Source organism: Clupea harengus, chromosome 26, assembly GCF_900700415.2.
Source record: "Clupea harengus chromosome 26, Ch_v2.0.2, whole genome shotgun sequence".
Classification (NCBI taxonomy): domain Eukaryota; kingdom Metazoa; phylum Chordata; class Actinopteri; order Clupeiformes; family Clupeidae; genus Clupea; species Clupea harengus.
This window is the reverse complement of record NC_045177.1, coordinates 9,009,902-9,070,849: the sequence shown is the minus strand read 5'-3', so window position 1 is coordinate 9,070,849 and position 60,948 is coordinate 9,009,902. Positions and strand designations below refer to the sequence as shown.

The 60,948-nt window shown below is 43.4% G+C and overlaps 5 protein-coding genes across 11 annotated transcripts in view; 1 reads left to right on the top strand and 4 right to left on the bottom strand.

Annotated features, from left to right (window-relative positions):
* Positions 1-11,151: 11,151 nt before the first annotated feature.
* On the top strand, positions 11,152-13,023 carry anapc11 (APC11 anaphase promoting complex subunit 11 homolog (yeast)). Of its 2 annotated transcripts, none has more exons than XM_012818549.3 (3): positions 11,152-11,263; positions 11,484-11,603; positions 12,395-13,023. In XM_012818549.3, the coding sequence occupies exons 2-3, from the start codon at positions 11,495-11,497 to the stop codon at positions 12,538-12,540; spliced, it is 255 nt and encodes an 84-aa protein (XP_012674003.1). In that variant the 5' UTR covers positions 11,152-11,263; positions 11,484-11,494; the 3' UTR covers positions 12,541-13,023. The 2 variants fall into 2 exon arrangements, with proteins under 2 accessions (XP_012674003.1, XP_031419920.1); XM_031564060.2 differs by having other exon boundaries at positions 11,181-11,292.
* A 642-nt stretch (positions 13,024-13,665) lies between these two features.
* On the bottom strand, positions 13,666-15,548 carry ppp1r27b (protein phosphatase 1, regulatory subunit 27b). Its single transcript, XM_012818551.3, has 3 exons — positions 15,308-15,548; positions 14,902-15,052; positions 13,666-14,499 (listed from the first exon to the last, which is right to left on the bottom strand). The coding sequence occupies exons 1-3, from the start codon at positions 15,546-15,548 to the stop codon at positions 14,379-14,381; spliced, it is 513 nt and encodes a 170-aa protein (XP_012674005.2). The 3' UTR covers positions 13,666-14,378.
* A 2,817-nt stretch (positions 15,549-18,365) lies between these two features.
* Positions 18,366-36,344, bottom strand: p4hb (prolyl 4-hydroxylase, beta polypeptide). Its single transcript, XM_012818555.3, has 11 exons — positions 36,038-36,344; positions 33,805-34,011; positions 32,506-32,639; positions 32,108-32,245; positions 29,980-30,084; positions 29,736-29,861; positions 29,411-29,611; positions 27,008-27,128; positions 25,701-25,882; positions 22,208-22,318; positions 18,366-19,942 (listed from the first exon to the last, which is right to left on the bottom strand). The coding sequence occupies exons 1-11, from the start codon at positions 36,171-36,173 to the stop codon at positions 19,883-19,885; spliced, it is 1,521 nt and encodes a 506-aa protein (XP_012674009.2). The 5' UTR covers positions 36,174-36,344; the 3' UTR covers positions 18,366-19,882.
* A 5,169-nt stretch (positions 36,345-41,513) lies between these two features.
* Positions 41,514-54,810, bottom strand: pecam1b (platelet and endothelial cell adhesion molecule 1b). 5 transcript variants are annotated; one of them, XM_031564020.2, is made up of 16 exons: positions 54,585-54,810; positions 54,410-54,427; positions 52,916-53,212; positions 52,181-52,462; positions 51,717-51,977; positions 50,550-50,825; positions 49,902-50,177; positions 49,277-49,561; positions 48,672-48,773; positions 48,527-48,557; positions 48,092-48,165; positions 45,682-45,732; positions 45,461-45,581; positions 44,833-44,889; positions 43,825-43,847; positions 41,514-42,045 (listed from the first exon to the last, which is right to left on the bottom strand). In XM_031564020.2, exons 1-14 carry the CDS (start codon positions 54,661-54,663, stop codon positions 44,853-44,855), a joined length of 2,190 nt encoding a protein of 729 aa, XP_031419880.1. In that variant the 5' UTR covers positions 54,664-54,810; the 3' UTR covers positions 41,514-42,045; positions 43,825-43,847; positions 44,833-44,852. The 5 variants fall into 5 exon arrangements, 4 of the variants coding, with proteins under 4 accessions (XP_031419880.1, XP_031419879.1, XP_031419881.1 ...); XM_031564019.2 differs by having other exon boundaries at positions 45,486-45,581; XR_006151689.1 differs by lacking the exons at positions 41,514-42,045; positions 43,825-43,847; positions 44,833-44,889 and having other exon boundaries at positions 45,513-45,581; positions 48,092-48,161.
* Positions 54,811-56,641: 1,831 nt separating this feature from the next.
* The window catches only part of rptor (regulatory associated protein of MTOR, complex 1), a 143,368-nt gene continuing 139,061 nt past the window's right edge, over positions 56,642-60,948 (bottom strand). For both annotated transcript variants that reach the window (XM_042703860.1, XM_042703861.1), the window contains exons 34-35: positions 60,798-60,927; positions 56,642-60,416 (exon numbers count right to left, since the gene is read on the bottom strand). In XM_042703860.1, the coding sequence (XP_042559794.1) occupies positions 60,348-60,416; positions 60,798-60,927 (199 nt within the window). In that variant the 3' untranslated portion in view covers positions 56,642-60,347. The remainder of the gene's footprint in view (positions 60,417-60,797; positions 60,928-60,948) is intronic.

Here is a 60,948-nt window from a genome sequence, read left to right as displayed (position 1 = left end):
ACCAAAAATGATAAGAGTCCAAAAAGGCAACAAACCCCTACAATAAACAACACAAGTCATAATTCTCTCTCTCTCTCCCAAATTGAATAAATACTTAGTAATTGGTTGAATTGTCAGTGCCATGTGTCAAATCTTTTCTGCAAGTCTGATCAATTATTAACAACAACAAAACACTAATAATAATTTGGGGGGGGGGGCTGGTCTGTGGGCATCTGGCAGGGGAGGGGTGGGCGGAATGGGGGCGGGCCGGGGTGGGGGGGGGGGGGATATGTCACTCTTGCCTGTGTTCAAAACTTGAGAGCCCTGTGATAGCTGGTTATCTGTTATAGTCTCCTCGATTTAACTATTAAAATTATAATGGGAAAAGGTAGAAACCCTCAGGGTGCTTGCAACTTCATAAGAAAGAGTTAATATTAACGAGTTCATAATATTTACACATGAGTTCATCACAAGCTAGCAGCTGCCTACTGTATGCACCTTACCTATGTGTGTGTAAAGAATGCTGATATGAAAAACAACCAGTAGTCAATGTGAAAGCTGCCAATTTAATGGTGATTGGGTTTATGTAGTTGTAAATTTGACTGAAATAATCAGTGCCTCACCAGCCACGAACCTCACCGCACGTCACTGAAATGTAGCTACTACCGTTACCCAGCTTATAAGTAGTTAGCTAATAAAGATGATGACTTTATGGTACAGTAATATAGATCATTGCACATTTAAAATGCACTGAAATGCAGTTTTTCTGCCATTGATTTGCTTTGAACTAAGTCTCGTTTTTGCCGCTTTGACAGTAACACCGTTAATGGATGTTTTAGAACATTAGATGTGTTCCAAGACTCGCTGCGAAGGACATCTGTAATCTGTATCACTTGAAGAAGCCTGTTGTTGCAAGGTGTTTGGGTGCCTAAAATGACCAGGGTTCATATCCCAGTTTAGTCCCTTACCCTAATCCGTGTTCTTAATCCTAGGGGGCTCCCCCACCCCCAACACCCTCGTTTACCCTAACCAGGGTTCATATGGGACCTTGGATGCCACACATCACTTGGGGGGGGGGGGGGGGGGAGGTGCTGCTGTGCCTGTTATCTTCCCGTCTGGGCAAATGGTTCACTCGCTGATATCGTTTTATCCGCTTGGCAGACGCGGAGTGACGGTGCAGAGCTTTATCAAGGCACAATTGGACAGCCTTTCCATATCCATCTGCCTGGTTGGGGCTTATCAAAAACTGCCATTTCGCCTCATTCGGTGTAATGTCGACCAGGAGGTCAGGGGAAGCCAAAGTGGCGCACGAGGGGGGGACTCACAAACAAGCCTATCTCTCCAGTTATTACAGCAGTTGACTTGTTACTCATTGTGAGAACACTCTATATATATATATATATATACATTAAGAGTAGAACAAAGTGCGATGGCATAGACTAAAGTACTTCAATAAATACATCAATTAATACAGCTTTGTTTATGCACATGTGTAAGGTGACTGAGATGGTATGTGACTTGTAGTCAATATAGTGCTTAGTGTTTAGTGCATGTCGGTATTTAGAGTTCTGATGGCCGTCGGGAAAAAACTGTTCTTAAGACGCGTGGTCCTTGCTCTAAAGGATCTGTACCGTCTGCCTGAGGGCAGGAGAGTAAAATACTTCAATAAGGTGATAATTAACCTAACCACAAACACCCCCTTTCATCTCTAACTGAGACCAAAACACGAAGACACAAGACTCAGCAAAAGCAGGCTGTTTGCCATTTTTAATTGTCTTCTGTTGCCAAGTTTATCTGTTGTCTGAGTGGCAATTATCATACCTGTTGAGGACAATTTCATAACGGATAAAGGCGTTGTTACATTTTTATGATGGCAAGATTATGAAAGATTTTCAGATCGTCATGCTGTGTGTGTCTCATCAAGGTCTTTTTCTTGTGTGACTCATCTTTTCATAATTTTAGTCATGCATCATGTCATCATTCTACAGCAGTTTAGCATCTCTGGGAATGACAGTCACCTCTTGCCTGAGTATGGGTGTGTTGAATATAATCTAGAACATTCTTTGCACCGAGCTGATTTTAATTGGGTTGTTTTCTGGCAAAATCCAAATAAGGAGTATGCATACTATGTATTCAGCCCGGCTAATGGCTATCAGCGCTCATTTGAAGCGAACAATAATGATGTGTAAATGTAAAGGAAGAAGGTTACAGTTATTGGTTGGGAGTACATTTGCTAGTCTCGTTTTCGAAGGCACTGTAGTGCCTTCTGGGGGTGTCGTGGGCCTAATTCAACAAAACATTGACACAGGAAAGTGCCCTCTTGACTGTGTAATGATCACAAAGGCATCTTTGTTGTTGTTGCTGTTGCTGCTCTGTTGTTGTTGTTGTTGTTGTTGTTAAGTATCGCTATGGTGGTTGTAGTGCATCCCTGTTGTGTTATGAATTTGTGAATTACATTTTTTTCCCGTTGTTTAACTAAAGAAAACCCTTTCAAATGTATGATGTATGGCTGTTATGTGTACTCGCCGCTTGACTTTTTATTTTATTTTGACTTGCATTTTGTAAATAGACACACATCAAAGCTTTCAAGGTATGGCTTCCGACAAGGAAAGTGTTCGCTGTCTTGACTTATAACTCCATCTCCACTCTAACTCCGTCCCTGTTCATATGTGCCCCCCATTATCTGCTATCGTCCTTCTGCCACCTAAAAGGCAGCTGGAGTTAATGATGGATTACAGGCACCTTTGAAGTATCATAGTTTTATGTTCAAAAAGAGACTGTGACACTGTGGAATGGAGGTGTAATCCACAAAAATATTTCTGGATTAGGCCTAGTCATCAATAATGGAGTATTTCGGCGTGACTTCTCTGTCCGTTGGTTTTCGCTAATGAGCCCCTTTAAATAAAAGGCGGTGTGAATGGTGCCTTCCAGAGCACCTCAGAGTTAAACTGCGTGTAAGCCATAAGTGAGAAAGCAATGCATTTTGTCTTAAAGACGTCCACAAACCAGAAAGGATTAAATTAGAGAGCCTGCCTCAATTAACACTGGCTTCTCAGTGAAAAAGGAATCGAAAACGAACCCAAGTCATAATCCAGGCGTTAGTCATTGTCAGTGACATTGAACATTTACCGTAATCGTCTGAGTGCAACTGCAGGATTTAGAAGTTTAATTGTAGGCCGGACAGGGGTTAATAAAATCTTGTATTGCGTATTTTCAGCAGTTCCCTGCTCTAATAGCTGTGAGCACATCCGCCGCCTCTGTACTCCCAAGTGTTCTCAGGGGTTTGAGAGATGCTAATAGGGCTATATATTGACCAAACCAGTGCTTGCAGACATGGGTGATACTTAATTTTCTTATGAAGTTAATATAGATATTTTCCTTAAAAAGCTGCATTTATGGCTGAAAAGACATGCTGTGCTGGTGTTTCTAACTGGGGGATGTCATAAGTTACAAACACAAGTCACCTCCAACACACTGTGATGGTGTAGAATGTAACTCTTCACTGCTTCAGAGGGGGCAGTGGCCTCTGGACTCACGTTGGAGTAGAAACCCATCTGTTCTTTGGTGTCATCTGCTTGCCAAGGGGGATTAATGTCAAAGTTGCATTTATTCCCTCTTCTGCCATTTCCTCTGCTGTCTCCTGTCTGGCATTGGTGGCTAACTTGACGAGATGTCTGTATGTCTTAACTACATAACACCTCAAGAACACAAAACCTCCTTAAGAGGTGTGCCCAGATTGCTTCAACATGATATACCAAAGTTGTTCAAATTAGCATTCATGTACTAGTCAGTACACACAACAACACACCCCCTTTTCTAGATGCGAGATAAATGACAATACAATAAGTAAACATATAGACAACTAAACCTTACTTTTGGGCCTGTAAGTGTGGAAAACTCTACATCTGAGAATCTTAATTTATAATCTGATAGTTAAAACTGAAATTAAAGTTACACAGGTACACGCATTACACATCTAAAAGATTGTAGACAAACTAAATCTCAATCCTCTGGTAGAATGTAAGGACAGACGCTAGCAAATAAGTCCTTCATGTAATTTAGTAAAGAAAGGACTTTAGGTATCTGAGTGTGAGTGAGGTAGTGTCTGTTATTTGTGCAATGCAAATTACGCTAACTTCAGTCGAGTAAAGTGTCTGGATTTTGTGTTCTGCCTATGTGTTCTACTTAGTAGGATGTTTTGTCCTATGTTGTTATTAGCGTGTGCTGCAGTGTTAATACCAATGTTGCTGTTGTTCCATATGGTCTCACCTCATTGCACATGTACATACATCATTGCACAAATAACAGACACTCCCTCACTCACACAGATACCTAAAGGCACCGTGACGGAGATCTCAGAAGGCAGGACAGAAGAGTTCCGCAGGTAAAGTTATTAGTTCTGAGCTTGGGCCATAAATCTGTGACAGGCTAGTGCGGCCCATAATACACACACACACACACACACACACACGCACACACACACGCACACACACACGCACACACACACACACACACACACACACACACACACACACACACACAGGTACGTTCAACCACGTTACAGAGGGTACAGACATTTACATTCAAGCTACGACCAATAGAGACCTAGTCTAACAATAAGTACTATTTTACATAAGAAATAGAAAAGTGGACCCAGTTCCTTAGGGAAGGGGAAGCTGGGGACACTGTCAGAAGGAGACCAGCACCCACCCTTCTGTTGCCCGGAGTGGAATGGAGAATGGAGGTGGACTTGGGCAGGCAGCTCCACTTCCCAGGGGAGATCTGCAGCACCACACTGAGGCCAGATGTGGTGCTGTGGGCCAAGGCTGAGAGATCTGCGCTGCTTGTGGAGCTGACTGTGCCATGGGAGGAGGGCATGGAGAGAGCCCACGAAAGGAAGAGGGCAAAGTACTCTGACCTGGTTGCGGAGTGCAGGGAGATGGGGTGGAGTACTTGACTCTTTCCAGTGGAGGTTGGCATGAGGGGGTTTGAGGGAAGCTCAATGACTCGCGTTCTGAAAGAGCTAGGGTTGAGGGGCAAGGAGCTACACAAAGCCACCAGAGAGCTGTCTAAGGAAGCAGAGAAGGCAAGTTTTTGGCTTTGGTTAAGGAGGCGGGACAAAGCATGGGGAGCCAGCAACTCCTGAGGAAGGCTAGCTGAGGGGGGTGACCGGGAGACGTCCCTGTTCACTGCCCCGCTACCAGGAGATGTTCCGGGATAAGGGGCGAAGCATCCATGAACGGTGGTCCCCGGCTGATGACCCCGCAGCTAGCCCAATGGGCACCGGTGGAGGTGCGGCAGGTCTAGAGCCTAGCAGGTGTTGCCACCTACCTGTTCACACCAATATATATATATATATAGGGCTATATATAAGTTTCAGTATGAGCTTGTGTATTAGTTGTGTCCAAATGCAGTGGCCCTATCAATCAACAATCGAGTCAAAACGTACTGTTGTCATATATGACTAAACACAGTTGTTGGATGGGATCTGTCTGTGGTAAAGCATAATACTGTTTCTCTTCTTAAACGTCTTCATGTAACAGGTGTACCCCACGAGGCATATCTCCCGCAATGTTTGGCATCGGCGGGTAACCAAGACCGTTGCTGGGCAGCCATATTGGAATTTGTGAGTCAAATTTCGGCTCAGTGATACTTCCACTAGAGGGCGCGAAACAACAGGCATGTCTACATGTTTTGCTCGATCGGTCTGATCAACTTATAATATGATGTCAGGTGTTAAAGGTTCATACTGTTGTTTCTCTATCTGATACTAGCCTCATTTTCTGGTCATTGAAAAATGATAATTGACCACAGTGTAGCCTGTCTGTTGAAGCAAACACCTCATAGATCTATGTAAGGACAGTGAACAATGTGGAGGAAAGATAATGGACCATATTCCAAAGTTCTGTATGTAACCAGGTAAGGATGAAATGTCTGCAGTAGACCTAATGCCTTTAGAGACCAAAGGCACAAAATGGATACATTAGTTATTACCTATGATCACAGAGAAGGTCATCTTCCTTTCCTTATGCATTGATTGTCTCACCTCAAAAATATAAAATTACCTTCATGAGGATCTGAAAAGATGATCTAATGAGAATATTTAGTACTTGGAGAGTCCTAGAGTATAGATGACCCAGAGTATAAAATAGTAGATGTGTGTGTGTGTTGGGTTTGTCCCTCCTGTAAAACCATTGTGAACTATAAAGTTTTTATTCAAAGAAGAATGTGTGCTGGCTAAGAAGTCTGTGTGTGGGCTATTGTAGTGCTCTTGATCTCCAGGGTGAAGATGGGATGGTGTCGGTCTATGTCATAACTTGTAACAAGTGTGCAAAATATGGAAAAAGACATGCAATATTGTTGTCAAATAAATGAAACAGCTTTATTAATAAAATATATAATTTCATATATCATCAGGATTCAATTTCTGCTTTTACTGAAGAATGATCGTATTCTTTTTAAAAATCCGAATCTTTTCTTCTCTGCCTTTTTCTCCTTTTTCTTCAGTTCAGCTTTGTTCCCCTGCAGGTCACTCTCCGCAACTTGTTGAGGTATATCATTATCCTGAGGAAAAATAAGAAACCAGTCTTTGAATGTATGAAATAAGTATGTACAAAAACTTAAAAAGCCATACAATGTCACAAGAAATGATTCATGTAAATTGTCAATGTCACAAAGTTAAACATCATCATTCAAGGAAGGCCACAGAAAAGAGTGCAGCCCTGGGAAACAGAGAGAAAGGTACCTGGAGTGTGACCACTGCAGTGCCAGTGGCCCCATGTGTTTGAAAATGGCCCCATTGTGCCTCGCACACCTCAGATGGACTCTGAAAAAATATGTCCACATATCAAGTTATTTGTATATTTTATACAGTTAGAAATGCTTCGTCAAGGCAATAGGCAATATCTGGTGCCCAGAAACACAAAAAGCCTGTCTCACCGGTCTGTCCATCTGGATCCTCAGGTCTTTCATGACCTTGTCCTTGCAGACAACAACGGACATAAAAGTGCACAACAGGGCCTCCTCTCTTTCCCTCATCTCTCTCTCCCACTCTATTCTTTCCTGCACCCTCTCCCTCTTCAGAGCCTCCTCTCTTTCCTGCATCTCTCTCTCCCACGCTACTCTCTCCTGCACCCTCTCCCTCTCCAGAGCCTCCTTCCTATCCCTCATCTCTCTCTCCTGCACCCTCTCCCTCGCCAGAGCCTCCTTTCTCCTCACAATCGCTCTCTCCTCGGCCCACTTCCTCTCCAGAGCCTCCTCCCTATCCCTCATCTCTCTCTTCATCTCCAGAGCCTCCTCTCTGTCCCGCATCTCACTCTCCAACTCTACTCTCAAATGCACACTCTCCCTCTCCATAGCCCTCAACTTCATTGCATTCTCTTCATTTTTCTCTTGCAGGAGATTCTGCAGGTTTCTGCGGTCCTCCTCAAGAGCAGTGAAAATATCCTCGAGCTCCTTCAGCTCAGCGACCCTTGCTTCCTTTTCCATCTTTCGACAGATCTCCTTCACTTTAACAGAGGCCCTGTTAGCAAGGAAAATGCGGTTTTACAATACGTTCACATTTAAATGATAGGTTCCACATCTGGTTATATCCACATTGTACTAATGTAGGCCTAGTGGATTGGTTAATTCTAGTTACGACTCTAGTTATGGCTAGCCTATAGGACGAGCACGGTGAAGTAGTCTAAATTCGTTTTTTTTTCTTTTTTCCGCTTTTGAAAAATGAAGACGCTGCAAACGGTGTGTCGAAGTACCGGTACTTACATTTGGATGAGAAGCTGCTTGTAAGATCAAATGTAAGAGTGAAAACGTGTACAAATCAAGCCAGAAATATATTTGCCTGCCGCTTTCCGAAGTAGAATGCAAGAAAATGATTCGAATATTTAGTTGTTTCCATGGTACATATTTAGGAATGGAATTAAAACACGTCATTGTGGGTCAATGTTGTATGACGTCATGTAATTGTCACAAAAATAGAGGTAGCTAATTATTATAAGCAGTAGGCTTATATGGACATGTAGGCATAGGCTATGGGCTGCTTTCTGAGTGCTGGCAGGGAGCAGAAATCCTATTTCAAATATATTTTACATGCTTCAGTGCTCAGCGCGACACAAAGATGCTGCTTATAATACAGCAACAAAGTAAAATAGATTGCATCAAATTGAAAAGATTAGATAGACACAGTTCAAATAACTTACATGCTTTATCAAGCTTGTGGCACACACATACAACATGAAGCGAAAGGCACAACTGAAACAAATAACAGCAACAAATCATGCTGCAAAATGAACAAAACTTACATAAAATGTTGTCTTATAAACATAAATTGTTTCAGGCTGCAACTTGAAACACGGAGGCTGGTTCCAAAACAGTAGAAGACTAGTGATAGTTTACGGGCAGTAACGTTAGTGGCGTAGGTAGATCTGTCTGAGTAGGCTACGATCTGTATGATTCATTTTTTTGGTCACGGGTTGCTAGGCAGAATTCTAGGGGCACAATTACAACTGCCCCTAAACCCAATGTACATTTTGGGATGGCTCGATCACGCTCGCTTATTGTTTCCATAGCAACAACCTTAAGTTTGCAGCGCTGCCCCAGAGGGGGAGGGACAGCATAGAGCAGCATTTCACAGAAACACACACGAATCTAATTACTCCAAAACAGCCCTATAATGCCTGTGAGTCTAGTTTATTCAAACACCCTCATTCACAATTGAATCGCTACTTTGCATATTAAATAAAATAAGATATATTTTTTTTACCACAAAGCACAGATGTATTGAGCTTTCTGCACCACAGCGCCATCTGGATCTGGTGGGGCACTGCCCCACATGCCCCTAATGTAGAAACGCCACTGCACAGGCTATTTCCATATTAACATATTGTGGGTTATTGTTATTTCAAGAGTGTAGCAAAATCACGTTATTAACCCTTTCTTGCATGACGACGAAAATTGTTAAAGATTTTATTTTATTATTCAAAATTGTGCTAAAATCTAAATTTCTGAAAAGGTTTTTAACTCTCCACAGATTTGGACAAGTTAATGGTAGGCTAAAAATCCACAGGTGGCAATAAGGAATATCGTGTCTTTGTGGTTACGTTGAATAGCAATACAATATATGCCTGTGTAAAGTTGGAATTTTATGGAATACTGTGTTATTCTGTATGATCATTGTCTGTTAAATTATAAACTAATTTTCAATCATCTTTCAAATACAAAAGATATAATAGTAGATTGCACAAACAAGACTTAATGCAGTCTTGTTTGTTGTATGACGTCCACATCCAGGGACAGTTGGCTTCAGTTCGCTTTTCTTATTTACTCAACTCCAACACAACAGACGGCGCTGTGAACAAACACTTATCAATGACGTGCAGTAGGGAAGGCGGGCGCTGGTGACATGAGTTCCCGTGGAGCTGGCGACAATAGGCGGCATTATGGCGGCGAAAAGCGTCAAAATAAAAGTCCGGCCCAAAGTTTTGTTTGAAAATCTGGTTTGACAAATGTTTCAACGTTTTGCACGGTTTGCACCTGTTATGCTGCTAACTGCTCTTGATGAATACACTGCATATTGCACACATACAGTGTCCTGTGTGAGGTTCTTATGGTGTGAGGTTCTTATGGTGTGAGGTTCTGTGTGAGGTTCTTATGGTGTGAGGATCTTATGGTGTGAGGTTCTTATGGTGCGAGGTTCTGTGTGAGGTTCTTATGGTGTGAGGTTCTTATGGTGTGAAGTTCTGTGTGAGGTTCTTATGGTGTGGTTCTTATGGTGTGAGGTTTTCATGGTGTGAGGTTCTGTGTGAGGTTCTTATGGTGTGAGGTTCTTATGGTGTGATGTTCTGTGTGAGGTTCTTATGGTGTGAGGTTCTGTGTGAGGTTCTTATGGTGTGAGGTTCTGTGTGAGGTTCTTATGGTGTGAGGTTCTTATGGTGTGAGGTTCTGTGTGAGGTTCTGTGTGAGGTTCTTATGGTGTGAGGTTCTGTGTGAGGGGGCTGAAGCCCTGCAGGTCCTGGAGCACTGGCAAATGGCAGACATTTACCCTCTCAGTAGACTGAATGATATGCAGCAGTCTGCTCTTGTCTTTGGCAGTGGAGGTCGCATACCAGATGGTGATAGAGCAGGTTAAGATGGACTCAACGATGATAGTGTAAAAGTGTACCGTCACGACCTTTGGCCGGTTGAAGCTCTTCAGCAGCCTCAGGAAGTTCATCCTCTGCTGAGCCTTCTATGTTAGGCTCCATTCACACCTCAATGTCTACACCGTATTTCCAAAAGGACTTGTTCTTTACACAACACAACACAACATCTTTACACAACTTACCACAAATAGTTACAGAGTGCCATTATACAATACAATACATAGTACAGAAACATACACATACAGCACATAAAATATCTATATACACCTATGAAAGCTGCTACACGAAGAATACATATTTGCACTTCATATCAGTTAGCAAGAAAGGAAAGTGGCAGTATCTGTATATCTGTCTACATTACATGTAATGTCATTCACAGGTAAAAAGTAAAATAAAAACTTTGTTGCCTACAAATGCGATTCAGGCCTATCTATATATTTTCTTAAAGTACTTGTTATAAGGATTTAATTTCACCGCCATATCAAGGATGCACAATTTGAAGTTCATCAGTAGGCTATTGGTGTTGGCTTAGTGTATGTGACTCGGCAAGGGTTTAACATGCCCTGATACCCACAAAGGCGAGGCAGGCGTCAATATCTATGTATTTCCTTAAAGTACTTGTTATAAGAATTTCACCCCCATATCAAGAATGCACAATTTGTTGTTTGCTCTGCCAATTTGAAGGCAATTATTTCAACTCTCAGACTCTCAGGCAGGTGGAATGACTCATGTAAATGTTCAAACGTCTTTTCTGTTGTAGGTGAAATTTTGGATTTGTCATTTCCCAGAATTTGAGAAACAAATTACTTTCTTTTTCAGCTGAACAACACTAATAAGTTCTTTGTGTTAAATTATGGTTATTAATTATTATAAAAAAGTATTTCAAGCTTTTTTTCTAGTTTGGTTCATATTGTACCACCTCTACGTTTAGTATACCCGGGAGCACATACCGTTTGTTAAATGAGCATTTTTTTCTCTTAATTTTTCGTCAATGTATAATTTAAAACTAATGAATAAGTTTCGACTTTTATTTTAAATTTGTATTGCGAGTGGCGGCCATTTTGAAAAATTCGTTATTGTCGCTGGCTACACGCTGCTGGTAACATGGAAAGAAGAGGACATTCAATTGCTCTTAAATTTTAACGGTACGGATGAATTTAGCAGTAACACGAGGGTAAACACATTTAATTAATTAGCTAGACTTTACCTACTCAAATGCTTACTAACTTGACTGAAATGTTAATGTTTTGTCGGATGCAGAAACCTAGCACAGCTTGCTTTGCTAGGAAGCTTTGCCTTTCAGCGCGAGTAAATTAACTGTGTAGCCTGTATACAACGAGGTTTCAACGTTGTTTTCATCATCAGGTTGTTCTGACATGAAGGTGAAAATCAAACAGTGGAACGGTGTGGCATCTTGGTCTTGGGTGGCCAATGATGACAACTGTGGGATCTGCCGCGCACCTTTCAATGGATGTTGTCCAGATTGTAAGTAGCCTAAATGTGCTGTGTGTTACCTACAGCGTTCTCTTCTGATAATAAATCTTCACATCGTAACGACATAGCCTGGTGAAGCTTGTCATTCAACCTATGAAGAAGGTATGAAAACACCAGTGGCAGTCCCCCCTGGATATTGCGAGGGTCTGTTATGATTCATGGTCCATGCCCATTTTGAACTTCTAGCCCTGGCGAGTTCTTGCGTCAGATGAACAGAGAGCATAACAACTTGCTATTGGTTTGACAGGCGGCAAACTGTCTTGTTGCTTTTGGATCGTAGCGAAATGGCTAATTAATGAGGTGTTAACCAGCGTGCTGGGGCGGCGTTTTGGGCAATGCTTCCAAGTGGAGCTCCTGCGGTCTGAGCTGCATGTGCGACAAAGACGTGAGGACGGGCCGCTGCGGACTCTGATTAATGACATCGAATTCTGACGAGACTAGCGCAGGCACACATGCCATCCACTGTGCAGACTGAGCGACCGATTCATCAGGGTGCTATCCCCAAATGACCGGCGCATCCATACTCAGCTGGCTCGCCCACGCATACTGCTTGAAGTATATGTTGGTGAGGGAGATGGTGGTGGTAGCAGCACGGCACGTCTACGAACAGAGATTGCTGCCCAGATACAGAGCCTGGTGTTAAGGTTTATTTTGTTAAATCTGAGCAGGTTAAACTCCCTTCGTAGTACAGCCCTCAGGTGGCCTAGGCTGACGGCAAGACTCATGTATCATCCTTAGTTGTGCCAGTAGTCACCCTTCTAAAATGCCTCTTGTGTTTTCAGGTAAGGTTCCTGGAGATGACTGCCCGCTGGTCTGGGGCCAGTGCTCCCACTGTTTCCACATGCACTGCATCCTCAAGTGGCTGAACTCACAGCAGGTGCAGCAACAGTGCCCTATGTGTCGGCAGGAGTGGAAGTTTAAGGAATGAGGCCATCGGCTGCTCTGCACTGACACTGAGAACTTACAGACTGTCTAACACACAGGCATTTATAACTATGTGGAAATAAGTGCAACACAGAAATCATTCATATTTTTATATTTAACATTTTTTTTTTGTATTAAAATGACGACTGCATTATGTTGAAGTAAAGGACAATGGAAATATTAAATGTTTTCATATTAGTTCATGTTACATGTTAGTTAACGTGTAAGCCTATTTTACTCTCAGAAAGACCAGGTTTGCAAAAAGTTTGGCCCAGAGAACATTTTTGATAAAGTTTATTATATAAAATAAGGTGACATTGCCACCATAAGTTGTAGTTTAAACATGGGTTCTTTGACTTCAAGGGAAACCTGTCATATTGTGCCATAGAGTGGACTGTGAATGCACCAGTAGCTTTGTGAGCACTTCAAGTGACACTTAAAGTAATTTGTGCTTAAAAATTTAAGTTTTTTTTTTGTCACAGGAGAATACTAAGCTTTGTGAGATATTGAAATTCTATGCGCAGCGGTAGCTGTCTAGCTCCTTTATGTCTTAGTGAAACAGATATTGTACTGTTTTACTGCAAAGATGGTATGGCTTTCCCCCCAAATTACACCGGCCTTTTCCTCTAAATTGCGTTGTGGGAACATTTGATGAACTCCACAGACCTAAAGCATATTCTGTTTGATAGACGATGCAGGAAAAAATCATTAACTCATCACAAGCCCATGAACCTGACAGGGGGAGGGAGTGTGTCTTGAGTCAGTAAGCATAATTCTACTATTGATGCTAGTGCAGTTGTTCTCCTGTCTTATAGTAATATAATACCAAAATGTAGCCTACCAAATATTGTCTGTAACCACTATTGTTATTTATTTTTAAGCGGTTCTAGTTTTGTCAGTCACAGTCAAAGAACAAGCTATGACAAGTGAGGCATATCTGATCAGGAGTAGCTCAGCAGTCCATGTTAAACAGAGGGTGCAGTGTAGTAGTTAGTCATATTGTCCACTAGAGGGATACAGTGCCTGAGGTCTGCTCCCCCAAGTGGCGGGTATTAACATTAGACAGTACTTTCAAAATAAAAACGGAACATTTAAAATCAGCTGTGAGTTTTAAAATGAGAAAATGTGGAAACAACATTTTAAGAGCTATATGGAAACACTACCAGAAGTGCTATTTTAATGGAGTGAAATAATACATCAATTTAACAATGATTTTGACTTGCAGAAATAAAGATGCAAAGTTGATTGTGTATGTCATTAAAGGAAACTTTATTGAAAAAAGTATAAAAAAAATGTCGTTAAGACAGTAAACAATACAAATGTATTACATTGCAAATCATGTACATCAAAAGTGTAACTGTAAGATATTGCAGCTGAAAAACTATCAAACTAAACACAAAATGTGTAAACATTCACACAACAAATTGCATGTGAACATTTAAAAGGAAGCTGTGTTGCAACCACAACAATAGGAGCACCTTTCTAAAAATCACATGTACTGTAAAAAAAAAAGGTGTTAAAAGGAAGCATTATGCCATAGTTTTTACTAGTAAGGCTGACAACAAGAGCTTCAACACTTTCTAACCACTGAGCCAAAGAAAAGTGTACACAGCGACCATGGGTAGAGCCCCTTGCAGCATTAAACGGCCACAGTCCCTACAGTAAGCCACCCATCAATTCGCGGCCGCCTCCTCAACAACACCCTACTATAGGTGTGCCTGAAGACCTTCTCTTGTGGCGGAAAAAAACGGACCCACAGAACTTGCATATTGCATTACGTCACCATGGCAACGAAGAATAGGCGCGAGCAGATGCAGTTGAGCTTCATGTCTCTGTGGGAGCTCAGTCCCCGCCCACCCCGAACAGCTCCGCTAGCTCCTTGCAGTCGGGGTCGATGAGGTCGGCGGGCTTGTCTCCGTCTTGGTTCTCGACGTTCACGTGGGCGCCCAAAAGGAGCAGGTACCTGAAGGCAGACGAGAGGGAAAGGGCATTGCTCAACACAGGATGTTTCATAAGGCGGCTTGGCCCTCAGACCTCTGCATGCTCGCTGGGGCAGAAAGGGCAGAAAGGGCAGAAGGGCAGGGCTATGTGAGGCTCAGGCATCTGCGCCATCCTCTGGTGTAGTTTCTCTCTGGTTTAGTCTTCCCTCGGACGTGCTTTGCTTCATGTGATCAGAGGGTGTCCATGTCTGTGTGTATCCAGTGAGCGTTTTTCTAATGTGTGAATGTTTTTCACTGTGCTAATTAACAGCCAGCATGTAGCCAAATTGAAGAATGGGGGCTAGAGAGAGTGTAGTTTTAAAGTGCTTATGTGAAGTGCATGAGTGTATGTGTGTGGTGGATTTGCAAAAGGTGAAGAAGCTTACCTTGCGATGTCTGGGAATCCATCACTGCAGGCCATGTGCAGAGGGCTCCAGCCTTCTTCGTCCTGCTGCTGGATGTCTGCACCGTGCTCCACCAGGAGCTTGACGCAGGCCAAGTTGCCAGACAGCACGGCCTCGTGAATGGCTGCCATGCCTGCAGGCGATAACAGCACCTTATAAAACTCGGCTCTTAAGGTTTTATGCAAAGCCAGTGCTAATTTTTTCTTAGTAAGCATGCATTAAAAAAAAAAGGAATCCAGTTCCTCAAATTGGTCAGTTAACGACGTTCAGTTAGAATACAGACTAGATCTGACTTTCTGTCATTGTTGAAAAAGCCGAATGAGACATGCATGCGTGTAGAGTTTCCTCGTGTACTCTGATGAGGGTTTGGTCGGGTCGGGCGACTCACCTGAGTGGTATATGGTCTCCAGGCTCACTCTCCTGGTCCGGATGAAGCGGCCGATGCGCTCCAGTTCCCCTGTGCGCACGTAGTCCTGGAAGACTATGTCGTTTGGGAAGTGGACATTCCGGATGGGCTTGAGGGATGTGGTGGCGGCGGCGGCGGCGGCACATGGCATTGCCCCACAGTCCTTAGCAACGCAGTTGCTGTAACCGATAGTCTTGGAGATGGGATACTGGAAGTACTTCATCTTCTCAAAAGGTGATGTTAAAAGTCAAGAGGCCAGAGGGTGCAAAGGAACAATCCTCAGTGTTTTAGGGGCTTCTTTGATGGAGGTGCTGTGCTGTGTGTGTTGGAGGCGATTGTCCTCTGGGTCTGCTGGTCTTCTTTCTCCGTTGCAGATGTCTTGCTGACTGTCTCAATGTCTGTCTGGATAGGATGGTGAGTGCTCTGAATGAGAGGGCCTGCCCATAGGGCTCTATATACTCTCTCCGTGGAGCTATTTTAGGGGCTGTCACCTCACAGATCAAGTGACTGAATTAGAAGATGAGTGGCCTAACTTAGTCCTGCCCAGCATACTGTCACCGGCTCCTGTGCTTCACCCAGCTATGAGTAACCTCAGCTTCTGTTTTCACCGCAGCCCATAAGAGACCTGTTTTAACCTGCAGCCCTCCCTCCCTCTCACACACCCTCTCAGCCATTCATTTGGCCCTGATACCTTACAGCCAGTGGTCATGCACCACAGACACCAGGGTGACTTCTAGTAAACAAAAAAAAAACTAAAAAGTTTTACAACTTAAGTGTGCCATCTTCAGGGGCCATAGATAGGTTGTATATTATTAGGTTAGAGTTGCAAAAATAGACTTGAGGTAAACACTCATGTAAACACGTGTTTGTGAAGGGTGATCACTGAATCAATAAATTGGTGGCATTGCTGGACCATGATGGCTAAAGGCAGTAAATGATTCACATGGTGAACTGAAAGTTAAATATAATCACTGTTTGATAATGTCTTAAGTATTCTTCTACTTCTAGAATCTTCTGAATACCCTACATGACTGCACTCATTTGTAGTATAGGCCTACTTTGTATTATTTTCTTTAAAAATCACTGTTAAAGTTTTTTGTGTCTAAAATGTATGTCTAGAGAAAACAAATAAGACGTATAAGACTTTAAAACACACATGCTTTTAAAGTACTTACATATTAATAATTTGACAGAACGTGGTAATATTAATGTTAATTAGTAGTGTTTAAAAAGTATTGAGACTGGTTGTATTTCCTTAGCTCTGTGGTGTTCTAAAAGGTTACCCCCAGGAGGTATAATTTCTGTACCCAAAGGTACAATTGTCAGAAAGGTACCCTGTAATATACAGAAATGGTCCTTAAGGTGATAATGGCAGACCTTTTATTTAATTTCAAAGGTACAAAGTTGTACTTTTAACAAGCTTAAGGTAGCCTACTGGCAAATACACTGTCCCTCTTGATCAAATAGATTGATTGATTGAAATGATACAGCAAATCATTGATCAAACTGGGAGAAAGGGCTGTATAGTTTGACTTGATACTTCTAATGACATGCCACAGATACTGAGCATAATCATTCCATACCTTGAATATGAGACATATTGTTAATATCCATTCCAGAGGTATCCTCAGTTAAGTCGTGTTTTCTTATATATCCGGAGTGGATATGCACAAACCACAGGTCACTGACAGCAAACTATGTCATAGTCACGAACACATGACAGTTGGAAAAGTTTCAAAGTGCTTGGTGATGAGTATGCACAGAGAACGTTTTGATATTATAACGTTACACTCTGTATTTAAAGAAAAAAAGATTAAAAAAAACTAAACCCATACATTTACGTTATGTTACAACATTTTCAAGACGTGTGCCCTAAGCCAGTACATTTTACTTTACTTGCTATTCATAAACTTCGATGTTACTTAACGTTAGCCGTCTAGCAGCGTAGATAGCAGGTATAATAAACCTAACTAATGTTAGTTGCAGTAACGTTATATCTAACTGCGTCAATTACCGGCATGCGTCAATTATTGGCCACGTTCAGCGTTGTCATGTTTACATTCACTCTCGTGAGTGTCTATGGAAAGAAACGTAAGCTCCCACCAAAATATGGCATTTAAGCTTTACTTGTGAAAAAAATGTACTCTGTAGAACTAATTTAAACTTGTGAAATAGTGTTGTACTTTTGCGTGTACCTTATAGTGTGAAACACTAAGCGGCGCGACGAATATTTCATTTGGTCTTAAAGTTGTACCGTCAGATTTGTTCTCTAAGTCTGTAGGGTTAGGTCTACCTTTAGTAATTTTGTCGGGTTACCTTTCTAGTGGGTACATTTTTGTCACTAGGGGTGAAGAAATGTTGTTTTTGGGTACAGACAAGAAGGTACAAAAATGTACCTAAAGTAACAGTGCTCTTACCCCGATAGGGTACACTTTGAAGGTCCATTCCTGTACTTTGCTTTTTAGTTTGTACAGGTTTCAGCACACCTCATACATTCAACAATGTTTATCTGGTCATATATCGTTTTGAATGAAGATTGAAAAGGTATGTACTGCTCAGTCCATACCTGTACTACTGTTTGCATAATGCATTAGCTTCTCATGTTGGGTAGCATTGCATGTGACGATGTTTTTGGACACGAACACACTGGCCAGATGTCACGTCATGCTTTCAGCTGTTGGGAAATCAGCAATATCTTCTCAGTATGATATTTTAGGAAACACATTTAATACCCCCAGCTGCAGCTGCTTTGACCTCTGGCAATGCAGATGGGCCAGATATGACATTTTGTAGGACATGCCACTGAACATTACAATCAATTTACTTCTGGTTAATTGTTCAGAAATACATGATCAAACAAACACCGGCCACACTGAAATGAAAAATAAGCTTTCCCATCTTCAGGATTTACCAACATGGTCCAGACACAGAATGTAAAGTCATTACCGTGTTATGGCTTTCTATGGTGACCTATTGAATGTGTTCTGGGATGAATGTGATGTGCTGCAGTCTCTCACACACACACACAAAAAGAGAAGGGTTTATTTTTCACAATTTTTTTAAACTTTATTTGGCCACCAGTTTGCTTCTCCATGTTGATTTAAATGTGATGGAATGCTTTTGTTTCTTGTCAACCACTCAATCTGCGCCAACACTGTCCTAACCCATGTCCTTTCACCACAGACCCACCCTTCAGATCAAACCGCCCTCCCTCCCTCGAAAACAAACCCTTAGAAAAAAAAGAAAAAAAAGAAATAAAAACTAACACGCATAAAAAAATAACCCTTTACATTCACAACCCTTGCCCCTGGACGAGAGGGAAATAAAGCAGAACTCACATTTACACACAAGCACTCACACACACTCTGCCCCTCCCTGTGATCATGACCACACACACACACACACTCACAACACCCCGGAACCCTCCGTTGGGGAGAGCCACCACTGGCGTACATGACAAAGGAATGGGGAGGTAAAAGCAGGTATTTCTGGGGGTGGGGGGGTAAGGGAAAGCAGGCTGGAGGACCGATGCACATTCCTCTTGACTACACTGATAAAAAGGTTAACTTCAGGCATTTCAGTAACTGCTGTTGAAATCTTAAGATGGTTGTGAACTCAGTGCAACAGAACATGAACCATGACAATTGCGTCACCCTTTCCACTGATCCCAAGTCTGCAAAGGAGAGAGCTCTAGTGCCAACATGGCCGCCAGGCAAACTGAGTGCTGCTGCTGCTAGGCCCACTGGTATTTGGATTACACAGAACAGATTAACATAAAAATTAAATAAAATAAGCTCTCCAAGTTTTCTTTTTTAAAAAAGGTTCAGTAGCCATGTGAAGGAAAAAAAACAAGATGAACAATGGGAGACCTAATATGAGAGATATGCATAAATACGATAGAAGAACCCACACAGGTTGGTCTCGGCTACATCAGCGTGTTATTCGTGACGGCTCGTAACATAGAATGCATTCTTTTAATTAACTCTTTACAGTATATATATGTGTATATCTATATGTGGCCCCAGTGCCCTGAGAGATCAGTCCACCCACACACCATATTCTCCCCAGCCTCAGACTGAATTTAGCAGGACAAAAAAGAAAAATATATATATTACTGGCTTCCTCTCCTACTCTAGAGACCATTTACTGCAACTGGCTCACTGATCACAGTATCAGTACGAGTAGCCTATGGATGTGTGGGCTGAATTTCTGGAGGTTCAACTTTAAAAGGGGGCCCCAAAAACATGAAGTACCTTCATGATCATGTAATATGATAAACAATGACTAGAACTCAAACAAACACCAAGTGGGTTCCATGGAAATCCCTTGGTGCCATCTGGCAGAGGACATAAGCAGTCTTTTTGGGCCCATAGGTGGGTGGAGGGGTCAAAGTGGCAGCTATGAGAGCGATGTGGTGGTTCCTGCAATGCCTGGCCGCTGGAGAGCAGTTGTGCATTAGTGTTCAAAGGACAGGGAGGTTGAGGGTGGTGGTGGTGGTGATGTTGCGGGGTGTGTGGCGGGGGCTTCGTTTCTGCTTCTTCCATGTTGCTCCCACTCTTATAACTCATCGTGTCCCTCTGCGTCGGAGTCGTCATCCTCCACGTCACTGTCAATTTCCTGTTTGAAAAAATAAAATAAATAAATAAATAAATAAATAAATAAAAACTGATGAGTGCCACCAACCCAAATAGGCCCAAGAATTGAACTTTGAGGGACTCCACATACTATGTTTATTTCCTTATACACATGACTGCCATGCTGACAGCCATTCAAAGCCTTCTAAGTCTGACCTCTTCCAAATGAAGAGCCATTTAAGCAAGTCCGAACCAGTTTGGTGCCTAAAGGTGATTTACAAAACCAGTTTTTAAGGTTACTAGATCTTAGTGTCTTCAGAGGAATGTTCTTTACAACGTTCCTGAGGGCAATCTAGGCACTGTGCCAACACTATTATTAAAATATTGTAGTGATGTGTATGATTTGTATTATTTAAGGACAATAGAACAGCCATCATGCCCAACCATTAATTTGGTTCCAATGGATGTTGACTAAGAGATGCGTGTGAGAAACGACCATGGTGGAAGTCCACACAAACAGAGGAGGGTAAACACCCTTGACAGCTGCCCCAGACAAGTGCCATCAAGTTCTGGAATTAGCTTTCCGAGAAGAGCACTGGGTATTGGGAGCCATGGCTTCAGTCCAGGTTGCCCCCTACCTTTTGTGTCTGCAAGTGGATGCTAAAGCACCAGTAACCATGAAAACCATCTGGATCAGTCCAGAACCCTTGAAACAAGCATGTCCTGACACAAACCATGGTCATCAAGAGAATATCATCAGTTGCATGGCTTGAGAAGATTGGAATTCATGCGGGTACTTGAATCCAAATCTACTGTTAACAAAAGTATGTTGGTATGCAAAATGGCAATCAAAACAGTGATTAGTTCACTAGTTTTGTAACCATTTATTGCTGGTCTGCCTTAATAAATCAACTAGAACTTCCCCTATGACTATACATCCCAGAGCTGCTCTTCTGCTGATAGGAAGACCTGCCTGAGCCAACTTGGCGTAAAGGAAAATGAGTCATGGCTACCACACATCTTTAGTTTGGGAGTTACTACAGAAATCACAACCTCTCATAATGAGAGGTGCTTTGGTCAGTCAACATGTTCAGCAGACACTGGGACCGAAGCTGAAGTCGTAAAATCTAAGTCTGGTCAAACGGAGACTCAACACCTTTGAAACAAAATGGTCAGAATGCTCAGAGGGGCCAAACGTCTTAGGTTTCACAACAGAACTATGATTTCAAGAGGGTTCCATGTGACGATGCATGATTTGGAGAAACTCCTTTACTATGGTACATAGTCTAGTTAATGTCTTCATACAGATGGACAGTTTTAACATGTACATATTAGTTGTGCTTTAAAAGGAAAGGAGGTCATTACTGACACTGCAACCAATACCTCCAGAGGTCAGGTGTTAGAGGCCTTGAGATACAGTTAACTCTCAAACCATCATGTTTCTTAGGGAGGATATTTAAACGGGCTTATGAAATGCATGCATTGACCTGCTGCCAACTGCAAACCGGTCAAATCTGGTCCCAGAAATGGGGACGTCTACACTGCCAAGGCATTTCTCCCGCAAACATATTACCATCTATGCCAGTTTGGACCTGATACTGATGCCCCCTATGCCAGTGTGGACCTGATACTGATGCCCCCTATGCCAGTGTGGACCTGATACTGATGCCCCCTATGCCAGTGTGGACCTGATACTTGGGCAAGTGCCTGCCCCCATACTGATAGACAGCTATACTAAGCCAAGAATTTCCTTGAATGGCATCATCCCAAGACCCCAAGCCAGAGGTGCAATTATAAGAGCACCAACACTTTCAACATCTATAATCTAGGTTCCCTTCATGTATTTGAAATGACTACACAAGGAAGGAGTTGCTGAGCCTCTAAAGCCACGGCTGGGTTCCAGAGACCCGTCATTTCTCCTCATAAGAGAGGAAAGCACACATGGAGAAGATGTCAATGCTGGTGTAAGGGTGTTTGAGCAAATCGCTTGATCGCTGATTCACTTCATTTTAAAAGGTATATTGATCTGAACAAGCCAATATAAGGGTGTGACTAAGAGGAAATCTAGGGTTAGGGCTGTGATGTCAAGGCAAGTTCTATATGGATGGCTATTTACTTGTGTGTGTGTGTGTGTGTGTGTGTGTTTGTGTGTCAAGGCAAGTTCTATACGGATGGCTACTTACTTCTGTGTGTGTGTGTGTGTGTGTGTGTGTGTGTGTGTGTGTGTGTGTGTGTGTGTGTGTGTGTGTGTGTGTGTGTGTGTGTCTCAAGGCAAGGCAAGGCAAGTTCTATACGGATGGTTACTTACTGCTCCCTCATCATCATCATCATCTCCAGCTGGGGCTCCACCATCCTGTCCTCCGCTCTCCAAGAACTTAGTGAAGCCGTCCAGTGTTCTTTCACCATTGTAGTCAATCACCTGAAATGAGAAGTGAGTAAGAGAGGCATTCATATTATTTCCCTAAAACAGCACCATTTATGAACATTGGCAATGCTACATCCCCAGACACAAGCTCTGTGGAATACACTAGACTAAACCACAGGTGCCTCAAAAAAAGGGAACAAGTCACCCTCCAACTGCAAGAAATTCAGAGCCAAATTCAGGCCTTGGCGAGTCATCAAATCATGGGTGTTTTCACATCCCTGGTTGAGAGCTGAACATGTAAATGCTCATGACTTTATGATGACTAGGTGTTTATGATGCCAGTTTTAAGTTATTGCCCTTGCTCACGCACTCTGAAGGACACCGAGAGGGGCCCGGTGACTACACCCATTGGGTCACTTAATACAGCCCCCCTTTAATGAGCCGTTTGAGCTGGGTCCAGTGTCGAAGATGACACTCCTTAAGCTGCTGCTAAGTCACATGCTGAAGAGCAGGCTCTTTTGGGATACTGTTAGCAAGGCTCAATGTCTCTATAGCAGAGGCTGTGCTCGGGACAGGATGATCTCTGATGAGTTTCATACCTTTCTTTCTCTCAAGACTACAATGAGTTCACTTCCAATGATGGGTGACATGTGCTATACATTTGAGGTTTTGGCATCACCAGAATAAGAAAGAAAATGATGTTCATTAATGTCAAATATTAATCAAACCGATGTTGGCGCTCGTCAGATACTTAACATCGATTCATTAGGTTCTCTCTGAAATCTCCAGTTACCGAGCAGAGTGAAAAGGTACTAGACCAAACATTTCAGTAGTAAAAAGGATTTTGAATACATTTTGAGTACATTATGATAGGCTCCAGACCAACTTGAACAGAATACTTTTGTCCAATTCTTGCTTTGAAAGTCAGCAAGTGTGCACTACAACATACTAGGTTCACATGTGTGTGTACAGAATATCAGAGGTCAGAATGGGTGAATTTCATCAACGACCAGAGAGTAAAGTAATATATGCTATGGATTGGATATGTGTGTTCAACTCATGAAAAAAATGATTCTTGTACTTGCTAATGCAGATTTAAACCAGCTAGCTGGTCAGCACAAAACTCAATGTTGTTATTAACTAGGCCTATCATTTTATGTTAATGATTCTGTAGTTGTTAAGCCACCTATTTTAGTGTAGTGTAATGTTTTTGTAGTTCTATGAATAGCACTCTATTCATTCTACTCAGAATCCTGGCCCTCTATAGAAATGTATTCACCCACCTATTCTATTCATCTATAAGTGTGCCATGATGTTTATAGGTAATCTGTACTACTTTGCGGCTTCAGCTATGAATGAAGTCAATGATGCTACAGAGGAGGGGAATTTTTACAATACAAAAAAAAAAAAGAGAAAAAAAATCTTAACCACATAAAAAAAAAAATGATGTTCCCTTGTTACTTTTAAAAACACCTCTACTCAATTAATACCTACTATGTTACCATATTTCTTAACAAAACCTCTGCCATTGTTAGCACAAATGATTTAAAAGTTCAGAGACAGAAACACACTCCCAAACACGCATCCTTGCTTGCATAGACGTGCCTGACTAACTGCTATCCAAAGCTTTCAGATCAAGGGATCACGGTGTTTAGCTGGTCTACCTTAAGAACTATATTAACCCCAAGCATGCAGACCATGTCAACAACTGCAGCCGCCGGTGAGCACACTGAATGAAGACAAACGACACACACAACCTGATCATATTCTCCAGCCAAGCGGCGGGCATTTGAGTGGGGTGGGGGTGGGTGAATATGGGTAGTGTGGAGGTGTCATTTAATGGAGTAGTGGGCTCTGGTTTCTGCACGTGTTTCTGCACAGGATACCCAAAAACAGGCAATTCTAATTCAGGAGTCCAATCACTCCTCAAGCGCTCTTTTGTACACGGGGTGGGGGAGGGGCGCATAAGTGCATGCCTGAGTTTGGGAGTATGGAAGTTGTCGGTGGGTGCGGGCGGGGCACACCCTGGCACCTCTGTGTGAAGAAATATCATCTTGGTCATCAGATAGGGGGAGATGGGCTGATGATGTTTACAAAAAGGACTGAACTCCAAAGCTGACCGGTATTAAAGCCATCTTGTTTTTCAATTTGAACCAGGGGCAGATGCATGACGATTTATTGCCTAATATGTACGGGCAATGAGCCATCAGCAAATATGCTGCCCGGCCCCGGAGTGGGCATGTACCCACCTAGAGACCGTGGGAGGTTGGGGGGGGGTATCCACTCAACATATATGTGAACTTAAAGCACATGGCATTCCTGCCATCTCCAGAGCAAGTTTCTTCTCAAGTGTGTAAGCACTTGGTAGTGAAATGGAAGCGCCTATTGTGAGTATGCTGATCAAGCACCACCTGAAGTGTCAGGCTCTGGTCCAAGAGGGGCCAAATCTAAGGGAGCATTTGCTTCTCTCAAAACACTTGTGCTCTTCGACCACAATCTACACAAACACTTGTTTGTCTATTTTAAGAACAGAAGGTTGTAAGATTGGCCTATGAAAGCCGCAGCAGGTGAAGTTTTAGTAACATACAGCCAGTCAAAGTAAGCAGTCACAAAGGGGTGTGGGGTAATATGGAGTTCAATGACAGCATTCATGTGAACTAGAAAGCCTTTGTTCTCTATGACAGAGGTGGAAACTCATCAGGGGTGGAAAGGCTGACAAAGCAGCGAACCCATTATGAGGATCCATTTTTTTTGCAGATCTACACGATTCACGTGGACAGCCTGTTTTAAGGTCAAAATGGTGAATTTCGCCAAGAGGTGACAGGTTTGCACCCCTGCTGAGAAGAAAAATTAAAAATAAATAAATAAAAACACGTCAGAGTGCAGTGCCAGAGTGCAGTTCTATTGCTCTGCATGACGATGCCTGAGAGTTGAAAGAAAGTTAATTCTTGCTGGCCAGCCATTTGAAGAATTCCAAACCTATTCAAATGTTGATTTGCTCTGCTCATGATGCGAAGTGGGGTGGTGGGGGTACGGTTTCATGAACTGTGTTATCCAAACCCCCTTTTTGAATTTGAAATAATACTCTAGGTGTTAATCCTCAATATCAAACTGAAGTTTCCTGATGCAAGCGGGAGTTCACCCTTCTGAAGACAACTTCTAGAGACTGCAAACAAGCCCAAACAGCTGATGGGAACCCTAGATAAGCGCTATAGGGGCGCACTTTATTCACGTGTACGGCAGCTTGGCCATCACGTCTCACACTTAATCACCTAGTCAGAAGAGCCCCACAACATAGAATCAGTGCTACTACAGAAAAGGTCACCATACACAGAAATTTCAAATTTCTTAAAATCTATGTGTTAAAAATATGTTTTGAGTGTGTTTAAGCTTAAAACCAAGCTGCTCTCCTCGGATGTTAAGGGGGGTTACCCACCTTGCGCTCATCCCCAGCTGGGAAGAACTTGAGTGTGGGGAAGCTGTGGACTTTGACGACCTCAATCTCGTTGGCTGTGGAGTCCATCTTGGCCACTATGATGTCGTCGTGGTTCTTGTACTTCTCTCCCAGTTGATCCCAGATAGGGGCCAGCTGTTTGCAGTGGCCGCACCAGGGAGCATCTGCCCAGGGGAAGGGAGAGAGAGGGTCACTAGTCAGGAACACAAACCTTGGTGATGGTGACCTGTGTCTGTAGGACATGGCATGTTCAACACAGGTACAATGTTTTCACTGATCATATGAAAGGACGACATCACCACCTGTGAAACGTCTTGTTTTTTCTGCACATAAAAAGGTTAAAACACACATAATACCCCATTAGATGAAAACGCATATGAATTGTTGAGTATTCGTTTTGAGTTTATAGAGCCACGTGACCAGAATGGGGAGGGGGGGTTTGCTTTAATTAACACACACATAGGAAAATATGAGGGCATCAGTTCACTTACAGACAGACAGACAGGTGTGCCCCCGCTGACCAGACCAGCCCAGACCAGCCTTACCCCCCACTGGGCCTGAGCACCAGCCAACATGTAAGCCCTGAGGCACGTGCTCCAGGCTCAACGCCCCCGCTCCCTGCGGGCCCTCTCACATCCCATCAGGAAAAACCCTCTGCTGTCGGAGGGCCCCATCTCCCCCCCCCCCCCCCCCCCCCCCCCCGGTGAGTGTGAGACACAGTAAAGTGTATGCAGCCGTGGAAAAAATTCCTCCGTCGCATCAGCTAGGCTGGCTTAGAAGGCAAATTTGGGAAGCAATGGCTACCAAAATAACCCCACTGCCTCTAAATTTATCCAAACGTTTTCCTGCTTCATATCTCGCATTACTGGCAGACAAAGCGTGGAAGACCTGATCTGTTCACGGCCACCTTCCTATATATCCACACAGGCTTAGCAAGCGAGCGCGGGAGCAGAAACGACCAGCGGGGAAGACTCGTTTCACATTTCAGACCCAAGGGCCTGTCTCTCCCTCGCAAGCCCCACTCAAACCCCAACCTCCAGAGTGCAATCAGGCAAAGCCTCCTCAAAATAAAAGCAATTCACATATGTGAAAGTTAGCCGACCCACCAGCTGGTCGAGGAGATTTGCTTGAATAGCTGTCGTGCCTGGGGTCAGACTGAACTTGTGAAGCTGCATCTGTTGCTAAGCTTTTGGAGAGGGGGAGGGGAAACAAACAAACAAACAAACCAAAAAAAAATAAAAAAATCCCACCCACCCCCAGCAACAATGATGACAAGAGGAAATACTTACAGAATTCAATAAAGACATTCTTGCTGGGATCAAAGACCACCTCTTCAAAGTTCTTTCCCACCAAGACCTTGACTGGGTTCTTGTCCCAATCATCAGTGATGTCCTGGCTCATGAGATGGGGCTGCAGACAGACACACGAGGGAAGAGGAACAATCAAACCAAATGTCAGCAATCATCAAAATATCAACTTACCCCCATTACTAATAACAACCTCATTCAACTGAATAGAATTACCCCCATTACTAATAACAACCTCATTCAACTGAATAGAATTACCCCCATTACTAATAACAACCTCATTCAACTGAATTACCCCCATTACTAATAACAACCGTATTCAACTGAATAGAATTACCCCCATTACTAATAACAACCTCATTCAACTGAATTACCCCCATTACTAATAACAACCTCATTCAACTGAATTACCCCCATTACTAATAACAACCTCATTCAACTGAATAGAATTACCCCCATTACTAATAACAACCGTATTCAACTGAATAGAATTACCCCCATTACTAATAACAACCTCATTCAACTGAATAGAATTACCCCCATTACTAATAACAACCTTATTCAACTGAATAGAATTACCCCCATTACTAATAACCTCATTCAACTTAATATAATTACCCCCATTACTAATAACCTTATTCAACTGAATAGAATTACCCCCATTACTAATAACCTTATTCAACTGAATAGAATTACCCCCATTACTAATAACAACCTCATTCAACTGAATTACCCCCATTACTAATAACAACCTCATTCAACTGAATTACCCCCATTACTAATAACAACCTCATTCAACTGAATAGAATTACCCCCATTACTAATAACCTTATTCAACTGAATAGAATTACCCCCATTACTAATAACCTTATTCAACTGAATACAATTACCCCCATTACTAATAACCTTATTCAACTTAATAGAATTTTGTAGTGTTTCCTGCCTTTTCATTTCCTTTTTTTTAAATCTTTGAAAAGAAAGTTCCAAAAATGTGTTTTCAAAAGTTATATAAATATTTAGAAGAACAATCATGAGTAATACTTTACTACCGTTTAATATTTAGATTTTATTTCCAGTTTTCTTAATATTCTTCTTGCCGTACACAAATTACCCTTTCATTAATTTCTTTGTTATTAAAGAAACTACATCTAATTAACCATCATCATTAACAGGCCCAATGGATGCGAATGGAAACAAGTGCCATCCCCTTTCGGGGGCATTTTGACTACCGTAAATAAATTGTGCTTTTGGCAGCACAAAGCTGACTTTCATTTACTAAAATTGAGAGTATATAAATCTGTAAAAACATGGAAAATCCTACTCAATGATATTTTGACGTAAAAAGACATCAATCAGATTTGCCCTTGACATAAAGTGACAAGCCACACATCAGTGGCAAACAGATACTCTAATTAACTTTATTTAAAGAAGACCTTTTTCTTTATTCCTGATGAACCCATCTCATCGTTTGATCTTTTACTGTAGTACTTAGTTAAACTATTGTTTATCCAATATAGATCTCTCTGTCGATCATAACTGAACCACATATACTCAAATATACAGGTTATGTGAAACAAATTTCAATCACTTCTCCAAAACTTTATGGCTTTATTTTTCCAAAACTCTTCTTGGCCTGGAATTTGCCATTTTCAAATCCTTGACTTTTCCAGGTTTTTCATGACCGTGCTGGTAACTAGCAAATATCAGTCAGTCACTCACTCCCTACGACTTCCCCAGACCGATGTTAACGACACCCTGCAGAGCGGCTCGAGGTTCCTGCAGCCATGCACTGATCAGGTTCTATGCGCATGGTTGAACAGGAGAAAACCCAATTACTCAGTCTCAGTTTCACATCGGCAACACTAGCTCTGTTCCTTGACTGCGCCGGATGGGAGACAGCCTTGACGCAAGTCCTAGAGACACCCTGTTGGCGTCAGCCATCAACATTGACAGTAAGGCACAGACTGTGCTCGATGCAACCTACATTTGCAAAGAAGGCCCAACACATTCAGTTCCTGTCAACTCAAGTCTGGAGCTTTTGCAATACACCCAAGTGCCGCTACTGCTGACAGTTTAATCCACAATTTCTTAATAGTTCCAGACCATATTTTGTGGCTTTTTGCCTCATTGGAAAGGTAGATGTCAGGTATTGGGCAGATGTTTCTCTCCAAAGCGACTTAAGACGAAGCGAACGGGATTCAAACCTGGGTCAACCGCTTGCAAAGCGATGGCGCTAACCACGGCACCATTGTAATCAAACTGAATGCATGGAGAAACTGAGGGTAATGTAGGCCCCACTGCACAGGATGGAGAGCGAAAGTGAACAGACAGACTACTGAGGAGAGACAGGAGAGAGGGGTTGTTGGTGGGGCTAGCTTGACTCACCTTGAGCTTGCCATCGGCGAAGGCTGTGCAGAAGGAGATGATGTTCTCGGCGGTGATGTCGCTGGTGTCGGGCCTGTACTTGGTCATCTCATCCTCCAGGGTGATGAGGCGGATGGCGGGGCACTCCTCCTTCTTCAGGCCGAAGAACTCCAGAATGCGCTGGTTGTCATCGATGTCGCTGTCGATGTAGATGAACAGGATCTAGGGAGGAAACAGACGAAGCAGGCAGGGGAACAGACGTTAAAGAACACGCCTGGGGTATTGGTAGTTAAACCGCTTAACAAGTGCTCAAGTTCTCAACTGTCGTAACCAGGTTGGTACCCACTTTTCCCTTAAAGCCTTCAGCTGCCTTCTTGAACTGGTCCATCTTGTCCTGGAAGTCAGACGACGCCTTGGGCACGAACAGCAGGATGTGGGACTTGATCTCTCCTCCGAAGATTTTAGGGGCAGTCTATGAAAAAGCAAAATTGATCGTTAGAATGCACATATACACAGGAGACAGCAGGTAAATAGTTAACAAAACCGTCTGAAAGGTCCCCCCAGAAGAGGGAGGGAGGGGAGTTGCCTACCTGCTCGGTGAACTCAATGACCAGGGGCAGCTGGTTGGACTTGATGAATGACAGGAGGGACTCCTTGGTCATCTCGCCGTCGAAAGTGTTGCGGCCCTCATCAAACTGGAAAGACAGGAAAGGAAGAACAGTGGAAACCTGATCAACCGTGCTTAGCTTCCATGATCGTAAAGCTATAAAACACCCAATAAACTTAATATAGATTTACCGAACCCACCACGGTCTAAATCCCCGGCAACTAAAAACCCCCTGACCGCCAGGACAACCCGGCAGTCTAAACAAAGGTTTATTGGGTGTTAAGAATAGCACCAAGCAGTGACTGGTGGCCCCTCAAAGGCAGACCCATCGCTGGCTGACCACAACATTTACTGACATTGACCAACAATACACAGCAGGTCTTCCCAACTTTCCCCTGGCAATAAACAAGCCTAGCAGCTGTTTATTGCAACTGAAGCCTAAGCTTTGGGTGGCTGCTGTCTAAACAGAGGCCATGGATAGGCAATGGGAGTGATGAGTGTTGGATTACGCCAATGGAGAGCAGCTGGGTAGCAACTCAAAGAGGGATGGGGAGGGGAGAGGGGTTGTTTGGGTGTTAAGGCAGAAGAATCTCATCAATGCCTCATTAGGCTGCGAGGGCAGTGCAGAGGTTAAGCTTCAAGAATGATTGAGGCAAACCACATCCAATCACCACCTACGAATAATAAATGACACAGTTTACTATTCCAGAGATGAAATGTGTTTGTCATGTTCTGCAGGAATGCTCAAAAAAGGGGATTCACCAAGGTAAATAAAAAGAAATAAAAAAATAATAATAAAATAGTATATTTATATCAGACGGCAGAATAATTGTCTGCATTTTTATTAAGTATTACATCAATTCTCAAATGTAAAAAACTAAGTCTGATTAAACAACCTTCCGCCCGTACTATTCAGAGAGAGGCGCCACTTTACAGGGGCTTCGCAGGGCGATGCTCTCTTGTAAGTGTCCTGAAGACGACCTACTCTGAATTGGCAAGATATCAAAATTGCTGTAGAAGTTATACATGTCCATCACTTCTTGGAAGACGCTGGAAAGCGAAGCTTCAGATATCAGACTACTAAAAGGTTAGACTGCCAAAATGCAAAATCATACACCAGAGTTAGATCACCACACATCTCATGACCCTTGCCTGACGACAATCCAAATGCTTCCGCTTTGCAAAAACTGCAAAATTGGAAACCGGATGGGGATGGTCCAGCCAAACAAGTGAGCCACATGTTTTTGCCATACCCATCCCTCTGGCCAACAAATCTGAAATTTAAGAAGGACAAAAGCTAATGTTCTGTCTTCACAAATAGTGAAACTTTTAAGTTTATTTTTTACATTTTATTAAAACATCCTCCATCATGCTAGTATATATCGTGATGACAGAGCAGATGTCAGCTACTGGGGTCCCTAATGCGGTCATACTTGCACGACTGGCTATTCACAGAATGCGCAGCCAAGGCCAATATTAGCAACCATTACCAAGTGACGCGACCGGATCGTGTTTCCTGACCTGAATCGTGTTTCCTGACCTGAATCAAAATGGGCCCTCACTGTAACCTTTGGGCCACAAGAACCTTCTACTTTTACTTTGTGCGGTGCTAGTGGCTACGCAACAGGCCACTCCTTCACAAGTTCTCACTTCTGAATAAGGTTTCAGCTTCTTGGCTATCAGCTCACTCACCAGAACATTTGCCTGCCATTTGCATTGTCAGAATGCAGTTTTGTGAAAGCTGCGTGTTGGGCACCCAAATTCCACCGAAGAACGCTAACTTCATCAAGTGCATTTGTCCTTGCAACACATCCAGCTTAGCATGTTTTGAGCTGTACGCCCCGGAGGCTGGATGTCCCCCCATGGATGTTATAGACTATACTGTACATGACTATATATATGAGGCGTTATGTGTTCACAAGTGAACTGGGTCCAGGGGTGGATGTGTGTGCCTACTGCACACATTTACATCATACATAGTGACTCATTGGCCCATTTCTGTGAACTAAAGGCCATCACCGTGTAAAGATAAAACTACACAAAATCTCTACAAATCCCAATGCTGGGAGCGGTAATACAAGGTTGATTTGGTGACGTCAGCAACCGCATACCTTCTTGAAGAGGACAACGCCATCTTTGGACATCTCGTATTTGGTGAACACAGCAGCGTCTGAGGTCATGCCAAAAGGAACGTCGTCCACAGCCTCAGCAGCCTTCAGGAAGGCCTTAGCACTCTCGGACTCCCCATCCTGAAGAACAGCACATCGAGTATTTAGACCAAATAAACTGTTGCATTAATTAATTCATTAAGCAATTCATTGAATAACTTCTTGAGGACATCAACTCTTGTCGTGAAGTTCAGAGTTCTCCACAGTGTTACCTGCTTACTTTTGGTCAACTATTTTTGCATGTGCATAATAATCTTACATAATAATCTCTTGTTTCGAACTTTGAACAAATGCCACAATCGCTTCCTGGCAGGCCGTCAAAGCAGGCGCCACGACCTCACCTTGAAAAAGCCGATGACCGCGACCTCGTTGTCGGCGATCAGAGCCTCGGTCTGCGTGACCTCGGTCAGCATGGTGGCGGCGGGGCCGGTGCGCTTCTTCAGCCAGTTGACGATGTCATCAGCGGTCCTGCCAGCTGTAGAGGAGAGGACAATGAGCACATGTGACACACTGAAAGGAGACAAGCAGCCCTGCTGGTACTGAACAAACAAGTGTTTTAGGTCAACAGGGCCAAAGGCAATTCAGCCTTTCCTTATAGCTGCCTTGAGAGCAAAGAGAGACCTGGAACTGTTCCAGCTATTGGTCTTCAGCCAAGTAGAGGCAGGGGGAGGGGGGAGAGCACAGCGCATTACTGAAATGCTTCTGGACAGGATCATTTAAAATGTGCATCTCTCTGACACGATCCTGTGCTACTTTTCTGACATAAATCATCTCTCTAAATCAAAATGGCTTGATCAATGTCTTTGAAAGATCAGGAATTTTAAAACAGCTTTCTGTGACTTTGGGGCACACTTCCTGAACCAGACCCAACCAGCTCCAATGAATCTACATGATAAAAAAAGGTCACAGTATTCCTAAGGCATGACACTGTTTAATCGTCCCACAGCTGGACTGCACGGCTGTCCACAGTAATAAGGTACGGACAGTAGCTGTTGGAGCCAAGTGATGCAACAGTCCTGCAATGCTCTGGTGGCGACGGTGCAGCTGCTGCCCGACTGCTCTACTTTGGGGAGAGTGGGAGGGGAGAGGAGCAGGAGCAGGAGCTGGCCAACTCTCAGGCCCTTCCCAGACTAGGCCGGCCCCACAGACCGCAGGCGACGTGCAGTACTGCACATCTCTCTCTCTCTGGCCCAGACTGGGGGAGGAGCCCCACATACGCCACACGGACAGCACTTAGTCAGAGTGACACACACACATCCACATTACTACTACCCCCCCCCCCCCCCATACTCTAGCTTGGGTCACGTTAAAAGCATGTGGAAGTCGTTTGTCTCCAAACACACATCACCACATCAGCTAGAATGGGCGGATTTAAGCAGCCGTAACTGTTAAAGTTAGTGCTTAATTTAAAATGAATGATTCTAGTTAAAGTCGGCGGACAGATAAGTCGGCCTGTCACCAGCCCCCCTTCCAGCTCTGGTCTTTAAGACCATATCAGTGCCTGTTTATATCAAACAAATTGAATACACCATCAGTGACAAGATCCATGTGATTTAAAATGTTCAGAATTGGATTTAAGTCAGCAATGGGATAATATGGTCGCTGATTGAACTGGAAAACTGAAAGACTTTGGAACTCACCGGAGTACTCCTTAGGAGACTCCTTCTCTCCACCCTTGAAGAACTTGATGGTGGGGTAGCCACGCACGCCAAACTCCTGGGCAAGGTCCGACTCCTCTGTGGCATCCACCTTGCCCAGACGGATCTCGGAGTTCTCCGCCTTCAGCATACCGGCAGCTTTGGCGTACTCGGGGACCAGGGCCTTGCAGTGGCCACACCATGGTGCATCTGAGGGGAAAACACAACACTGAGTTCAAGAGGATGAATGTGGTCTGAAACCAAGACACTTTCAGTTAGAATATTTCAGAGGGAATAGAAACCAAACCAGAAAGCTACTCATGCGAAAAACCTCAAAATGGGAAAGTGCCATATTCATCAGAGCCTTTCTCATAGTGATCATTTCCCTATGGTTTATAAAGGACCTCTAACAGGCAGATGGAAAAGTAAAACACAAATAGTGAGGTAAAGAGGTAACAAGCATGTAGAGGCACAGTACTTTTTATTCAATAGTCCATCTTAATACATTCATTTACATGTATTAAAAGTGTTGATCTTTTCGAAGAATGCACTTGTGACACCGCCAAAGCATGGCTTAAGAAAACTGCTATTACCGCTGTCCTGTTGTCAGTCTAAAGTCCAAAGATCACCTAGATAAAGTGCATTCCGCGTTTTCGCAATCCGAAGTACACTTCCACAACTCTTTACAAAAGGGAATATATACAAAACATTTTCATTTGTATCCAGCTAACCAAAAGCAGAACAAGTGATAAACGTCGTTTGCAAAGTTTTTCAACCCGGTTGTCTTATGTACACGTCAACCTACCACCTCTTCTGGCGGGGCAAAGCCCCGCCCGTTTATCAAATACGCCGAGGAAACTATTATTTCGCCCTCCCCCTACACAACATTCATTGGAACTTCTACATCGTGGAGTTGTTTGACTGGGTGAAAGATCTGTCGTGCATAACTGTGGGATCGCTTAAGGGCAGCCAATAAAGTTGGGGTAGGGCGCCCCTATTTGCTCAAAGGGGATGAGGTTTCAGAACTCCAGAATCAATGAAACATCTGCGAAATACGTCTTATGAATGACATGTACTGTGATCATCATTTTATGAGATAAGGTTATTCTTGTACAAGGGAAATTGAAACTCAAAAATCACCACAACCAGGAAATATTAAAAGAAAGACCCGTTTCGAAAAGTACGGTGTCGCATTCTAAAGGCGTTTAGCATAGAATTGAAATCTGCAACTTAATACTCACTTCTTTGCACACAGGTAACGAAACCCAGCCATGTATAACCACAAACCACAGCAAGTAAACTTTGCAGTAAACGATCTGCCATGCATTCTCTTAATAATTGCATGTCTCGCCCATCGAACACCTCGCCAGGAGACTAAACCGCAGCCAAAAATAATGTTCCCAATCACTTTTGATGAAATCTCAAAGTTCTAACGGTACAACAGTTACCAACAGCGATATCAAATACTAATATCAATATCAATCAATATATAAGGCCATATACCATACAAATGTCCCTGTACCTTGCTCGCTAACTTGCTGGATTACCTGGTATGCACTCATTTATATCAATAGAACCTTGCAATTAAAATCACAAAAAACAGTACAATTGTAGAAAGGCAACTAACAGATTAACGTTAGCTATATCCCCTCACCATTAAACTGAGCTAACAGCATTAGCCAGCTAATGGAGAGCTAGCTGTCCAATAGTTAAAAGAGCAAAGCACAACATCGACCAACTATCCCTAGAACCATGTCAGCTAGCTACGTGGCTAACTAATTCAGTCAGCCGACGCTACCGGCAATGAATTAGTAAAGTTCAACGTCACATAATAACGTTTTATTACAATGTGTTAACTGAGAAGTTTGACGTTAGCCAACATTTGCTAAGTCAGTCAGTTCCTTACGCCATAATAGTCGGCAAAAAACGGACTAATGTTACTCCTGCAATGTATAATATAATACAATGATTATCGCTATAAAACTGTCTTTTTTTTTTATGAATCGTCTTGCTTAGCAGCATTTGCAAACAAGCTAACGTTACAAAAGTCTCTTTCGTAGCCTGTCTCTTTGCTAATGGTTGCTAAGCAAGTGTCGCCCTGCATACCTGACCAAGCATCATCACGATGAGAAAATCATACCTAAATAAATATCAGTGACACTGCGTTGTCATTCAGAGGCGAGCAAGTAAGTTAGACACAGCAAGTAACATCAGCACAGACCGGTGGGATACTCACAAAATTCAACCAGAATGTTTGGGTGAGCTTTCAGAGCTTCATCGAAGTTACTTTTCTTCAATACAAGAACATCATCTTCTTCAGCAATTTCAGCCCTGCTTGCCACGGCTAGAGTACAGAGTAGGAAAAGAAGCATGGTTGCGCTTTGCGGCAGAATCAGAAGAAGGCAAATTTGCAGACTAAAACCGGCTGATTCACAGGCAGGTACTTCGCTTCGTTAAATCTTTTTTTCTTGTTACAGTCGCCTGTGTTTTGTCTCTGCCGCTACTAACGTGGCAGTGCGTGCAGAACTGGAGAGGTCACACAATCTGCGCGTGCGCATTTATCAGGTTGAATGCTGTTCGTGTTGAATTGTGACTGGACCACGGCGCATAGTACCTGGAAGTGAATGAGACCTTCAGTTTTGTTACAGGTTTTGAGTTGTTTTCACAATAACGGCAGAAGTTTGTAAAAATCCAGCAATATGAAACGTTACATGATTTCTAGATCAATTCTAAACTCATGACGAACTTTCGCATACATAACACAATACAAGAAATCAGTATATTTACCCGTTTAAAATGCTATCGTTAATATAGGAGAGATAGCCCAAATCTGTTATCCCATAGTATGGGGCATTAGGCACACAGCCACCAATATGAGATTCGTTTGGGTTACGACCAAACACATCGATATTGTTTATCGATGTATTTGTAAACTGTGATACGGGACATTACATGATTTATGTTGTAGGTTATATAATAGGCAGATGTGGCCTATAATGCAGCATTTCGTAGCGTGGTAAAATCATTTCCTGTAAACTATGAACGCATAGATAACAATGCCTACGTCTTTTTATACCATGCGATTCACTGGCTCCGAACCGACAGTTTACCAGGAAAGAAAACACATTTAAAGAAGAACTCATCAGCACACTCTCGGTTTTTCAGATGTGTTTACACAGATGCAGACCTATTTGTCCTCAACATGTGTGATGTGTCCTTAGCTCTATTACATTCAGCTGCATCTCCCTTATCACAACTAATAGAAAATATGTGTCTGTAACGAATGATTTGTCGTCTTTGTTTCCATGTTCCTGGTCCAGGAACCAAATGCATACACCAAAAAGATAATAAAACTAAAATACAAAGGATGTAATGGAATATCAGAAGCACTGTCTTTCTTATTGTTCAGATTAACATTTTTGACAACAGAAATTACATTTATAGCTATGGCTGAAATAAATATATACCTGAAATAAATATGTGTTTATTTGCAGCAAAGTGTCTCGTTTTAAACCATCAGTAAGTATGTACAGTCAGGGTGGTGCATTTCTAAGTTTGTTTTGCACTGTCAATGGCCACAAACACAAACATAGTTTCCCCCTCTGTCAACATAACGGTCACACCACATAAGTGAGAGTCAGCAACAAGTGCACAAGCAGACAAGCTTACAGCAGATGAAATGGTAATCTGACTGCAAACAGGCCCTGCTGGTGTCACACTCCCCAGACAGGGCCTGTACAGCTTGTGAGCCATCAGTGGCCGGCACCGGTCTTGGCCACGTCAGCCCTTACCTCACCAGCCCTTATCAAATATGAGGAAGACAAGTGGCTTTGTTTCCTGCTTTGATTTCCTGCTCCCTCTGGCATCTCGTTACACCAGCTCTCTTTGCACCAGTGTCGGGTGACCAGGAAAGATCGGTGTCAATCACATAGACTGTATGGTTGTTCAGGTTTGGCAAGAAGGGGCACTTCTCTCTAATCTACTAGTGTGAGTCAGCAAAGACAAATGGGAGTGTGTTTGAGGTCATTCGATTGTGCCAAGGCATTCTGTACTATTGCCCTCCTCGTGGCTTAAATTTTGATACTTTGATACGTCAGTATTATAACCCAACAAGAGAGGGATTGAATATCAAAGACTGCATTTTTGATAATACAGAACCACCATGCTTGTTAGAGAGAGATGCTGCATACATTGCAATTGAGATGACATATAATGTCTGATCTGTGAAAAGGATTTGGAGAGGATGAACAATCTTTAATATGAAATCACGTTAACAATGTCACAACAAAGGAGAATTATGTCCGACATCTCTCTGCAATATGTAACAGAGTGTCCCATTCGGTAAACAGTTTTAAGATTAATCACTTACATTGCCACATGAAACAGTTTACTTTTGTTAAGCATATTCCAATCAATTAAACAGAGGGAACAATTAACAGAAGCTGAGCCAACCTCTGAAACAAAGCATTGAGCACAAAGAGATTGTCAGCTGGAATTGAGCAGGTTTGATTTAGCAGAGAGTGAGACATCCTGTGCCTCTAAACTAAATTAGACTTCAAATTGGTTTCTAATCAGTTCCTTGTTATCAAGACAGAGAGGATGGAGAATGACGCATATCTCTACTAATTCAAAGAAGGGGTGAGGGGGAGCAGTTGCCATGCCAACCCATCTACCCTGCTCACTACTTCACCTTGAGGTCATTGTGCACAGGAAATTACAATTAAGTGCAGGCCTCGCTTGTGACATGGTGTGCTGCTACGATGCATCTGCCACATCACATTTTGATGAGCATAATAGGAATGTTGGACAGCAAATAAGTCTCTCTCTGTCCCTGAGGACAAAAACTGGACTAATGTAGATTCTAATAGAGCACTACCTGTCTGGCTGACGCATTTAGCAACGCAGAGAGAAATAGAGGTATCATTCTGTGCCCAAAGGAACAGTTGTCAGAAAAGTACCCTATAAGGTACGGAAATGGTGATCATTGTAGACTGTTCATTTTAAAAGGTACCAAATGTATTTTGTTAAAATATGTACTAATTGTTAGCTTTTTAAATACATTAAGGTACATAATTGTAAATGTTTTTGTCTCATAAAGGTGCAAAATGGCAACGCGCTCCAGCTGTACATCATTAGGTACCACTTTTGCACCTTTCCAATGGGTACATTTTTGCACCAGGACATAAAGGTACATCTTTGTCACTAGGGGACCCTAAATGTTCTTTTTGGATACAGACAAGAAGGGACAGAAATGCACCTATTGTAAAGGCACAGTACTTGTACCCTGATAGATTACAGCAGGAGCGACAAAGCACTTCCTCTACTCTAATTTCTTAGTGTGAATGACAGCGAATGTGAGATGCCTCAACTGACTGCTAATTTTAGCAAAGATCTTGCAAAAAGTGAGGACATATCAATTATGGTTGGTAGTAGATCCATACTGTCACTTCTGAGATTTAATAACAAAACATGTGTAACACTAAGATTCTGACTCCATGTGGACACAACTTACACATAATTGAAGAAATGGATGTGTAGAGTTGAACTACTGTTGGATGATACATGTGGTTCACTTTTGTTGTTCCCAAATAATACATTTCCACTTGAATACATCTGTCTACTCAGCAGTTCCATTCTAACCCACCTGTTTGGGCCTCAATGTAGCCGCACCTCCAGTCCAGACTAAGTTAACCCCCTCTAGTGGAGATATGCAACACGACATGTATGTGTGAGTATGTGGGATGAAGCGTACTAGACAGACAGACAGGCATTGAGGGAAGAGTTAAAAAAATATGTCAAAAGATGCATGGCTGTCTGATGGATACTACGAGAGGTCTGGATTGGTCCATAGTGGAGGAGGGAGGGGGGGGGGGGGGGCGGGGGGGGAGACTACGAGAGGTCTGGATTGGTCCATAGTGGAGGGGGGGGGGGGTGAGCATGAGCATGTCAGTTTCACGGATGACAAATTCCTTTTGGTGTAGTCTTGAGAAATTGTCATCTTGCTTGTAAGTTTATAAAAGCAGATGACCGGGTGCTCTACTTCTGAGATGATAGATAGAGCACTGAAATAGATGTGGGGGGGGGGGGGGGGGGGGGGGGTATGGAGCTAAATTCAGCACGGGCTATGAATGACTGACCAGATGACCCACTGAATTGGCTCGATGACAAAACTAACCCAAGACAGGATTATAAATAGTCAGTGGACTCTTCGAAGTTACTAGAAAGCTAAACATGATGACTGGTGCCAAAGCATGACTTGCATGGTTGCATGTAACAATATGTACAAAATACATACATACCATCCAATTTCTCCTGCTTGATAACACAGTAATGGATACAACTGAAATTTTCAGAATTTATGGCATAGAATCATCATGTCTACAACGACAAAAGTACAGCCCAAAGCTTGATACTTCTCAGCACTTTGTTTTCACATAATCCTAACTCTAGTTTTATGTAGTTTAGTTGTAGTTTATGTGCAATTACTTTTTGTTTCTCAGTGTACTACATGGTGCTTAAAGGCATACACTATAGCCAGGGATGTGTAATAGAAAGCATGGCCCACCATTGAAGGACTGAGGTAGGGTATTGTTACAAAATGTTACAAATGATTCTGTGGTAAGTGCGCAATGCAACTGTCTGTTAGGCCTTGATGCAATGTGCCACAATATTGACAGGGAAATTGTTGAGTATCAGCATCATCCACTGGGTGGCAGACTTCAGGCAGCCTGATCACGGTAGTCATGGGAGACAGTTCCTGATAAGGAGAAACTCCCTCTAGTGGAAATAAGTAAAAATGCAGTTCCATCGAATTTTTACATATGAGACTAGAGACGGTGATAATGGAAATCTTCTTTATCACTCTCCCTTGATAGGTCACTGGTGTTATGCTTATCTACCAAACTGTAAACAGCTGTACAGTATAAAATAACATGGCTAAAACAGGATGAAGTTTTATCTGTGTATTTGTAAGATAAAGTTGGGATAATGTGGGATTTCATATTCCACCCTCTCCACGATTCTAATGACAACACTCTTCAGCCATAAAGGCATTCCCTTGATTTCTCTGTATGCTGTGTGATGTCTGTTAAACTGGGAAATCTGTCCCATAGCCTGCCTGCAGCTGTCATACAGACTGTGTCATCATCACCCCTCTTGACAGTGGCATTTCCTGGGCAGGAAGTAATGTCATCATCAAGTACATCAAGATGGCTGGTGGAAGATCCAGAATGGGCAGGTTTTAATGACACCGAGACGATAGGCTGCTTTACCTCAGTAATGTGCCAAGTCAAAGTAGGGTTGGGTTTGGTGTATCAGTGGGTGTGGTGGGCACAGGCCTGTGGCCTATTAAGGGTTATCTGTCGGTCCCGAGGGCAATGGAGCGGAAATCTGTGTTTTTCTATGATCTTCCCCTTCTTCCTGACTAACAGTTTCCCCTCACAGTGCCCATTCTGGACATCAGAGAGAGACTATCTTTATTCAGTGCGATGTGTGTTGCTACCAGTTTAGACTCTGTGCCACCCTTGTGGGTACGCTCTAAAAAGAGGGCTTTGGGCAGGCAGCCAGAGGGCATTGGAGATTTGGGAGGCGAGGTTAAAAAAAGCCCCGAAAGATTGAGATTTGACATAATACATGTGAGATAAAGGAGTCACCTTATTTTGTTCAGTGACAGTTTACTGAAGTGCCACACAGAGTCAGGTCCTCAGTCTCAGTAAGGAAACATTGATTTTACTGGAAAAAGACATTTACAACACAAACTGCCATCATTAAATTAAATTGGGAAGTAATGGTATCTAGTACCTACAGACGAATAAACTAAAACGTGACATTTCATAACAGATCTGGCAGGCACAGAATGAGAATTTATAAATGATTAAAAATACATAAACACAAAATATGTAAGAATTTATAAAGATCGATAAAAGCAAGAATGGTGCTTCATAGCACACAGTTTGTGATAGATTGTGAAAAGGACACCTTGATAATGGTAAAAAACACATCTTGATACTCCTTAATGATCAAGGTTTTGTGACATACTTAAAAAAGTCTAGCCCATATTTCCGTAAAAAAAATGTACAATGATTTTTTTTTAAATTCCAAGTAGAGCAGTTTTCACAGAAGAGCTTTCCAAGGCAAGAGGCAGAAGGGGCCAGTTGTGGTGTGATGCTATCAGTCTCAGTCCAGGCAGCATCAGTCTACCGGCTCAGGAAGGTCATGATTTAGCTCAGCATACTCCACTGTACCCTGTTACACACACGCAGACACAGACGGACAGACAGACAGACAGACACACACACACACACACACACACACAAAGACAGACAGACAGACAGACAGACAGACAGACAGACAGACAGATATTCATAAACACACAGACACAAAATGATAATTTATATCAGACTGTTGTGATATACTGCAAAGCTCCTCTGTGTAGTGGATACAGCTACTCTCTCTGGTCATACACATTGAATGGAATGGAAACGGGAGGGAATGTCACTCGCTACGTTACACGTTACATCCATGACTAATGTTTTTGTTGTTACCAATGAGAGTCCAAACCAGTGACCTCATGATAAACAAAAAAACATGACAAAGGAGCCCTCACCAGATCCTGTGCAAACTCATTTCCACCTGGCTGCCTCACATAGTATTCATGATTCAACTTCCCACAAGAAGAATCAGTCATATCCTGAGCTTTTGTATTAAAGTTCCCTCCCTGTCAAAACAAAGCATCAAGCTGAGCAAATCTGGCCATTTTCAATAAATCAGGTACTATGCGTTGGCTCCACAGGGGGAAGGCAACACTTTGAAGCTGTCCAGCACCCCTGTTGAGTTTGACGGCTCGCTAAAATTCATAATGAGAGAGATGAGTGGGCTATACTTATGCGACTGCTTATTTAAAATGCATACACACACTCTGTGTGCAAGAGTATGATAACGGCATGTGTGTGTGTGTGAGTCCTGGCGGACTACTAGATCCTAGTGCCCGAGAGAAGAGGAAGCCACAACCCTGTTTCTCTTTGTTCACCCTACGGAAACTCTGAGTGTCGCTTCCCACCCTACTCATGGCAAGATCAGCACACTCTACTCTTAAATAGCCTGCTTTAGCCCCTGTGTGTGTGTGTGTGTGTGTGTGTGTGTGTGTGTGTGTGTGTGTGTGAGAGTGTGTGTGTGTGAGTGTGTGTGTGAGAGTGTGTGTGTGAGAGTGTGTGTGTGTGTGTGTGTGTGTGTGTGTGTGTGTGTGTGTGTGTGTGTGTGTGTGTGTGTGTGTGTGTGTGTGTGTGTGTGTGTGTGTGTGTGTGTGTGTGTGTGTGTGTGTGTGTGTGTGTGTGAGAGAGAGAGAGAGAGAGAGAGAGAGAGAGAGAGAGAGAGAGAGAGAGAGAGAGAGAGAGGAGAGAGAGAGAGAGAGAGGGAGATGGCGAGAGAGAGAGAGGTGTGAAAGTATGTGCAAATGGTTGCAAGTGGTTGTGTTTGTCAGTTTTTTGTGTGTGTTTGCATGTTTGGGGGAATGTCACCCCACCCTCGCTGGTCAATACCAGTTTTGAGTATGCAGGCACCAACAAGAGAGATGCATCATATCCTGCATATGTCACGTTTAAAACCGGCATTTCATCAGCCAAAGTGGACACTACTTCTTTCACAAACCTACTACATTTACCAAACTACATCTCCAGTCGGCCATTAAATAAACACAGCAGTCATCCAGAGATGAGTTAAGAGTGGCCACAGGATGAAGTCTAGATGCCACGGCAGGTCAAAAGCTCTTTCAAAGGCATAAATTAGCAGTCTACACACACAGTATTTCACAGCTGTTTGACATGCGGGTGTTTAGCTGAGGAGGCTCAGCTACTAACAGATTTCCTGTAAAGTGTCCAAGGTCAGGGGAAAGGAAAGAGAGAGGTGAGAGGAGCTGGGGAAAGAAGTGGAAAAAAGAGAAGGATACAGTTAAGGAGAGAGAGAGAGAGAGAGAGAGAGAGAGAGAGAGAGAGCGAGAGAGAGACGGAGAAGCCAAGATCTACTTACGTTATCTACATGCTCAGAGGGGTCTGGAAAAAAAAAACCATGAAAAGCACTTGACTTGACTTATCACTTGCTCCATGTGTGACAACAACTTAGATGTGAGTAGGTGGAGGGAGGACTTGCTTATGTGGACACGGTGCAGTACCCAACACTGAACTCTGTGTAGAACACAACTTACACGTTCACTGAATTAGTTCAACATATTGTGAACAGTACAACACCTTTTAGGCGTGGATAAAGAAACATGTGTGTGTGTGTGTGTGTGTGTGTGTGTGTGTGTGTGTGCGTGTGTGTGTGTGTGTGTGTGCTTATGTAGGTGTTTGTGTGTGAACGGATCCTCCAACCTAAGCTTTCAGTGGTCATCACACTAACCACTGAGCTCTTCTCAGTGTGAGACACACCCTCAGCACATTGAGAGAAGAAAATGACCACTGAAGCCTCATTTTACAGCAAGAGCTGATTAGTTGTCCTTCCTTGAACTGGGCAGGCATATTGTTTAACAGCCTAGAATTGAGCCAGAGATAAGGATTAATCACATTAATGTTCCACTCTCAAGATAAGACCATTCAGGCTGCCACTCAGAAAGGCCACAGTATCTGGCATATTGTTGTTTAAAATTCATAGAATGGCAGTACTTCTACTGGTTGCCCTTGGAGATAGTGGAGTTGTAATAACATGAGATATCCTGTAAACATGAACAGGAAGCAGACAGTACAAGTGAAGTTTTGGAACTTTGAAACCGAGGAAAGTTTTTTTGAAAATATTTGATGAGGCCAATTTCATTTAAGGGTTATCATAACCATGGTAGGACACAGGGTAGAACAGGGCTTGAGGTAGCTACTAAAATGAGTAGTATGTAAGGCCTGTCCCTCTCTCTTGGTGTGTATGAGTGTGTGTGTGTATCTTTGTGTGTGTGTGTGTGTGTGTGTGTATCTTTGTGTGTGTGTGTGTGTGTGTGTGTGTGTGTGTGTGTGTGTGTGTGTGTGTGTCTGTCATGCTTGCTGCACTTACCTAGCGGAGCTGTTTGGAGCTCACTGTACACGGTGTCGGTACCCTTCTTTAAAGGAACTGCACGTGGAAACACACACAAACAAGACTGTTAGAAACAGCGCACATAAAAATCAAACACCTGTCCCCCAGGAATTGACCAATGCATGCGGTCACCATTATGCTCTATATTGTACATTGGTGATTTTTGGTGATATTAAACCAACATTAGACCAAGATTTGACAAAGTCAGAGAGGAGCAATTAGCTCCACCCTTCCTGTTTATGAACTAGGAGATGGTTCTATGAAAAAAAAAAAAAACCTTGTGCCCTCCCTCCCGAGCCCCACTTATCCTAACACTCTTGTCTCAATTAGGAGTAATTACACCACACCCAGGAAAGCCTCATTCTCTTATCAGGATCCAAAAATGTTAGGAAAACTCCAACTGTATTCTCCCTGTCTCACAGAGAGACTTATACCAGTGCAGCTGAGGAGGGAGACATGACAGAGACATAAACGAAGGAGTGAAAAGCCAACGAAAAAAGGGCGGGAGGCTGAGAAAGGAGAGCGAAAACGGCGCGGGAAAGAGTTACTAGAATCTTCCACATTCATTTGTGTGTGTCCATATCAGAACTTTCCCCTTGCTGTGTACCTGCAGTGAGTGTGCGAGTCCTCACCTCTGGCTGGATCTAGAGGCTGTGGATGGACCACCTCGGTGTACTCCACGTCAGGACCGTTGTGCGAGGGGGCCCTGCTCCGGTCACTGCTGCTGTCTGCAGGAGGAACAGGGAACATTGAGAATGGATCTGGGAGGAGCTTGTATCCGGTTTCCCACCAGGATCATTTGAATGGTTGCCATGGTAATGTAGTTACCTGAGCTTGACTGCCTGTCAGTCCAGACGCTCGGTACGATGTCCACACCCACTGGAAGACACAGGGACAGGGACAAAACATAAGGGGGTGGGAGACCTTCAGGTTGAGAGACAGAGTGGGGGTAGGGCAAGAGAGAGAGAGAGAGAGAAAGAGAGAGCGAGAGCGAGAGCGAGAGAGAGACGAGGAGAGAGAGCTGCAACCAACCCTACTGGATTAAGTGACCAGAACAATATCACCAAACAGGAAGTGACTGTTTTTAATTCAGCTGTATTGTTTCTCCTTAATTGTAATCAGTCGATTTCCTTAGCCTGCTGCTTGTATTTGGCCTGAAACACATGCCTTTGTCTACAGAAACATACATGCACACGCACAGACAAACACACACACACACACACACACACACACGTGCATAAACAACATCTTGAGGCCAAATAGGAAATCCTACATAGAAAGTATTGTTTCAGCAGAGCTAGGCTTACTTCACATCTCAAAATGGCTGCGAAGAATATGGACAATTTGAAATCATTTAAATCTTATTATTTATAGGGTAAGAAATAAAGGTTCTTATTCATTTTTACTCTATTCTGTAAAATATGAGGATTAACACACAAAGTAGACAGTAGACACATTTCCAAAATAAACACCAACCTTTTAATTCTAAAAGTACTTCATCAAACCAAGCAAAATATATACATACCCCTGCTTGTAATTGTATCTACAGTGAGCAGTGCAAAAAATATCTTTTTCTTTTCAATCACTAATTAAATACAGAGGAATCAAATAATCAGACAAATGGTGAAGCAATCAATTGAGTGAAGGTCACTCCTAATGTAGCATAGAACACAACAGGACAGATGCAGTGCAGACGAACACACACTTGGGAACACATGGAGTATGACATGACATGACATGACAATGGCAAAGTTCAGGACACTCAGGACAGGCACACAAAGGGACTATTAGGACTATTAGGACACACCTGGCATCCTGAGGTCAGAGTTCATGTTCGAGAGCCTGGTGTGTAAAAGGCCAAAACTTCAACAAAAAAGCGTGCAATAAATAACATCTACGTTGTTGTGACTAAAGATCGATACACTATGATGAAAAACTGGGCTAAATGTGAGGAGAGGTGGGGGGGGGGGGGGGGGGGGGGGGGATCCATTGTGAGAAAAGTGAGGAATACTTTATATTTAGTCTTTTATCTTGCTTGACATTTACGCTTCTCTGGGCAGATTTTCTTCCGCTTCTTTGAACATCCACATTTTTTCGAAGTTGACCTGAGCGTACAGGGAGACGTTTGACCTTTGTTCTTTTTCAAATATCTGTCTAGGGGCACCGAAGTATCTGCGCAGGGCTCTATCCTACACTGCTCCTGGGAGCCTGTAGCTGCTCCCGTCACAGCCGTTGGCAGGGAGTGACGCCACACTATTTCATGTCCCATTGGCTGCATTCCCCTCCATCGCGTCCAAGTGTGATACTGCGTCTGGAATCAGATGGTTGGGGGAGGGGGGGGGGGGTGGGGTCCCATCACATGGCGGCTCATGTCAAGGCAATGACTCACCACTGTTAATTAAGTACCCCATACTAGGCTACTTGGCACGGGTAGTATAACTCAATATATCCTGAGGGCACTAAGAATAGCAGCAGCCTACAAAACTACACGAGGCTCTCAGGAGAAATGTGTGTCGCTCTCTTTCAAAACAAATACATGTAGACTCATAGTGAACAATTCTGGGAACCTGTGCTAATGCTCAGACCGAGACAGACACTGAAACATACATACACATACAGGACAAACATAGGGCCGTTTACTGAAACACAGACATAACATGGCAGCCTCAAACACAAACAGAAACCTAAATGAAAACACAAGCAAACAGCAGGATGAAACATGCACACGGCGGCAAAAAGGTCTGCATTCCGGCTGAGGCCTAACATTACTTAAATACAGGAAGTATACAGGAGGAGGGTCGGGCTGAGACAATGAGGTTTTGTTCTTCTACCAGGAAAATTAGTGGAAAAGAGGTCATTGCAGAGGTTAAAATAGACAGCAATGACAACCGGCAAAGGTGCGTGCGGTCAATCCTTTGAATTCACCCAGCATAGACATGATGGGTTACGGCGCACACACAGCCACCTACATATTTCTACTTTTCAACCTCTATTGTCTCATTAGCATCAACCGTTGAATGCCCATGAGGGGGAGAAAAAACAGCATAGGATTAGTTCTGCAAAGTACAGAGGTAATGATGACGAGGTCTGGGTCATTTGATGGCATGGCAAGATCAGACGAGCCCATGGGTTAAAGTGGATGAGACACGGACATGCTAATGATTCATTAAAGTGTGTTGACGGTGAGGGTAACGGGATTGAAACAGGCGGAGAGTAAAAGATTGAGGCGGGGCTCTACCTTTGTTTAAAAACGGCGTGTCAAGGCCCATATTCACTGCGAGAGAGTCATCTGATTTAGGGCTCGCAGGCTTTCTGGGGAATGGTGGAGATAGTCATGGTTGGCACTCCAGACAACATGGGAGAGACCCAGAGGTTTGGGTCGGCTTGGCAACAGGCTACTCGCTACAGCTAACCTGATCATAACTGAACTAGATCAAACACAAACTTCAGTAATCTAGAATGATCCACATTAGAGAGGCTACAGCTGCATTACAGGCTTAAAGGAAATTCACCCATGGATGATATTCAGTACTACCACCACAATGCCTATCATATCTTCACCCCCGGATGATATTCAGTACTACCACCAATAATGCCTATCATATCTCATTGATACCCAAGGCTTAAATGCTCCAAACTGATCAGAGAAAAGCAAGTATGCAAGCCAACTCACACTGACAGTTCAGTAGCCGCCTCTCTTTTACCTGCAGCAGAAAGAAAAGATCAGAGAGGGGGGGGGGGGGGGTTTGTTTTTGTTTTTCATAGGCTGAGTTGCGTGGACGCTTGTTGTGAGGCTGGTGGACTGTAGGTCTTTCTACCTCTCTTGGCTCTGCAGCGGACGATGAAGACGAGGATCAGGGCGATGACGACCAGGAGGAAGATGGCACCAATCAACACTTTCTTCCAGGAGGCCAACTTCACTGCAATAGAGTGGGGAGACACATGGATACGGATCATTAGAGAGAGGTTTTATTTGGATGTGGGATTAAAAATGACAGATTGGGGGGTTCAAAAAAAGATGGGGGATTAAAAGCAAACAAGCAGATAACAGGCAAATTTAAGTTTCCACCCACAAATGGTTAAACGTTGGTTGGCTTTTCATTCAGTACTCTGAGACCTGTTCACTAGGCAATCTTTTACATTCTATAGCTACCATCACCAACGTCACTTCAGATCCTAGGTTAAGGTTAAGATGTTAGTTTGTGGAAAACTTTGCCCTACACCTAGTTGTAAAAAACTGTGCCAAATGCTGTCTGAAACCTATAAGCCAACCAACGTTTAACCATTTGTGGGTGGAAACTTAAATTTGCCTGTTATCTGCTTGTTTGCTTTTAATCCCCCATCTCTTTTTTAACCCCCCAATCTGTCATTTTTAATCCATGTTTGGCTTTTTATCCATGTGCCATGATGTATCATATCCAACCGTGGATGGTGACCGGATCACTCTTCACATTGTTGGCAGGGTTGACGGCCTCGCAGAAGTATTCCCCACTGTCCATTCTCTCCATCCACTGGATGGTGTGATAGCTAGAGTTGGCATTGACCGTGCTGGTGTGGAGGTGGGCTTTGCTACTGGAGGAATCCCAATACCACTTGAAGGTGATGGGCGGCGTCCCGCTGGGAACGTTACAGATGAGGATGAGCTCAGAGCCCTCTTCAACGTTGTCTGGGACAGGCAGGGTTGTCAGCAGGGGTTTACCCAGAGGCTCTAGGGTGGAAAATGGATACTAATAAGGTAAGTTACACAGGAACAGAGTACAAAGTGAGCGTCCTTAGAGGCACCATGCCAAAACCCCTGTTGCTATTACCCAACACTAATATCTGGAAGAGGTCTTGAGTAACAAAATGACGTACCAGCTTTAAACTAAACGGAAAAGCTATTATTCAAATCATTTTGATCTTTATAAGAGATCATTACAAATGTCTACTTGAAACAGATAGAAAATGTAGTTAATAATCAGAACCTGTACTCTAAAGGTTTGGTTTTGGGACAGGATGAGGAGGTCGGTGTTTGAAGAGGAGGTGGTTTTTGAAGAGGATGCCCTCACCTACAACAAAGGCCTTCAGAGGTTGGCTGCTAACGTGGACACGGGGGGAGTTCTGAGCACGGCACAGGAACTTGTGGATGTGTTCCTTCCTGGAGATGCTGGTGGCGAAGAGAGCCTCCTCCCGTGGGTGATGCACGGTTTTCTCGTAGACGACCTTATCATCTTCGAACAGTGTGTACTTGATGGGAAGGGTGCCGTTGGACTTGCACTGGATTTGAAATGGGCGATCCAGAATGACTTTATCCTTGACACTAATTTCAGGCTTGGAGGCAAGCACTGCACAAAAGACAAGAGCACTATCAGTTTGCAGAAATTAGTTTGTCATGACATTCAAAATGCTTTATAAAATCCATAGTGTGGGACATATATAATTACAACACATTACACATCCAAAAAACCCAGTAGCTATCTTATCTCATTTCAGTCAGTCTGTGGCACTACACCACATGTTTCATGCAAACAATATATAAATGTATATTTTTATTGTAACAAAGATCACAACCTGAGCACAACATAACATTGGTCCTGTGTCAAGGTTCCAGATATCGATGCACTTTCCTTCTCTAAGCTATGTTTTCAGTGTATTACATGTAACAACAGAAAAAACACAGCCGTGCAAAGTAAAGAACTATGATAGGTGGAAGAAACCTTTAGATCTGATGACGATCACTGGGCTTTCCTTCGAGATGAGCTTTGCCTCTGCCAGGCAGGTGTAATTTCCATCGGCTGAAGGGCCTGCTCGGGCAGTCATTTGGCCATTTTCGTTGTTTATTGATCGACGATTGCCGTCTTTAAAAATGGAGTACTTTATTTCTTTCCTAATGCTCTCTAAGGAGACGTTGGTGCTTTGGCAGGAAAGACGGATAAAATCGCCTTCAAACGCTTCTGGTGGAGAACTGGTCAGCGTGGGCCTCGAGAAAAGCTCTGTTGGAATAGATGACGTGGATTTAAATGATCAGACTACAGACAAAACAAAGATTATCAGTAGGGCATGTCAATCTCCTTCCAATATCTGAAACACAAAAGATAAGTGTTCTTAACACAGCATCTAACAGACATAATGACAGTCGGGGGCCTCAACGGGCTCTCGGTTTGTGCTTGATGAAATACAGCTCTAAATTAATTTAGATTATTAAATCAAATATGTAGCACATGTTACGGATGTATGGAGATTTTACATTCTAATCTGAAATACATTCTCCAGAATGTACGGAAGATTGGCCATATCGATCTCAATAAAAATATCGTTGTACCGTCATGAAATCTAAGGGAGCTAAACGCTTTTTTTTTTTTACAGGCTAAAAATCACAAAGGCTATCCTGATTAACAATGTAATAGTCAGTTCGAATGTATGTGGTAGGGCATTTTCAAACAGTTCTGCCAAGCTACAATTATGTTTCTATGACATTATTTGTGTGGAACAGCAGAAGAACCACTACAGTTTATTCCTTGTAAAACTGCCCAGAACCCACACCTGTATTGCCATCTTCTTACATTTTAATCTAGTCTGACACATTCAGTTAAGAGAAAGGGCTCAATAAAGCTATTGGTCGGCTTTAATCAAACCTGTCATTTATTAACTTCGGCCTGGTGCTGCCCACTTAGTGCCTTTGATCACGCCTTTACCACTCACTTTACACTTGTGCAACAGTGTGCAAGCACTGTCGTTTCTGCCAGCCCTTTCTCCCCTCAAAACAGGAGCCTTAATCTTTCAACTTATTTACCTCAGACACACACCCTGATCTTAACCCTGATCTTAAACTTCAAGGCATCTCAGAGACAACCTGAATCCCAACTCTTCTTCTGAAGTCTCACCTTTGACTGTCAACATCTTCTTGTCTATCTTGAAAACACCATTGATCTCCACTTTGCACATGTACTCTCCAGAGTGGCCTGTTCCTGCTGTTTGTCCATAATCAGTCTTGCCTTTCCCAGTGGAAAGAATATTCGAACCCTTGATTAAAAGGACACTCTCCGACTTATTCGGGGAGTTCACCATGCAGGAGACACTGAAGTTGTCTGCCTCGATGATTGTCATGGAGGGGGAGATGGTCAGCAAAACAGAAATGTCTATCTCTACAATGAAAGAAAGATAGAGGTTGGCTGCAGGATATGTCATTTCATAGTCATTTAAACACAGAAAAGTCACAGCAAAGGCAGGTTTAGCATAATAATAGCATAGCATAATTTTTCTTTTCGACAACAGAAATTTCAGCTTTAAATATGCGACGTCAAAGATGAAAGAAATGAAGGTCAACTGAGTCCAGTCAACCTCTTACCTCTGACAACGACTATGGCTTGCCTACTGATGGCCGATGGAACGGATTCACTGAACAGTCTAATGGTGTAATCGCAGGTCAGATTGTTGGGGCCGCTGTGTTTGAGCCGCAGTTGTACGCTGTATTCTTCAGATGAGGACTCATTATTGCGAACCTCTTTGTTGTCCACGTAGAAGAAAAAGATAAACGAGCCTCTCTCTCCTGGGGCAGCGCATGTGACCGTTACTTCATCACCCTCTTGGATACTGCTCCTGTCCACACGAATAACTGCTTTATGAGTTCCTTAATGGGAAAAGCAGATCACGTATTAATAGGTATCCTCGAGAAGCATGTATCACAAGGTTGACCACATGAAAATGGCAGGCACAGAGACGTGGATGATCGATTGACAATTTGTATTTGAGCAGGTTTGTCTTTCTGCAAATCATTACTCACTGGTATATGTTGGCAATGTTAAACTACTTAAATCAGGAAATTGATTTACAGTTGTTACATACACATCACACACAAATGTACTGTTCCTTAAAGGCGCAATATGTAGTTTGTTACTGTCAAAACCCCCAAATGCTTTGAGATATACAACAATGATGCATACACAGGTAGGATGTACACAGAAAACACAGCTGAACAGATCGATATTATGCTATGCTATGCTTGGCCTAGAAAGAAAAAGGTACATATAACACCTTTAATTGGTTTAACCCAAAGCCTAGAGAAGCAAACAGAGAATCTAACCTGTCACTTTCAGTTTCTCCCTCTCGCTGGATCGGCTCTTTCCCTCGATGGACAGGAAGCACTGGTAGGACCCCGAGTCAGACACCCTAGCCGCTTCGATAGGGTAGTCATAGGTGTTTGAAGTGCTGAGGGTCCTGTGCAGTTCTTTGTTGTCCTTCTTGATGCTGAATGCATATTGCGGCGAGCTAAAGCCTGAGCTTCTGCTAACACTGGCATGGCATTTAATTGTCACATTTGTGTCCCTCTGAACATTAGGACTGGGATGAAACGAGAGGCGGAGGTCATCGATACTGACATCTAAATGAATAAGAGACATAATGCACTCATTATTACACAAAATACATTTTTGACCACAGAGCAAAACATATTCTATTTTTGTGCTCTGCAAAGATTTACATTATTTACACAATTTCAATGATCAGTTATTTTAGTTAAGAGAAAAAGCAGCTCAGAGCAAAAAAACCTAATTTCTAATCAGATGTAAAGATCAGGCATGGCAGCATAAAGCGGCCATATAGACAGAGTTCCTTATGACTCCCCGTTCTCTCATCAGATCGTTTCAACGAACTCCCACCCCACTACCTCTAAATACCGTCCGGAGAGAAAAAGGGGGCCAATTGGCAGAGGAAGGAAATGCACTTTGCTAAACAAAAACACGGAGCCTCTCTGGAGAGCGGCCCTATTTCAGAGTCCAGGTCCCCACCCTTAACCACTCCACACTGGGGGCACCAGACACCAGATAACCGGGTTCCCCGCGCCACTCAGACATTCAACCAGTCCTGGAAGAGTCCCACATGGGCGAACCCTCCAGAAAGAGTCCAGAGGCTGATGGAGTCAAACAGGAATCGTTGAGTCCTTGCTCCCAAACTCCCACACGTACAGGGGGAATCTAGGAAAAAGCACCCCTTGCTTCCAGTGTTGTCCAGGGCACACAGAGCATTGGAGTCCTGAATAATATAAGATATATATCTATATATATATAATATATACTATATATATAATATATACTAATTCTATATAATATAAGGCCCAGGCACAGGAGTCGAGGCGGAGGGGTCAGGGTTGACTGACGTTGCACCGTTGCTGCCGGGCTGACTCATTGCTCGGGCCACATGCCGACTTTTTTCCGAAGCTGAAGGCGGCGTGTGATGATGGGGATGGAAGCGTTCCCAAAAGCTGCGGGTGCCAAAGCTTTTCCACCACCTCATCCTAACAGAGATTAAGGCCTGCAGGACCACAACACTGACTATCTTTTGTACCAGCTGCTAGAACACGAGAAACCCTGAACCCAAATGGCTTTCAAATGGCTATTTTCCAGGAGGAATCTGGACAGACTGATAAAGACTGAAGCTCATTACTGCTGACTAATTAACAGAAATAATTATTTTACTCTCTATTTGTACAACTGAGTCATGATCAAAATCTGTGAGGATTAGAAATGGTCTTTATCATCTGCCAATTGGTGATAAACTATCGAATGAAATAGGTACTTACCGGCTTTCACTCTTTGGCCTTGCAAGTGGAGGATCCGAAAAGTAGAACCGAAAACAGGACAAACAAGACATCATCATCACATGGGTGAAAGAACCACAAAACCTTCACTATCCACAATCAACCTAGACTCAAGAGCCAGTGTGTCAAAACAAAACAAAAAATAGTTTATCCTTACATGTGAAGAGGAGGAGGAGGAGGAGGCAGAGGAGGCAGCAGGTGCCAATCCTGTGAGAGGGCCGTTGGTGCTCGCACATGGCTGACTGCGGAGAGGTGACTGCCGAGGGAAACACGGAGGCTCTGAACTGAGCTGGGGGAACTCAACACTGGGCGGGACAGTCAACGAAAGCAAGAGAGAGACAGACTACAGAGAGAGAGAGAGAGAGAGAGAGAGAGAGAGAGAGAGAGAGAGAGAGAGAGCGAGAGAGGAAGGTGGTGGTAATGGGTCGTGAGGTGGGAGTGTTTGGTCTCTACCTCGGCGTGGTTATCACTGCACACAGCCTCGGCTTTCCCTAATACAGCAGGAAGTGACTGTTGTTTCCTCAGGAAGCACAAGCGAGCCAGGGCTCTTGGCTTCTCTTTGGAATGTTGTCCGACGGCGGTGTGGAGGCTGCTGGCTGTTCTCCAGCACTCAGCCTCTGACCTGGGCTACGATCAGCACAGGTAATTCTCAGGAAGGACGGAGAGGGGCTCCTTGGTTGTGAACACACGTGACCTTTGCCCAAAGGACTCTTCCTTTGTTTGATTCCCAAAGGACCAAAGAACTGAAGGAAACATCAGTTGAGATTTACACTTTCCCCTTACTCTCTCATGTTGCTACGGCGTGTTGGTCAAGATAAAAAGGGTTATACCACACGTTAAAAATGACGTTTGAGTGGGCATACATTTGCTGTTGCAGACTGTGATGTGGTGATCCCTGTACTGATCCTACCAAGTATTTCAGTTTCCAAATATTACAGAGTTCACTTGCAATGGGCATACAATATCTCTTATTGCTCTATATGGTAACTACTTGGTATGTGTCTGCAGGATAAATTGATAGATATAGAAAGATGGCAGTTGAACTTTATGTCCTACTCTATGGACTAAATCATTAGAATACACAACATATCACGTCACGTATATTTTGGTGCCAAGTGGCTGTTCATGATTCAGTTATAACAATGCAAATATCCATATGCCACACGCCATAAACTGAACAGAATCTTATTTAGAAACCTTTATGCTCAATTACACCCAAAATGTTCCCATTTTGTTGTGTTGCCTTATGCTAAAATCATTGAAATTATAATTATTTTTCCTCATCAAACTACACTCATTACCCCATATGGCAAACCATCACATTGACATCAGTTTTCAGACCCCTTGAAATTTAGCTCAGGTATATTCAATTGATTGGTTTTGAAAAAGGCACACACACCTGTCTATATAGAGCAATATCCTGCCTTTTAGAGCAAACACCAAGCCATGAGGTCAAATGAAGTGCCTGCAGAGCTCAGAGACAGGGTCGTGTTGAGGCACAGATCAGGGGGAAGGCTAATTCTGCTGCACTAAAGATTCCAAAAAAGCCCAGTGGCTACCATCATTCTTAAATGAAAGAAGTTTGGCACAACCAGGACTTCTGGCCAACAGGACAATGACCCTAAGCATAGACAATGCAGGAGTCACTCAGGAACAACCCTGTGAATGGCCTTGATCTTAGCATAAGGCTGCAACATTTAAAAAAAATGTGGAAAAGATGAAGGGGCCTGAATCCTTTCTGAATGCACGGTCTAGTGTTTATCGGGCGAACATCAAGGGATACAGGAGCTAATGGTAGGAGCACAACTTGCATGGACAATGATTTCCTTTGGCATGATCTTGACTTTCAGGATCTGATACGATACAATATACCTACCATACTAATGTGGATCCAATGCTTTGACTTGAACCACAAATTTAGGAGGGCCTGATTATTGTACAGGTAGCTGTTCAGCCATAGTGGGAAATCTCCATGAACTAGTAGTGACGGTTATATACATTATCTTCATCAGTGGGACTAGGTTGTGACATTCAAATAAACTTTAATTGGAATGAACTGATCTAGTCGCCGAATAACTGTTTTTGTAACAATTCCAATCCATTATAACATGCCTTTATAGAAGGTGGTGAGTTAGGGCTTTTGCATGGCCTGTTAAGTACAAAGCTAAAATGTGCAAGAAAAAAGATAAAGAACATCAAGATAGACACACTGGGTTTGTGTATTTGGTTTATTTCCAAGTATTTCTTCCCCTGTCTTGTAGACCACAGTCAGCAAGTAGCCTATCGTCACAGAGGACACCTGATTGTTTTGTTTTTTTTTCTCTTCAAACTCATTCTACTAGTTTCTTCTTTTATCTAAAATATTAAAACTCAGAGCAGGATATTAGAGATGTGGTTTTCTCAGCAGGGTGACTGTGAAGCGGTGAAACTGCAGTACCTCTTCCCCTCCCCTAGGGGGAGACAGTCCGGAGAGCATTAGTCGGGGTAGGACTGTGTCTACTACACAGTCAAGTGTTTGCCAGTTCTGCCCGAGGCAAGTGTTTCTGTCCATTCTTCATCTTTGTCCTCAGGAGTCAAGCGAGAGACATAAAGTGGCAAAAGTAAAGGCTTCCATTTCGTGACGGGGTTGAGCCAGGAAACAACTCAAATGGCGTGAGATGCAATTACTTTCATTCCCAAGCCCTGCCCCACACAAATAAAGCCAAGGCAAGAGACAAGCAAAAATAGACTGTTGAAAATGAACACAAATTCACGAGAAAGCAAGTTACAAAATACCCTCAAGGGTATAAAAGAAGACAAAAATAAAATTTGGATATATTGAGTATGGGGGGGGGGGGGGGGGGAGGCGGGAGAGGGTGAATATATGAAGTACAAAAAAAGAAAATAATTTTACTGTACAAGTGCTTGGATCCTATGATGCTTTTTATCATTACTGAATAATTTGCCCTCTATCATGAGGTTGGCCACACCGCTCCAACCACTTACCATGCAGCTTCATTACACAAGAGACTTGTCAGTTCAACTAGATAACCAGCTTTACAATTACTGTGGCAGGGGACTCTGGGAAGTAAAACCAAGAATTCGTTTGGTGGAATTTAAATGCATGTTTAAGAATCTGACTGGCCTGATGGTGGCAGTTGCAACGACTGCAGAGAGCTGACCAAAGATCTGAAGTCATTTTGACTTTGACCGTCTTTTTTTAAATACAACTTGGACAGCAATGAATACTCTGCACTCCCAGTGATTTGATTGGTACATCCTTTTTTTTTTTCCTGGACTGGTGGTTACTGTTGGTTACAACTGAGCACTCACAAAAGAGCTGTAGAGGTTTAAAATGATGTGTATGGTACATTGAAACATTGATGGCTGCCTAAGAGCGAAAAAAAAAGAAAGATTTGGAAGGTTCCAGAATATGCAAGTGGTCAGTACATGAACAATGGATGGCACTCAGGTTTCAGTATATCACAAGAAAAGGTCAAAGGTCAACCAACAGCTAAGAAGCCATGAAGTAGCAACCAGCCATCTGAAAGGCAGCTAGAGTGGGCAAAGAGGTTTGAGGCTAACTGCTTCCTCTTCACAAAAATCTCTCTCCTCGGGCCAACCGTCAGCCCCTGTTTGTCATCTAACCAAAAGCACATTAGTCCCCCTAAAAAAAAAAAAAAATAAAAAAATCTGTAACCAGTAATAAAATGTAAGATTTAAAAATGAAAGCAAAAGTAAAAAATAAACTTCAAATACAATTCAAACGAAACAAATAAAATAAAAGACAACGGTATCTAGATGAATGCAGAGAAAGCTTAAGGTGAGGCCGAAAGGAAACTCCGCTTCCCATGTTTCTCCTACAGGAGGTCTGTAGGCTAACATGTTCTCCTGCAGGAGGTCTGTAGGCTAACATGTTCTCCTGCAGGAGGTCTGTAGGCTAACATGTTCTCCTGCAGGAGGTCTGTAGGCTGACATGTTCTCCTGCAGGAGGTCTGTAGGCTGACATGTTCTCCTGCAGGAGGTCTGTAGGCTGACATGTTCTCCTGCAGGAGGTCTGTAGGCTGACATGTTCTCCTGCAGGAGGTCTGTAGGCTGACATGTTCTCCTGCAGGAGGTCTGTAGGCTAACATGTTCTCCTGCAGGAGGTCTGTAGGCTGACATGTTCTCCTGCAGGAGGTCTGTAGGCTGACATGTTCTCTTGTAGGAGGTCTGTAGGCTGACATGTTCTCCTGCAGGAGGTCTGTAGGCTAACATGTTCTCCTGTAGGAGGTCTGTAGGCTGACAGGTCCTCCGGAGAGCAGGGCTGAGATGATCAGCAGATGGGGGCGCTGGGCTTAAGCTAAAAGGCTGGTGTGGCTGTGAGCTGAGAGTCCAGAGTCCAGAGGTCATCACCCTTTGGTTCAGGGGAGCAAGGGGGTTTTGAGAATGTTCCTGGTGCCGTGTGGGGTATATGTGTGCTTAACATGTGTCGGCTGTCTCTCAATCCTCTTACAGTTCTGACCAGCCATGAGACCACCCAAACGCCGGGTCCGCCAGTTGGTCAGACAAAAAGCAGACCACAGAGTCAGCAATGAAACCTTGTGCCAAAACACAGCCAGAGCTTGGATTCCAAGAAAATGCGTTATGACCAGCAGAAATTAAAAAGAAGAAAAAGGTAAAAAAAAAAAAAGACAAAAAAAAAGACCAAGACCAAAGCCTGCAATCGTTACAGCTATTAGGCAGCGGTTTTATTGTCAGAGTCCTCTGTTAGGCCCAAGTCCATGTTCTAAAGTGGGGTTCTCCAGAGTCCTCTGTTAGGCCCAAGTCCATGTTCTAAAGTGGGGTGCCCCAGTTGAAGCTTGTCAGTCTCGACCCTGGGATCCTTATTGCTTAACAGGTAGATAGGTAGTGACCTCCCGTCTCCGCGGAGGTTACAGTGGACACGTTTGCCTCGGGTGCACGGCCCTCTGCGTCACGAGGGCAAAGACGGCGAGGAGGGGGGGAGGGGCGGCGGGACAGTTTGGCACTGTGTGTGTGTGTGTGTGTGTGTGTGTGTGTGAAAGAGAGTGTGTGTTTGTGTGCGTGGGAGAGTGTGTGAGTGAGTGCGCTACGTGCATGTGTGTGCGTGTGAAGGTGTGTGTTTGAGGTGCGCGGGTGTTTTAGAGCAGATTAACAGCCGAGAGGTTTGGTGGTTGATAGGGCTTTAAGGCCCAACGTTTGTATGTGAGTGTGTGTGTGTTCGTGTGTGTGTGTGTGTTCATGTGTGTGTTCGTGTGTGTGTGTGTGTGTGTGTGTGTGTGTGTGTGTACGACCACCACCTGAAGGAGAGGCCGCCCCCTGTCTTCCACGCAGCAGCAGCAGCAGCAGAGTCCAGGCAGCAGCAGAGTCCAGGCCACCAGGACACCTTGTGAGGCCACCTTGGTCTTGCACTGAAGTTTGTCGGCTCCACTCCACTTCTTTTCATTTCTATTTCTTATGTCTGTTTTTCCTTTCCATCATATACACACCCCGCTCGCCCCCTTTTTTCCACACACACATCACGGGTTCAAGCAGGGTCAAAGTTCAAATCAAACAGGCAGGAACGCTGCCGGAGGCAAGTCTACTCTCAGACCCCTCTCTCCCCAGCAGGCTGTACCTTCTAAAATACAACTTCGAGCTCTTTCAACATTATATATGCAAAATCAATGTACACTCTTCAGCACAGTCAAGTCTACAATCATTAGCTCCAAAATAATGCTTAGTAGTAACGGTCATAATGATAATAATAATAATAATAACAAGAATAATAATATAAGTCATCATCACATGAGAGCGATTGAGCAGCCTTCACTAGACATTCAGGGTGGTAGTTTTGCATATGTACATCAATAGTCATTTACATCCTGGCTCCAGGGAAGGGGGGGGGGTGGTGGTTTGTGTTTTCAGCATTTGGGGGGTGGGGTGGGGGGTTGCTGCGGTGCTATCTGAGTCTCTTCTCGGCCGAGTAGATGGACATGTAGTAGTCGTTACTGCCCACGGCCAGGTGCGGCTGCAGGGGGAACAAGAACAGAACAGAACAGAACAGAGCCTCATTACACTCCAAGCAGTGTTAGCACGTGTTAGCATATTTACCTATTTGCGGGGGCATGTAGGGGGTTATACACAGTTTCCAAATAATGGTAACTACCAACTCCCCCAACATCCCAGGCTTACTCTGAAATATAATATAAAACGCCACAGTGACTCAAGACACGGGCTAACTGAACACCCGAAGACCAGCTTTAGCGTTCGAAAGATAAATAAAACACAACTGTGACATTGAGAAGAGAGAGTAAATGTAGTCCGACTGATGTGTGAATTTAGCTGTGTTCTCATGCTCTCTGTGGGTCGGTGAGGGTGTGGGGTGCGGGGGGTGGGGGTGGCGTCGTACCCAGTAAGGGTGGAAGGCCAGGCAGCTGATGGCCCCAATCCTCTGGCCCATGAAGCCGTCGTAGTACTTGATGTTGCTGATGACGTCGCCGTTGGAGTTGTACACGGCTATGAACTGGTTCATGGAGCCACTGAGGAGGTGGAGGAAGGGG

Excerpts from the sequence above, each read along its gene's own strand:
- anapc11 (XM_012818549.3), top strand. The coding sequence starts at position 11,495 with ATGAAGGTGAAAATCAAACAGTGGAACGGTGTGGCATCTTGGTCTTGG. Across the intron at positions 11,604-12,394 it reads CAATGGATGTTGTCCAGATT|GTAAGGTTCCTGGAGATGAC; the intron begins GTAAGTAGCCTA and ends TTGTGTTTTCAG.
- ppp1r27b (XM_012818551.3), bottom strand. The coding sequence starts at position 15,548 with ATGAAGTACTTCCAGTATCCCATCTCCAAGACTATCGGTTACAGCAAC. Across the intron at positions 15,053-15,307 it reads GGAGACCATATACCACTCAG|GCATGGCAGCCATTCACGAG; the intron begins GTGAGTCGCCCG and ends TATCGCCTGCAG. Across the intron at positions 14,500-14,901 it reads GGATTCCCAGACATCGCAAG|GTACCTGCTCCTTTTGGGCG; the intron begins GTAAGCTTCTTC and ends GTCTGCCTTCAG.
- p4hb (XM_012818555.3), bottom strand. The coding sequence starts at position 36,173 with ATGCTTCTTTTCCTACTCTGTACTCTAGCCGTGGCAAGCAGGGCTGAA. Across the intron at positions 32,246-32,505 it reads CGGTCATCGGCTTTTTCAAG|GATGGGGAGTCCGAGAGTGC; the intron begins GTGAGGTCGTGG and ends GCTGTTCTTCAG. Across the intron at positions 30,085-32,107 it reads GCGTTGTCCTCTTCAAGAAG|TTTGATGAGGGCCGCAACAC; the intron begins GTATGCGGTTGC and ends CTGTCTTTCCAG.
- pecam1b (XM_031564019.2), bottom strand. The coding sequence starts at position 54,663 with ATGTGCGAGCACCAACGGCCCTCTCACAGGATTGGCACCTGCTGCCTC. Across the intron at positions 48,774-49,276 it reads TGATCCGGTCACCATCCACG|TGAAGTTGGCCTCCTGGAAG; the intron begins GTTGGATATGAT and ends ACTCTATTGCAG. Across the intron at positions 48,166-48,526 it reads GCGGCTACTGAACTGTCAGT|AAAGCCTGCGAGCCCTAAAT; the intron begins GTGAGTTGGCTT and ends ACCATTCCCCAG.